This window comes from Budorcas taxicolor, chromosome 13 (assembly GCF_023091745.1).
Source record: "Budorcas taxicolor isolate Tak-1 chromosome 13, Takin1.1, whole genome shotgun sequence".
In the NCBI taxonomy this organism is placed as follows: Eukaryota; Metazoa; Chordata; class Mammalia; order Artiodactyla; family Bovidae; genus Budorcas; species Budorcas taxicolor.
Window position 1 is genome coordinate 57486334 of NC_068922.1, and position 70964 is coordinate 57557297.

At 48.4% G+C, this 70964-nt stretch overlaps 2 protein-coding genes across 5 annotated transcripts in view; both read right to left on the reverse strand.

Moving 5' to 3' along the window:
* Positions 1–4386, reverse strand: part of NPEPL1 (aminopeptidase like 1) — a 16580-nt gene extending 12194 nt beyond the window's left edge. The window contains exons 1-3 of the mRNA XM_052650697.1: positions 4179–4386; positions 3329–3514; positions 2594–2764 (exon numbers count right to left, since the gene is read on the reverse strand). Coding sequence (XP_052506657.1) covers positions 2594–2764; positions 3329–3514; positions 4179–4328 — 507 coding nt within the window. The 5' untranslated portion in view covers positions 4329–4386. The remainder of the gene's footprint in view (positions 1–2593; positions 2765–3328; positions 3515–4178) is intronic.
* Positions 4387–15975: 11589 nt separating this feature from the next.
* STX16 (syntaxin 16) lies at positions 15976–41904 on the reverse strand. Of its 4 annotated transcripts, none has more exons than XM_052650402.1 (8): positions 41110–41904; positions 26701–26808; positions 25957–26097; positions 24697–24862; positions 23571–23662; positions 22880–23023; positions 21430–21510; positions 15976–18880 (listed from the first exon to the last, which is right to left on the reverse strand). In XM_052650402.1, the coding sequence occupies exons 1-8, from the start codon at positions 41188–41190 to the stop codon at positions 18776–18778; spliced, it is 918 nt and encodes a 305-aa protein (XP_052506362.1). In that variant the 5' UTR covers positions 41191–41904; the 3' UTR covers positions 15976–18775. The 4 variants fall into 4 exon arrangements, with proteins under 4 accessions (XP_052506362.1, XP_052506361.1, XP_052506364.1 ...); XM_052650401.1 differs by having other exon boundaries at positions 41059–41904; XM_052650404.1 differs by lacking the exon at positions 41110–41904 and adding an exon at positions 33387–33458.
* Positions 41905–70964: the final 29060 nt, after the last annotated feature.

Below are 70964 nucleotides of genomic sequence, written 5' to 3' on the forward strand. Positions count from 1 at the left end.
GGAATCTGAAGCCCTGACCACCAGGGGAGGGTAACAGGAGGGTTTCAGGAGGTGCTCAGGCTTTGGTGAGGTCAAGAGGATGGGACCCCATGATGGGATTAGTGCCCTTGTAAGAAAAGGATGCAGCTGCGGAAGCCACCCTGATCTGGGATGGCTAGGCTCTGAGATGGCCAGCCTCTGGGAGCTGGAGAAACAAGCATCTGTGGGTTAAACCCCTGTTGAGGAGCTGCTGTCATGGTTGCCCAGGCAGACCAAACACCCCTGCTTCCCTAGCCAGGGTCCCAGCCACCCTTTGAGGTACTTCTCTCAAAGACCACATGCTTCAGGAGCCTCTTGGAGCCTTGCAATGGAGAAGAGGCTCCTGGACCTGCTAGGGAGGCATTTTTCTCGTGTCCCAGACCCTCACCCTTCTTCCTGGGCACCTGATGCAACACTGCTCTGGCCATGGGGCAAGAAGGGAAGGACACAGACAGCTGGACCTTGTGCAGAGGGCATGCTCATGTCTCTCTTCCCTCAAAGCTTCTGCCAAGAGCTCCCATGCACCCGACGCAGCCCTGATGCTCAGCTCTGCCTCCCTGCTCTGTCTCACCTGGCCCCCCAGCACCCACCCCAGGGCCTGGCTGCCTTAAGAGAGAAATGGAGTGTGGGTTTGGCAGGGATGTGGACAGCATCCAGTTTCTTGTTGCCTCTTCCAGGCCCACAGGAGTGAGGAGGGCACCGCTGGGTCCCTAATGCCAGCCCAGCCACCTCCCAGGTTCCTGCCTGTTCCCAGGTAATTAACCCCTAAACCTCAGAGGTAGAGACTTGACAGCTCACATCTGAGGCATGCCATGTGATCCCCACAGCCTGGCAGCAGGCCCTCCCCAGGGAGGGTGAGGGTCCCCACCTGTGGGCATCAGAGACCCTTGGCTGCTGTCTGGGGAGTGCATCAGCACCCTGAGGGTTGTCTCAAGGGAGGCAGGGTGCCGGCCTCATGACCTTGTGAATGCAGGGCTCCTCCATGCGGCGTAGCAGTGGCTCAGGTGAGAGGGCGCACCTGCAGGGAGGGGCCTGCACCTCACTGTGCCTTGATCTCGTCAGAAAGCAGCAGCATTCACTCACTCACTCATTCATCCACGTCTATGTGAGTGCCTGCCTTGCATCGGACTCCACACTAGACTGAATCCAAAGAGGTCCAAGGACGTGAGTCCAGCAGAGACTCACAACATTGTTCCATTAAATGCTATGGAGGAGGGTATGAGAGGCCACAGGGACCCAGGTGGGAGGGAAAGGCCACACATGGTGTCAGAACCTCACACTTACAATCCCAGACAGGAGGGAAAGAGGGCTGATGGATGGCAGCTGTGGTTAAGGCTCGGGTCTACCCCTTGCTGGTGTGGCTGTGCTCAATCATTTAGTGTCTCTGAGCCTCAGTTTGTTCAGCTCTCAAGCGGGGAGAATAACAGGACCCATCTCATGGGGCAATTGTGGAAATCAGGTGTTTGTGCACAGGTGTGCTCGGAGCAGAGCCTGACATCTGACAAGCACCTGGGAAGCACTGGCCCTCCCCTGGTCATGAGGTGGTAAGAAGCAGGAACCAGAGGGGGGCATCTTGAGGAGCCAGGCTATTAGGAGGCTGCTGCCTGGTCCCAGAGAACCAGGCAGGCACCGTAGGATGGGTGGGGTGTCAGAGCCAGGAAGACCCACCAGCCCACTGGCTCCATCACACACAAGAGGACTATTATGCACAGCACCAAGGTCCCCGCCCCCCAACTGGAGGTGGGCATGGGGCTCCCACACCAGTGAGAGGCACAGAGGCTAAACTCAGATGTACAATCTCAAGTGAGGACGGCTCTCAGCTGGCAGGAGGGAAGGGTGTGGGGAGGAGAGAGGGCGCCAGGTGGGTGGGGGCCCTTCAAGGAAGGATGACAAGTGCTTGAGTCTGGCAGGTTTGCCCCCTAGAAGACAGTGTCAGGAAGGGGATGGGCGAACGCCATCCTGGTGAGCCAAGTGAGGAAGGGAGTTAAGACAAGCCAAGCAATCAGACCATGTTATTAAAAGTTTGAAGAGCAAGGTGGTGAGAGAGTGGATGAGGGGGTGCTAACAGGCCCTGAGACAGAGTGAAGGGTGAGGGAGCGGAAAGGACCACCTGAGTCTGGCATTTGGAAATGGGGCTGCAGGTGGGAGGGCGAAATCACAGCCACAGGTCTGGGAGGGTCACCTGGTAGCCAGCCACACATGGACTCAAAGCTGGAAATTACCTCCAGCCTTGCCTCGCTTCAAAAGGATTATTCGAAGGACCAAATGAAATAACATATGTAAAAGCGCACCATGAAGGGTAATGTGATATATACACAGGCGAGATTATTAGTATTAAAACATGAAAGCGCCTGGTGCGAGGTAGGTGCTCATAAACACTGGCTGAATGGAACTGAATCCTGAGAACAAGACCACCTTGTGGGAGGGAGCATGTGGCCTGGCTTTGGAAAGGCCCCGGGGGCCTGCTCTCTCCAGCAGCAAGCAGCCTTGTCCTGTCCTCCCAGGGAGTGTGGGGGAGAGAGCACTGCCCAAGCTGGGGGTGGAGGGGGCATGGCCTGAGCTTCCAGACACCCACTTGCAAAGTGGACACTTCCACTGGCCCGTTGTCTTGTCCAACCAGGAAAAACTCCACCGTGACGGTCTTCTTCTCTGGGCGCCGAGATGCCCCTGAGCGGTGGGTGAAGAGGGGGAAAGCGCGGGCCAGAGCGCAGGCGGAGGCGAAGGCATCAGACCGCTCACAGACCATCTGCAGTACCAGAGAGCAGAGCTGTGGTGAGGGGAGCGGAGTGGGGGAGGGGACCCCGGGGTCGCCCCATGGGAGCCCCTGTCAGGAAGTGCTTGGGCCCCACAGCCGGGTCAGAGGCCACTGTGGAAACAATCTGGCCAGAGATGCCCCAGCAGGGCCTGCATCCCTGGGGCCTTCCTCAGAACCACGGGCCCATGATGGGAGAAAGAAAATGTCAGCTGCCAGATGTGGTCCACCGCCTCCCGAGACCCAACAGCCGGACGTGCAGGGCCGCACGGTGTACGTGGGCTCAGGAGGTCTGGGTCGGAGGCTCAGATCTGCCACCCACACTGGTCTGGGGTGCTTACGTCTCTGGGACCTCAGTTTCCCTGTCTGTAAAGCTGGGGTTGCAATGTCCAGCTGTGGAGCAACGTCCACTTCTGAAGATACTGTGGCCAGAGTGCTCTGCAGTCCCAAGGACTGAGCCGCGGGAGGTACAGGTCAGGGCCAGCACAGCCAGCACACTGCACATGACCTGCAGCCTGGGTGGGGGTCTTGCGGGGCCAGCCTCTCAGGAGCACTCACCAGAATGCACCGATGTGTCCCCGGTGGCAGGCAGGTCCGCACCAGGCGGGTGATGAAGTGGGCGGCCGAGGGGCTGTTGTGGCGGCTCACCCTGGAGGGCAGGGCGGCCACGGTGGCATAGTTCAGGTAGAGGGGACAGCTGTCCGTGGGGTTGGGGTTGAGCGTGCTTAGCGCGGCCTGCCAGAGCTGGATCAGAAGGGGAGACACAAGACAGACACCAGACTTCAAACGGCTGCCTGCCAGGAGCACTGCGTGTGGACACCGGCCCCACTCGCTAAATGGGCACTTTTGCAGCTTCCCTGGCACCCTGGATCCCTAATTAAGACGTGTCACATCTCACTAGGTGAGCGTGTGTGCATCTGCTGGCACATGTCCACCCTCGTGGGATTAAGCACTGGGGACTTAAACGGCCAGTTTGGGGGCTGCTTTGCCACAAAGGCACTGGGGTGAGACCAGTCAGGGGTCTTGGAAAGGGGCGGATGTCACCACCACGAGGGTTCCGGAAGGAGGGTTCGGAAGGCGGCGTCAGGGCCCCTCGAGGGCACTTCCTTCGCACCTAGTGGGCTCTGCCAGCTCTGCCCACGAGCCTGAGGCCCGGGTGGGTGCAGGGCACGAGTGGCCTCCGGGCGGGGCTGCTGGACGGGAGCCCAAGCCTCGGGCTCTCGGGAGGCGGGCGGCCCCTGGCCTCGCCGGCAGGCCTAGTCCGCCAGGCGCACCCGGCTGGCTGACGGGCGGGCTGGGGGCGCCGGGCGGCCGAGGCGGGGCCTCCGCGGCCTCCTCGCCGGCCCAGCCCCGCCCGGGCTCCGCTGGCTGGCGGGGCGGTGCATGGCGGCCGGCGCGGCCCGCTCACCTCCTCGGTGACCCGGGGCTGCAGCTTCCCGCGGACGTGGCTCCAGGGCACGCGGTGCAGGTGGTGCAGCTGGCCCAGCAGCAGCAGCGGCCGGCTCTGCGGGTCCGCGTCCCCGGCGCTGGCCTGGAACTGCAGCCCCACGTTCGCCATCTTCGCCAGCCCGCGCCCCTCGTCCCGGCCGCCGCGCCCGCCGCGCTCGGGCTCCCGCTCCGGCCGGGCCTCGGCGCCGCCCCGGCCCTGCCCGGCAGCCGGCCCCGCCTCCCCCGCCGCTCCGGGCCGCTCGCGAGACGTGCAGGGCCCGCCCGGGGCGCGAGGGGGCGCCGGGCCGGAGGGGCGGAGGGCAGGCCCCGGCCTGGAGCGGGCCCCGAGTTCCGCCAGGCCCCGGACCGCGCGGGGCAGGCCCGGCCCGACCAGGCCCTGTCCCCGGCAGGCCCCAGGCCCGGCTAGGCCTCAGACCGCTGCAGGCCGGCCCGCCCCGGCCCTGACCCCCTGGTCCTCCCGCTGCCAGGGAGGAAGCACTGCACTTCCGGGATGGGGCCCCGGCCTTGGCAGGCTGCCAGTGGACCCTGGTGGCTCTGACCTCCAGCGGGTCCTGAACAAATGTGGGGCCAACATCAAGTCTGCCCCAGCCCTGTCCACCAGGCCAGAGTCTCGGTGAGGCCTGACCCAGCCCAGCCCCAAAGAGAGGCGCGCCCCGCCCCAGGGCCTCTGAGCAGCGGTGATGGTCCAGGGGAACCCACCCCACACCTCTGTTCACCACACACTGTCAGTTTGGACTGGCCTGGGGATTCTTGGACTCCACGGTCCCCTCTCCTCACTGAGTTCCTTAACCTTTCTCAGACCCCCACTATTTGCTGGGCACTGACCTTGATGTGAGAGGGCATGGGGGTCTGGGTTTCCATCCAGGTCGCTGCTTCTGGGATGGCAAATTATAAAGCCAGGCGTCATCTGTGGGTGAGTGTGTGGGGCCTTTCCAGCCCACCCTAGGCTGAAAGCTGTCCCTGCAGCCTCCCACTCACTTAGGGAGAGAGGAGGGGTACCTGGTAGCTTACAAGACCCCTGAGGCCACCTCACTGAGGATCTAAGGCTAGTGGAGGTCCCCTGGACTGGGCTGGTGGACCTGGATGAAGCTAGCAGGCGTCTGGTGAATAGTGGGTACGTCCAGCTCCCCGCTTAGATACGAGGGTCAGTGGGTGAGGACGCAGTTGAGGAAGCTCCTCCACCAGGAGTCATTTAAAAAAACCTGTTGCCCCATGGTGTCCACATCCTCATTGCTCAAGGGCCCCTCATTGGCACCCCTTTCTGTAACCTCAGCTAGTTCCATGAACCCATCCTCATATTTAGAATTTCCTCTTCATAATCAGCTTGAAAGAACAGCAAAGCCAACTCTCTAGTGTGGCAGTCAAGGCCACTGACCTCCCAGCGTGTCCCCAGCTCCATGAACTGTCACCCACCCTCAAGCCACACTCTCATCTTCCCTGTCTGCTCCCTCCATGTCTGTCCCTGGGCTTTGAGCCATGGCCCCAAGCATCGCCCTGGACCAGAGCTCCAGCCTTCTGAAGGTAGGCCTTTGTGTCTGCCTTTTTCTCCAGGGCCTTGGCACTCAGTTTCTGACGGAGTGTAAGGAATTCCTTCGAAACCCTCAGCTTTCCTGACACAAAAGTCGGTGCTAATTGGATCCTATTTTCCTCAAAAGATTTTACAGCAGCTGAATGTTTTCACACATTTGTAAAGGGTACGAAGAGCATGTATGAAGACCCATCACTCTTCTGTTTGCAAATACACTGCAGACAGGCAGTCGGCGCTCTGCAGGGGAGTTGATTTCCTAGAAGGTGAGGGACATAAGCCCTGCCCAAATGGGTGAATCAGGACTTACAGGCTAACAAGACAGACCCAGTGTCCACAGGGCTCTGAAACCAGAGCTCAGAGACTAGGGAACAGGAAGGGTGTGGGGGGTGGGGAGGGAACACGAGGAGTCTGATTCAATCCACAGACTTTTGCAAACTGAGGGAGGATCCAAGCCACATTTTAAAAAGCTGGATCTGGCAGTTTTTGTGTACAGGGAGTTGGAGGGGGAGAGAAACTGATGGTAGAGAGAGCACCTTTCCCTTTAGAATTCTTCTATATTTAAGAATACACTGAATAACCCCCATGGCCCCAAGAAAGGGTGAACAAGATGATTCAATCCAACCAACATTTATTGAACACTTATGTACACAATGCAAGAGAAAATGGGAGACGCTTGTTAGAGGCAGATATTCCTGATTCTGGTTTTAAGCCACCCCTGAATTGAAGAAATCCAAACTAAACAGACACTGAGGAATGACTCCATTTCACATGCCTGCCAATTTCCTCAAGATGTAGCCTGTGACAGATGTAACTATATTCCAGGAAAGTATTTTCCCCCCTTTTCACTGTGGACTTTGCAGACTTCAGCATAAATAAGGCCGGCCCCACTTTGTTTAGATAAGTTTTTATGAAGGTATTAATCCATGGCTTAGTATATACTTCACTGTCAATGAAAAATTCACCTAAATTTAATTTTCTTAAAAAAATGAAAATTTAAAACAACTTACCAGGCTCTTTAATGTAACCCAAGAAGTAACTCATGTTTCTGACGACTTGAAACTGATTCCAAACTCAACTGCGTCTTCAGACTTAATTTAGGAATTGAGGAAAAGACTAAAAACTTCTGGAAGAAATCAGAATAAAGTTCCCAGGACATATTAGGAAGATTTTGGTACAGGTCACATTCTAAAACATTTGTTGTTGTTGTTGTTCTCATTAGTTATGTATTTTATATACATTTGTGGTTGTTCAGTTGCTAAGTCATGTCTGATTTTCTGCAACCCCTGACTACAGGAACCCTAAGCTTCACCGTCCTTCACTATCTCTCTGAGTTTGCTCAAACTCATGTCCATTGAGTCAGTGATGCCATCCAACCATCTCATCCTCTGTCATCCACATCTTTTCTTAACCTCAATCTTTCCTAGCGTCACAGTCTTTTCCAATGTAGGACATATATGTCAATCCCAATCTCCCAATCCATCACAACCCTCCTCTCCACCTTGATGTCCATACCTTTGTTCTCTATGTCTGTGTCTCTGTTTCTCCTTTGCAAATAAGTTCCTCTAGACCATAGAACATATTTCTTTAGTCATATCATATTAGATGGCTGTGTATGACATGTGCATTTTTGTGTTAATTTCATGCCAGAGTATCTATATAAAATCAAAATATATAAGTATCAGTTCTGAAGAGCTTCAGGCCAGATCAGGCATTGGGGATGGTGTGTGTGTGTGTGCGTGTGTGCGTGTGTGTGTGTCTTGAAGGCAGGTGTGGGGCATTCTGGAACCACTGTGGCTCCCATGGCTGCACATACAGTGTGCCTTGAGATGTATGCTAAGCTCTGGTCTTTGGACTTGACCTTGTGGCCACTGAAAGCCAGTGAATGTGCCTCAGTCAGGATCAACCTGAAGTCAAAGGAGGGCTTGTTCCTGGTTGAGAATGACCTGCTACTTCCTATGTCCAGAGGACATGGAGGAAGGCTTAGCTCCAACCACTCTCCATGGGGCAGGTGGCCTGGAAGTGACCCATCCAAGAAAGGCGGTGGGAGACCTGTTCATGACCTCCCCAAAGGCTGCTTGTATCCAGTGTGTGCCCTTCATCACACCTGGAGCTCCGGGAGCCTCCTTGTAACATTTAGTAAATACCACATCTGACTTGCCAGCTGGAAGATTTGCAATCCTCAAAGGATTAAAAATTAACTAATTGCCATAAACATCACATTTCCCTAAACAGTTTTTTTGAAAAATGCATGAACTTATGGGAAAGTTGAGAAACCAGTACAATAAACTTGTATACCCTTTACCTAGGTTCATATATATATATATATGTGTGTGTATGTGTATTTGTGTACATATAGGTATTTTTCTCTGCATCATTTAAAGTTAGCTGCATACGCTTAACTCTAAATGCTTGTGTGTATCTCTTAGAAACAGGGGACTCTAGCCCTCATGATGACAAAAGCCATGGAAATTTAACACTGAGGCCATTCTAAATGTTATCTAATATACAGTCCACATTGAAATTTTCTTTAATTGTCCCCAAAATGTCCTTCATGGCCTTTTCTTTTTAAATCCAGGATCCAAATAAGGATCAGGCGTTCTGCTGGGTTGTCAAGTCTCTTTGGTCTCCTTTAATCCAGAACAATCCCTGCCTTTGTCTTTTCTGACATTGACTTGACTCCCAGAAGGTCCCACTGCCTGGATTCGCCTGATTGCTTCCTTGTGATTAGATTCGGGTTAAACGTTTTTGGCAACTATGCCCACTGCGTTTCCCACGGCACCCCATCAGGAGCCACATAACCTAGGCGTCTCGCCTTACTGGCCAAGGCTGTTTACTTGGCTTAAGTGGGGTCAGCCAGATCTCTTCACGGTAAAGGTAAACGTGCCTCTTTATAACTGATAGAGTGGAAATCAGCTTCCTCTTTATAATGCATGGAGTGACACTCTGAGACTATTAGAATGTTCTGTTTCCTGACAACCTCTCCCCCACGGCTTTCAAATCCAATAATGATCTCTGCCTGAATCAAGGATTGGTTGCAATGTTGTTATTTTCCAGCTATCTCATCCCTTCTACACTTACTGCCTGGTATTCTTGAGTAAAGAACACCATCATTTGTGGGGACCAGGGCAAAAATAAAAAAGCAGAGCATCTTTTTCAAAAATAAGTTTCAAGATGGTGACAGAGCATTGAATCCAAAACAGGGTCTATGTGACTACAGGGCCTGCAAACCCAGGATGCTGGCCTTGCCCCTGCCATGAAAAGTGGAAGTGTTAGTTGCCCAATCCTGTCCCACTCTTTTGCGAGCCCAAGGACTGTATCCCACCAGGCTCCTCCGTCTATGGGATTTCCCAGGCAAGAATACTGGTGTGGGTTGCCATTCCCTTCTCCAGGGGATCTTCCTGAACTAGGAATAGGGATTGAAGCTGGGTCTCCGGCACAGCAGGCAGATTTTCTACTGTCTGAGCCACCAAGGAAGCCCAATGGATGCAGTTAAGTGTGTTATCTCTCAGTGTCTCTGCTCAAGCATCTCCATTTAGGCAAGTGATCACCTATCAGGCAGGTTCCTATGTGTTTTTCACATTTTCCTATCGGGTGTTGTGTACTTTCGCCCTTTCGGGAACAATAAGACAGTCTCCAGACTCATATTATCCCTTCCGTGCCCCACGTTTGGAGTCAGTCATTTCTCCAAACAGCCCTGTTACCTTTTGGTTGGGATAACTGCTGTTAAGAAAGTAAGAGCTTCTATTTAGAAACCCAGAACTGCATACCAGAGGTGCTCACAGTTCCCTGGGTGTCACTGCTTCTGTTCCTCCTAGAGGAGGGCAGTAGGATTTGCTTTATAGGGATTATCAGTTGTTCATTTCTACAATTCTCACCAAATAGCCTCCACTCTGACGATAAAGCCACCACATCAAGCTCAAGATTTTTTCCTTCTTTCCTTGCTCCTCTCTCCCTTCCTTGTCCTTAGAATGCATCCCATGGATATATCCAAATTTCCTTCATGTGTGTGTGGTCTATCTGATGTACATCAAGATTCCTGTTTCTGTCTATTCAACATAAGGGTTTGCTGGGTCAACTGAAATAATGCACAACATGAGCGCCATGAGCTAGGTTCTACCTGGGGACCTACTGAGGACTCCAGCCCAGGACACAGCCTCTCAGCTCTGAGAAGTACTCCCTACAGGTGAGGGCAGGGAGGTCAGTATACATGGCATTTCAGAGAAGGGGTAGGTGCAATCAAGCACTCTTATTAGTGGTAGGTTACTGTTAGTCACGAGGCACAGATACTTCAGTTCAAGATTTTAGTGCTTTTTTAAGTATATAAGAATCTATGCTCGTGAAATTTTCTCCTGACAGTATCTATCTGAGGGCCAGTTCTGCTTGCTTTCTCAGTACACAGAGGGCCTCATTCCTGATTTCCACCCTGAGTTCCTCTCAGGCTGTACAGTAGCTAGAATTGGATGGTGGGCAACATTCTTGTTTTACAGCTGTTTTGTGTATGTGTGGTTTTTTACATTTTCAGTTTTTCAATATGTAAAACATTTGTATGGTTCCAGAGATGAAGCTGTGAAAAGAAATGCTCAAAGAAGTCCATCCCTTTTCACATTCTCCCACGGAAACCATTTTTATTACTTTTTAGTTTATAAAAAAACTGTTTTTGAAAAATAAAAACAACAAGATTATGTATATTCATGGATCTTACACAAAAGACAGCACATTGCACAAAATCTTTTGCACTTTGCTTTAAAAGCACATTTTGTAATCTCATCTAAACCATGTTTTTTACCTTTCAGGATCAGTCAGATGACAGAATGTGTTAATAAAAATGTTACTAGTGGAATCATTTATTAACAACCGAAAGCATTCCTTCTAACATCAGTTTTTAGGGCTTCTAGATAAAATGAGGGGCTGAATGAGTTCTCTGAGGTCCCCTGCTGTGCTAGCAGCCAAAATTATTCTCCCAGGAAGGGCAGAGTGTCAGATAGTAATAATCCTCATGTCTTGGGAACTAAATTTCTATTTACTTCTCAACACCAGCAAAATTATTTTCATGGTTGCAAAAGTTTTCAAGGGCATACTGAAAACCTGGAGCCTGGGGACAAGGGGGCTGAAGAAAGTAAGAGAGAAATCATTAACAGACCAAACGTGGTTCTACATTCCTTGAAGCAAACCTAGCGTATAAAATGAAGACGTATAGGAAAGTAAAATGAGGGGTCTGTGTTTATTTTTGATCAAGAAATCGTTTCTTCAGAATAAGACCCACAGACAGAGAGTGAACTTATGGTTGTGGGGGCGGGCAGGGGAGCTAGGGATAGTTAGGCAGTTTGGGATAGACATGTACACACTGCTGTGTTTAAAATGGATAACCAACAAGGACCTGTTGTATAGCACAGGCAACTCTCTGCTCAGTGTTATGCGGCAGCCTGGATGGGAGGGGAGTTTGGGAGAGAATGGGTACACGTATATGTATGGCTGAGCCCCTTCACTGTCCACTTGAGACTATCACAAAACTGTTAACTGGCTATACCCCGATACAAAATTAAAAGTTACAAAAACCAGACCAAAACAAAAGAAATAGTTTAAGAAAATCTTCATTTATTGGATCCTTTGAGATAGTAGGCTTCACAAGTACCTTGAAAATGACTCAATCTTCAAAAACCTGAGTCACATTTTTCCCAGAAACGCTCTTGTGGAAAGCAGCACATCTATCTTAGTAACTAAATGTGGATCTCTTAAAAAGTGAAAAAGAACCCTGAATCTGTTGCTCATGATTTTGGGAGCTGAGCAGGGTGGGGGAAGGGAAAACTAACCAGATATTGTTGGTTTTTTGGTTTTTTTTTTAAAGGCCCATGAGAAAGAAATTCAGTACTTTTTTCTCACTGAATCTGGAAGGCTGCCTATTTTGGGCCAATTCCTAGTTGTGGATGGGACGTACAAAGATGGAGCAACCTTGCCTGTATCACCATGCAGGTTAAAATGCTAGGTTTAAAATAAGCTCACTTATTCCTTCTCAGTGATTTATAAAACTTGAGTGACACTAGAACCCAAACAGAGTAAAAAGCATTCCAATCAGGTCTGTGGTTCTCTTAACATCTTCATAAATTCAGTAACACTTAAATATCACCTACGAGGACCATAAAAGACATTCTCAAGTCTTTTTAACACATTAGGGAATGCATAGTAAATATGTACTATAAAGTGCTATTTTTAAAACATGATTGATTTATGTTATAAATTCAGCAGCACATGAAACCAAGGACCATATATACCAAGAGCTGCACCCCCCTTTTTTTTCAATGAGTGGCTACTTCTCATCTTTCAGTACTCTTGGAGGCATAAACTAAGGAGAGGGGAGGTGGGTGGGAAGCAGTGTCTGGTGTGGGGGACTTGGCAGTTGGAGGGGAAGGAGTGACAAGGGCTGGGTGGCAACCAGCTAGTTCTGGAACTCACCAAGTGAGGTACCATGATCTGCCCTGTGTCTGCACCCCCAGTGAAGATTTTTTTCTGGCATTATTGTGCAGAAACAGACAACATGGGCCTCCACAAGGCACTGTGTAAGTGCTGAAGTCCTGTGTAAATTTAATTATTAGCATGAACTAAAGGTACTGTCATCGTTTAACTCAGCCGACCTTTTAAATGGATAACCAACCTTGAGGCTTAATTGGATTTAAAAAAATCAATTTCTAGCCACTGCCTAGCGTGGAAATGAAGCGCTACATTCTCAGGCAATTGTAAAATCAGTTCTGCTCAGGACTATTTTTTATTTACAACATGAACACGACACGATCCATCTCGGCAAGCATTTTGTGTAGACGCACACCTTTTATATAAACAAGCACAGATGGACACGTATGCACACTGAGGCAGGTCACCAAAGCAGCGTTGCTGTCTGCTCAGTGGCAGCCTGAGTCATCGGCAGCAATCTCTTCGCATCAATTACACAAAAAACTGAACTCCGGGGAATGACATACCACTGTTTGCAAATCTCTTAGCCTTAGTCTGCTCTAATCTCTGTAACAAGAAAAAAAAAAAATCCTTGAAGCTTTTACCAAATCACATCTTGACCATTAAGTCTTTCTGGAAGAAGGTCATTTAATTTTATGGAAAGAAATGAACAATTAAAAGGGCATAAGCAAAAACAGTGCTGGTCCGGAAATGACAAAGTTGAAGATGCGAGTTCCCGCCGTGGGGTTCGCTGGTCATGTGACCTTGGCGAGCCCTCTGTTGGTTGTCAGTTTCCCCATCTGGAAAAGGGGGAAGTTTCTGGGGGAGAAGGGGAGTTGCTCTATCTCCCTGATCGCTGATGAAAAGGGAGGTCTATTATGGTGTCCTGAGTCAGAGCACCAAGTTAAAACACACACAAATACATTTGATTCCCTCAGCACTTTCTCTGAGAAAAAGAGATGAAATGATGCTAACCAGAGCCCTTCTGCCTCCACCTCCATTACAACATCTACAAAACGAGAGAAACAGTGATTGCTGATGGCGGAATTTGGACAATTAGCTAAAAGCAGTTGTAGAATAACAGTTAACAAACAGAAACCGCTAAGCCCAGGAGTATGTGTTAACTAAGCCCTATTTAAATGTGCATCGTGTTGAAGGCCATCTCACTTAAGGGATCCATTTTAGGCAGATTATGGAGGTAAGATAGGGACCTGTGCAGTTATCCTTAACATTCAGGACAGGCCAGAAAGCTCATTTGGACAACTGGACAAACGATTATTTTCTTTTGCCTCAATTGACGAGATAATTGTACACAAGTCCTTGCCATCTGATGCTGTGGAATGTCCCTTTGTGTTTTAAGAAGGCTGGTAGACTGCCGGCGGTGGCGTGGAGTCAGGGAGGGGTCTGCATACAGCTGATGCCCACTGTTCAACTCCAGGTCCTGAGTCGGAGGCATTTTCAGACCTTATCTTCTTTGGAAATGATCTATCATTCCCCATCATTCCACTAGCCAAACTCTACCGTTTCAAGGGACCCAAAAGATCTAGAGAAACTGTTTTTAAGTAGACATACCCTAAAATGTCACCCAAGAGTTCCCCCACCTAGAGCTCTCTAAATCTCTTGTTCCCAACCAGCAGGATGGGAGGACCTGTGAAAGCTTCCTGAGACTTGAGAGGAAATCAGCCATCACCCACCCCCAAACTTTTTTTTTTGCTGAGGAATCTGGCCACTAAGATCACATCCGTGAACTTACAGGATTGGGGTCGGGGTGGGGTGGTCAGTGTAGGACTCAGGAAAGTTTGACATCGACACGTGGAGGTTCCACATGCCCACTCAGCACCCTCATTACTTTTATTACCTATCATTTTGAAGGGGGGTGTTTTCCCTCAATTTGAAAACAAAACTAAACAAAAACATCAGGCAGCAAGGTGAGAGGTGGCGTTTGGGTGGTCAAGGGAATTTGGAGAGGAAATTAGGTATTTTAGGCTCACACACACAGGAATCTACAACTTGGGCCCACATGTCCACAGGGCTGAGTTTCAAAGTGTGACTGACATTAAACATGCCAAGTCCTCTAAGTCTGAGAAGAGGACACTTAGGAAAACTAATTAATGGATAAGAGTACCAAAGGACTGTCCCATCCTCCCTACACCCAACTAATGAATGTTTCCTCTGTGGAGACAGGAAGCCGGTTTCTCCAGATGATGCCCACATTTTGACTAGAATAGGGGATCCTGGTGATCAAAATTAAGCATGTAGAGTAACATGCTGATAAAATGAGAAACAAATGATGCCAGCCCAGGTGAGTCATTCTGTTGGTGCTACACGACTTAAGACAGACAAACCAAGAGGAGTTCAAGGCTCCAACTCTGGGTTAGGATCAGAGTTCTGAGAGGATGTTCAGGGCATCAACAGGGTCAACTGAATGCAGCCTGTCCTACCACCAATGTGGGTCCTTGAAGCACAGTCACGCCTGAGGGCCAGCACTCAGGGAGCTCACTGCCCAGCAGGCAATGTTTCCAATCACTGTACCTGCAGATGCCTGGAGGGCCACCTCAAGAGAAAGCCACCCCAACCTCAGTGGGAAGATGACCCACAAGGTCATCTCTTGAGAACATGAGCCCAACAGGGCACACATGTGCGGCTAATCCTCCCGCAGCCCATCAGGATGGAGGGTTTCTTTAATGCCTTGTGTTCATTGTTCAGATGTGTCCAACTCTTTGCAACCCCATGGACTGTAGGCCGCCAGACTCCACTGTCCAAGGGATTTTCCAGGCAAGAATACTGGAGTGGGTTGTTATTCCCTTCTCCAGGGGATCTTCCTGACCTACGGACTGAACCCGGGTCTCCTGCACTGCAGGCGGATTCTTTACTGTTTGAGCCGCCAGGTAAGCCCTTGGAGAGCAGAACTGACAGTGGACAGAGCCAACAGCTGACAAGCAAGCTGGGGGCTGCAGTTCTAGTCCAGAAACAAGGTGAGCGCACAGAAGAGGTGGTTGTTTCTTTCACATTGTTCAATGGGCTCTGACGATACTGCATTGCCCTGAGCACGGGGCAACCTCCAAGGACTGAAAGCCTAGCTGGCCCACAGGACCGCCTGCAATCAGCTCACACATCCGTATGTACAGCCCCTGGGGTGTACCCAAAGACAGATGCCTGGTGCACCCCATCCCCCGATGGCACCTCCCACCAGGCACACATGGGTGAGAGTTAGCACTGAGTTAACACAGAACCATCCTGGCCTTTGAGAAGAAATATAGTCCTGGCTTTAAGTAATACTGGCAAACACTACCCCTGAAATTTTCAGATTAGCGGGGCAGGAGGACTTCAAAGAAGTTCAAGTCTCTGGGAGCCCGTGTGTAAGAATTACTTCTAAACAAGGCACACGTAACTAGTTTTCCTTGAAGATCTCCAGTGCTTCTTGGTGTGTACATAAAGCACATATTTTTCTAAGAAATGTAATTATATGCTGTTTTTGTACGAAAGTCAAAGTGTTAGTCACTCAGTCATGTCTGACGCTTTGTGACCCCATGGCTGCAGCCCACCAGGCTCCTCTGTCCATGGGACAGTGGGTAGCATATTGATGGGTCCCCTTGAAAGCATTCATCAGACAGACAGACTCCCCAACACTGAGGCAAAGGCCTCAGCACACAACAAACAGTCATCGGTCCCCAACAGTCACATAACAGGCCAGGCTCCCCTGAAACACAGACGCACTTGAGGAAAACAGGCAGCCCATCATTAAAATTACTACTAGGATAACAGAGTGTTCTTGAATCTGCATGATTGGTTTATTGTACAAAAAGTTTCCAGTAACAGTAAATTAGTTTTCTAAAAAGGACAAAAAAAAATCGTTTTGGATAGAAGCGCTTCACTAATTGCTTTATTTAAGCACACACACACAAAAGTCTTATCTGACCAATTAGGTTGGAAGGTTTTTATTACCTTTAAGAAGCCATTAGCTAGGATAAAACACTGAAAGCACTTGTGTCAAAACAAATAAATAATGCTCTCTCAATTAGCAGAGACTGCAGTAAATTCGTTAGAGATGAACGCAGCTTCACGCCCAGGGCCAGCAAGTCAGCACCTCCCCCAACCCCAAATTAATAAAACAGGAGACAGTGGTGCTCAGTCCCCATCTGGGAAAGATCAGGAGCTCCAGGGACCTGACTGGCAACGTCTACAGGTCCCCTCTCCAGTCCCGGTCAACAGAGCCGCGCAGGCCACGTCCCAGTGGGCAGCGCTCCAGGCTGAGCCTGGAGGAGCCCTCTCTGTGGCGAGGGCAGAGCCAGGAGGAGCCACCTTTGCCACCAGAGCCATAGGCGAGACAAGCAGAGAGAGGAGGACCCTTGGGTGCCAGGACACTCATCACTAACTTCCCCTTCCAGCCTGCAGTGCTGCTGATCTGTCCCCCAAAGGCGGCTCAACAAAACACGAGAGTTTGGTGGAGCCTGGCAAGCTGGAACACATGCTCCAGCTGCTGCTGGCCTGGGGACACAGTGATGGCAGCGGATGGCTGGGCTTCAGCTGGTGCTGCCGGGGATCCAATCAGAGGGGGCAGCTGTCTGGATCCCACACAGGATCAAGCCATCCCTAGTCAGATTCATTATTTTACCCAAAGGAATTGGGTAAAAAATCCAACTAATCACCCTGTTCACTAAAAATAAATACAAATAAATAGTGATCCTTTCTTAAAGGATTACGTTCCTTCAAGAGTCAGTGACCCTAAGTGCTGGAAAAGCTCCCACAATAACCCTTAACACCATCCCAGGCTGTCTAGGAGGGGAGTCCTTCATCTGGACAGCCCCCATCCTGGGAGCAGCTTGACTCCCTGAGCTCAAAACCACTGAGGCTAAAGAGCCTACAGCTGCTCTCAAGAACCAAGGAAGCCCCCCATTTCAGCGGTAATTGAGGAGAGGCTGGACCTCATTCCCGGCCTTCCTCCCTAGTAAGGAGCTGTCAGGGAATGCCATGCTACTTCCTGATATGCCAGGGATGCCTTTAGATCACCCCATGCCCACCTCAGGAACAAGGAACCAGGGACTGCCCGGCTTCATGAACTTGGGATGGAAAAGCTGGGCAGTGGTCTGGGTTTTAAGCACATGACCTGTTTGGACAACTTGAATCTTGGGGTTTGAGTTTAAATTTCTGGAAATAACTTCAAAGTCAACTCTAGAGAGACAGGTTATGTGACTGGTCCAAATAAAACGTAGCACACTTAATGAGGTCATGCTCTTTTAAAACATTTTACAAGAGGTAAAAACAGTGGAAAGCCATCAAAAATGACACAAAGACCGTTAAAACTATACTGGTGTCTCAAAACCCGTTAAAACATGAACAACTTCAGGTTTCAAAGTTATCATCACTTTCCACATTACTCCACAGGTCCAGGAATATGTTTGAGCACCATATTGATAACAGGTAAATGAACAACAAAGTCCTGCTTTGGAGACCAGATTCATGCTCACACAAGAGGGGTTTTCTGAGCCAAGATTTTCACAAACGGCAGGAATATGCCTACCTTCTGGGCATGTTCAATGGCAGTGGAAGGGCCAATAAATCAAACCACTGGGGGAATATTTTACTTTGAAATGGAGTCATGTTTGGTTAATAATTTGAGACCCACTAATCCTAAATGGGGTGACCCATTTAGAATGGCCTCCATGTAAATTCACAGTCCATTAAATGGTGTCTGGCTTGAACAGGTCTTTATGTAGTTATTATATAAGTAATGGATTGAGCAAGGATGGTAGGGGACGAGCACGGGGACACACCGGCCAGCTCTGGTGACTTTTCCGACACTGCCGAGTGCCCTTTTAATGTGAGGTTCCTTCAAATCATCAACTATTGCATTTGGCTGGTTCTGCTTAGTAACCCCTTTCGGTTTACAGGAGAAAATGCAGTGCACAAATCTGAGATGAGGAATACTCCATTTACAATTAATTTAAACTTACGAAGCTGTTTTAACTGGCCCATCTAAATGTGTTAATTAACATCAATGATGGTTTCTTATTTTTCACACTTTGTTACTCTGATCATTAACAGTGATGGAAAAGTTAAATTAAGTTAATGGGGAACGGACTGTAAATTCTTAAAGGACTTCTCAGTTTGTTTTCAACTGGAAAATACATAGACAAAGATGAAGAGGCATTTTTGCCTCTACTCATAAGATTCTGGTACCAAATTTCTTAAAAACCAGATGGTTTAAAACATTTTTTTCCAAAAATTCTTCTAACATGCTGCTCAAACATGATCGCTTAAAAAAAAAAAAAAAGAGCATATAAAGGTATGATACGTCAAACAGCGCGGTGAGGCCGGCAAACGTCAACTGATATTTTCTTTCTGGAGAAAAAAAATCAACAAAGTGAGAACTCATCTCTATTCCGCAGCAGTATCCAAGGTCCTTCACGTCTTGACAATGAAGGAAAACAGATGCCCCTTCCCTTCACGTGAGCATGACCAGGCCGAGGAGTCCATGGGACCGCCGCCACCCCGGCGAGGCTGGGGCCGCACCTTTGCCAGAGCCCACGGGCGCCGGGCTGCGTGCCCGGGTCCACGCGCTGCACACACTGGCCCGACGCTGCTCAGCGAGACTTCACGCCAACGAGGACAACAGTGAGGACGATGATGATGACGAGCAATATCAGGATCACCAGCATCTTCCGGTTCTTCTTCTGATACTGCTCTGCCTACAGGGAGAGGAGGGAGAAGAGGTCGTCATTTTCCCCAAAATCAAGTCTGGCTCATTTCTGGTCCTAGCTTCTGGCTGTACCCGCATACCTGACACCTCTGCCACCGGCTCCATCATCACAATCGCTGCCATTAACTCCTAGAGTGCAGTTGACTCCCGTGATCTCCAAGTCCCCTACCTACAGGCTTCATGAAGCACCTCCTGGGGATCCACCATCACCTGAGGGCCGCGGGAGAAGTCCAAGGCTCTGCCTTCAGCTCCACACAGCCTACCTCTCCTTGCATCCCCTCTACTGACCCCAAGGACCCACTTTCTATGGAAGACTCTCACTTCCAGACACGGTTCTCTGGAGGAACGCACAGCTCCTTCATTGAGAAGTCAAACTTCTGGCTCCAGTGACCCCAGCCAGAAGGGAGAGAAGTGAGGGCCCCAGAAAAGCTCTTCTACCTCCTCTGAGTCTGCAAACAAGAAGAAATTCATCCATGGAAGTATTGAGTTGGCCAAAAAAGTTCATTCAGGTTTTTCCATAAGATGCTACAGGAAAACCCAAACAAACTTTTCCACCAACCCAACAGAAACAGGAAAGCTGCCCCATGGGATCAGGTGCAGAAAGAACCTACCCGAGCTGAGTCATCCTGTGTGGCTAGTGACACACGCCTATCATGTAGGAACGTGACCCAGAGAAAGGAGAGGGCAGGAGAGCTGCTGCTGCTGCTAAGTCACTTCAGTCGTGTCCGACTCTGCAATCCCATAGACGGCAGCCCACCAGGCTCCCCCGTCCCTGGGATTCTCCAGGCAAGAGCACTGGAGTGGGGTGCCACGGCCTACTCCGCCTGAACACATTGAGAGAGCACACTCCCCATACTTCTGTGGACAGCACTGCCTCATGGCAAAGGTGCAAGTGAAAGCGAGGAGACAGCTTGAGGGCAGCGCCTGCCCAGAAGGCCCAGCCTCCCACGCCCACTTCCCCCTCCCTGCCAACCTTCTGACCCCCAGTTCTGTGTCTTAAGTGAGCCCGCCCACCCACCAGGAGCCACTCATCCACAGGAGGAAACCTCAGGGCACGTTCACCTGTCTGGAGAGCCTGGCTCGGAAGAAGTGACTCCAAGGCCCCGCCAGCCTCAGATGAGCTGACCGCCAAGGGAATGGCCAGCCAAGCCCAAGAGAGGACAGAACGTGCTCACTCTTGTAGTCAGTAACCACCACTGAAGCCGACACCAGGTGATATACTTTAAAACCTTTCAAAATGATTTATAAAGTTGAACCTTAAACAAATTTTTCAGTTCCCACTAGATATGTACACCCCCGCAGAGAAAGCTTTTCCCCTTTATCTCTGTTGTATTACAAAACATGTTTTGCTAGTTTTTATTTAAGGAACTTCAAAACCGATGCATAATTCAACAGCATATGAAGACCCAGATATTACAGAGTGAGAAACTAAAGTTAGCTTTCACGTTTTTAATACATAAAATGCAGCAACCAAATAAACCAAATGCTTAAAAAAATGAAAAAGCCTCCTGTGTCCACAAGGCAGACCTCTTTCTCAGTGTTTGCTGGCGTCCCACCCACTCCCGCCCTGCACATGGTAACAAGCATATAGAAGAGGAAGGTGAGGGTTTCTGGTCAGACCTGTGCAAGGCCTCACCTTCCGTAAACCCGACACCACTGTTAGGTACGGTCACCTCTACCACAGGAAGCGACTGGTCTCAGAGAGATGATCGAGAAGTACATTAGCAAATCAAGAAAACGACCATTACACATGGCTAGGAGTACCGCTATCCATGAGGAGATGGACAGAATTTATTTCATCTGTGAAGTATTTCATTCCTTCTAAAGAAAACATGCACCCAATTATATATGAGAGTCACTCAGCAGTGTACATATGTGTTTCTCATGGTTGATTACAAGGTTTTTAAAGATGTTTTCCATCTATTTTTAACAAATATCATGAAAAACATTCTGGAGACAGCCATTGGATTATTAGCAAAGAATGAGAAAGCTAATACTCTCACTTCAACAGACTACTCTCTCCTCAAGGTGGTACACAGATATACTGTGGTAATTAAAAGAGAAAATTAGATTTTTATCTTCTCCAGAATGAATCCCCACCAGTAATTCATCAGAAAAGTATCACAACAAGGGAGGCCTGAGTCAGCAGCTACCAGCAGACAGAACGCGCAACACGGATTTTAACAAATACCCACTCAATCGATTCCCTAAAACAAGAGGGCCTAGCCAAGGAATAAAATATTTTCTAAAAGGAAGAAAACCCCGACTCTTTCAGAGTTTGCTGTCATAGAAGGGGGTTCTCAGCAACTTCAACTTTGCATGTGGGGTGCACTGGGATTCACTAAGTGCAGGCAAACAGCCACAGCCCACATGGTGGGCTCTGAATAATACGACAGGCTGCATTTTCACAGCCCCATCTCGAGCTGATGACAGACGAAAGTGCCAGGGACAGTTAAGACAGAAGACAAGCCTCGTACGAATTCTTGATATGGGAAAACAATTCTTCAAATTCTCACCCACTGAAAGATATGTCATTACCTTGTGGAGCTGTTTCAAGCCGTCTTCAGTTTTGATACAGGACTGCTCAACATTATAGTCGATTCTATCAAGGACGGTACCCTGGGTGATAAATGACAGTCACAGACAATCAACAAGCACAACTGGGAAAATGGAGCTTCAGAAATGAGAGATGCAGATTGCAGGCATCGTCATCCACAGGATTATCTGTTCTACTTGACTGTGAGGTAAAGGGACACCCTGTCAGCTCTGGAGTCCATCAACAAGCAGAGAGAGGTGCTCAGTGGCAGAGTGCCGCCGTTAGCTGCAGGAAAGCCCAGCTCATGAGACGAAAATACTGACAAATTGAGGTTTCTTTTTTGGATTTAGCCACTACAGGACACTCCATATTCAGGCTTACTGGGGCTTTAAGAAATATATGGTTCAGTGGAAACAGGCTCTGAGTGGTGAAGGGCTTGCTTCTGTGCCCATCTGTGGCTTAAACTCACAGGTTCAAGGAACCAGAGGCGGCCAGTTAAGCTGGACCTGATTAGAACGAGGTCTGGAAACTTACTATCATGTCTGAGCATCTCCATGCGCCTCCATGGGTCAAAGCAAACACGGCTACCTCCAACACACCATGTAAAATCACACGTTCACCTCCAGGAGAGTTTTGCTTGTAATTTTTTAATTGCTGGGTTCAAACAGGAAGAAGGGAACACCAGGCTCCACGGAAGGATGGGGCTCTGAACAGAAGTGTGCTGCGTCGGGAGACGATAGCACTAACAGTTCCACGAGAGCCATGGGAGTAATTAACCTAACTAGATCTTCCACAGCCTTGTCTGCTCCAGCCTGCAGCTGGTTCCGGGGGATCAGGACCCAAATCCCCACTGGCAAGATAATAAAACACCCTAATCAGATTGTAACAGTGAACAAACAATCTAATTCTACTTGAGGGCTAGTGGTTCCAGTTGCCGTTACACAATAACCTGCCAAAATTAGATGGGAAAACTTATCCATCGTCAGAATCACTGCTGAGCATGACCAGAGCCAGCCAGGCCCCCGGCACTGGGGCTCCTGGCAACAGCCCTGGGATGGAGGCAGAGGACGTGAGTACTGTCACTGACACCTGTTTCTCATCTAAAAAAACAGTTTATTAGTATTTTTATGGGGCATGACAGCAGTCTGCATATAATCTGTACACATATATACATACACACATACATAGTGAGTTGGGAAAACTCCCTGGAGTAGGAAACGGCAACCCACTCCAGTATTCTTGCCTGGGAGAATCCCATGGAGAGAGGAGCCTGGCAGGCTACAGTCCATGGGGTCACAAAGAGTCGGACATGACTGAGCACACACACTGTATATACACAGAAGGAATGGGTTCCAACTGCTTTCCTGACAAAAGTGCAGAATCAAAAAGCCTGGGGAAGAATGAGGTATCAGGGCAGGAGAGCCCACTGATGAGGCAGGTAAACACACATACCTGTTCTACGATCATGGCTCCCAGGTCCCTAAACATCTCGTTCAGGTCGGAGATGGACTGCACGATCTGGCGGATCTCCCGCTCCCGCTCCTCCACCAGCAGCGTGTTCTGCTCCACCAGCACTAGCTGCTCGTCTGTAAAACCCTAGCCAAACAAAGAGGACGAAACGTGCATGTTAGATTTCTTCCCAAGAAAGTGATGGTGGACCATTTTAGATATAACTTAAAGAAAATAAAATTTGAAATCATTTCCATAGAGCACACAACACACAAGCACTTATTTTTCCCTAACAAGAAAGATCTGATCTCCCTGAAACAGCAGGCTCTAAAGCATCACCAGCCAAAGCGGGGGATACAGAGAACCCCTTGTCAGCAGCTACCCCAGGGCCAAGTGGCAAAAGCACCAGGGAGAAGCCTGTGCGTCTCAGGGTTCTTCCTGGGAGTGGGGTGTGCAGACTGCTTTCCAGAAGGTTCTGGAAGGCAGCTGACAAGGTCTCCGTGCAGTCTTTAGAAAGGAAGAAACAGTATGGCCCCCATGACTGTTCTCCCGCCAGCTGCAAAGCACTTGACAGATGTGCACGCCATGCAGTGCCAATCCATCTGTGTCTCAGGGAAGTTAAAGGTCCGCAAAGAGAAGAGAACAGAGCAGAGCGCACATGCGCAGTGGGCGGGTCTGTGGCCCCGACACATACCCGGTCATACAGAGTATTATCCTCGCCATCGTCCATCAGCGGCACTGATGTAGCAAAAAAATGCTGGGATCTTTCCTCTCGATTCTTCATGCCTATCGTGGACAGGAATTCACTTTACTTGAATACGTAAACCATCCTGGTTACTGTTCCACCATTAAAAGGGGGCATCTACAGTAAAACTCAACAGTCAAAATGGAGACATTCTTGGCCACTTTAGAAGAAGCCCTGATCACCTCCAGCAGAGATGGGGGACAATAAAGGACCACAACCATGCAACAGCAGGCAAGCATTCAGGGTTACTTAGGACAGAAATCACACTGCAAATGTGAATAATTCACTGGATGCCAGGTAAATGACACTGCAACACCATCATCTGAGACTCTTTAAGTGAAGCAGAAACATTTAACTGCTGTTAAAAAGCATTTAAAACATTAAGTATTTCTCTCTAAAAGTATCTCTGGTAAGAATTCCAAGTGGCCCTAATCAAATTTTAGAAGTAGTGAAATGAAAGCACAAACACAAATATGGCAGTTGTCGGGAGGGAGAACTAGCTTTGGGGGGAGCCTATGGGGAGATCATTGATTACAATGGCAATACAGAAAAAGCCAGTTTATGGGTGCTCTGAATGAGGATGTAGCTGAAACCTGACTTTGCTCTATTTGGGAAGGAAGGGAGGCTGGGAGAGAATGTGTCTGCTTTAACTATTACCAGGTAAGGTATTAAGACAGATAAGCAAAGAAGCTTCAACATGATTACAACTATTTTTACCCATTTATCAGCAGCTCCCGCAAGCCTAACACCTAGAAAATGACATGCTTTTAAAATATGCAAGATTGATTTTCGAATACTTTAAACCTGACAAAAGAGTAAGTTTCTCTTTTGTTTTTTTAGAGGAGGACTGTCAATGCCCCATGGGGTGGTCTCAACCTCAATGTGGCTACCACTGGGGGCAGAAGGAGCTACCTTCTACCTCGTGAAGGAGGAGGATCTGCAAAGGCTAACCATGAAAAAAGCAAAGGACAAAACGGAGAACTAGCAGAAGAGGAGGACAGAAACACAGAGTTGTCCTGTGACCTGAGCACTGGGACGCTCGTCACTTGAGAGCCTGGCGCGGGTGGACACTCACGTCGGAGGTAGCTGGACTGTGCATGCCGGAAGCTGGTGGACAGCTCCTGCAGGGCCTGGGCCAGCGAGGCCACCACGTTTCGGAGGAGCCGCTCCTCCTGCTCCGAGCAGGCCCGGCGGGCCCGGCTGGGCAGCGCCTGCACCGCACGCTGACACCTATGGAAGAGCTGGGAGGACAGGGGGTGCTCACAGTGGGCCGGGGGCCCCGAGGTGCCTGCATGCCGGACTGAGACACACAGCGGCTCTGGCCACACAGGCTGGCACTGAGGATGGCCAGGAAATTGGAGCTGAGCCAGACCTGAAAAGACGCTGTGTGTGCACATGTGTGTGCACTGCTCCTCACAGCCTTCTCGTTTAATCCCGATAGCCACCCTAACTAAGAGGCAGGTATTGTCATTATCATTTCCATTTTACAGACAAGAACACTGGGTCTGAGGAGTTAAATGAGAATCACACTACTGTTAATCGCTAAAAGCCAGGACCCAAATGCTCTTAATGCCCCAGGGCTTCCCCACCCACCATGCCCCATCTCTGTGCAGTTGCAACCCAGGAGGTATAAACAAATGAAAAATGTAACTGCTTGTTTACACACTAGTCACACTGTTTTTTAAGATTTTTAAAGTATCTTTTAAAAAAAGTCTTTATTGAATTTGTTACAATATTGTTCTGCTTTATGTTTTGGTTTTTTTTGGCAAGGGGGCATATGGGATCTTAGCTCCCCCAACCAGGGATGGAACCTGTGTCCCCTGCGTTGCACGGCGGATTTTTAACCACTGGACCATCAGGGAAGTCCTGAGTCACATTATTTTAAAATTACTCAAGTTTAACATTTTACAACAGACACTTCCAGGAGGCTGAGTTTCTCTGGGATATTAAGAGATTCAGTCTGGGCAACTGCTCCCCATCTGTTCAATTACAGCTACCCTTTTCTTTAACAAGAAAAAAATTTGCAAACTAGTATACAATAGAAGTTACACATCTTAAAATCAAATGACTGAACTCAATAATGCTCTAAATTTAATTTTCAGATCAATCCACAGTAGTATTTAAGAATGATCAAAAAACAGTCCCCACTCCTGCAGGACAAGGAGTGCAGATGCTGAAACCTGGAGGAGCTCAGGGCTTCCTGGATCCCTCTGTGAACTTCAAGCTGGGAAGCGAAACTCTAGGACTCATTTAGCACTGTACCATGGGCCAGCTTTTGAGAGGGTGAGGCGGCCGGCAGACCGAGTTCCCACCTGAGGACCCCTTCCCTCCTCACCTGCGTGATTTCCTGTGTGGTTATCTCAATGGCATGCTCCTGCTCGCTGCTGTCATCCAGGGTAGGTCGGTTTAAGTGCTGGTCATGAAGGCTGGCTAGCTCCTTCATCTTCTGTTTAATCCGCCCAACATCATACTGTATCTAAACAAATGAAACCCCAGAGCTCTACTCTCTCCCTCTGTCTGCCTCTGAGACAACCAGCTACACGCAAGAGTATGGAGCTCAGTCTTCAGCCAATTCATAGTTGACTGAGCAACCTTTAATTCAAACCACCAGACATTCAAATACCACTCTTCCTGGTTACACAGTTCTTCAGTTTCTTTCTGTAATTCAAGTGTCATTTAGTCACTAAGACATGTCCGACTCTTTTGTGACCCCATGGACTGTAGCGTGCCAGGCTCCACTGTCCATGGGATCTCCCAGAAAAGAACACTGGAGTGGGTATACATTTCCTTCTCCAGGGGATCTTCCCGACCCAGGGATCAAACCTGAGTCTCCTGCATTGGCAGACGGATTGTTTACCACTGAGCCACCAGTTACTACTAAAACCAAAATCACAAGCATGCCCACAGACACACACACCTTTCTTGTGGTGTGTAACCTGAATAATTCTAAAGCTACCACACTTACAAGGACATGCATTCAAGTGTAGCCAAATCAATCTTTATGGCAAATATCTTAAAACATGTTAATGTCATAATTACCTCAATAAATAAGAGAGTGTGAAATGAACATTCCACTTACTTCATCCACTCCATCCACCCATTTAGGAGGGGACCGCTTTGTCACACCAATTGCGGCTTCTGGGTCCAAGCTAATGCCTGACACCAGAGCCATGCGATCATCAGCAAGCTACAAAGAAATAAAGAGACATTAAAAAACTATTCAAATTCAGCACAGACAAGCACACTCTTACTCGCTTTTAAATGTTGCTCACTAAGACACGGAAATAGAGGAGCAAATGCACTTGCCTGGATTACAAACTTGCTTTTGATACTGCTAGGATATGGAACTGTTTTCCTATCTTTCCATGTACCACTTCTTAATTTCCTTGGACATACTTGTGAATATGAATTTGACTTGATCTGGCTATGAAAATGTAATGAAAAAGTCAACAAGAGATCCTTAAAAGAAAAACCTTAGTATTGTACTATGATGGGGTGGCATGAAACTCAGCAATTCATTTGATCAGACATGTTACAAAAGAAAATATTCTAGGCTGTAAATGGAACGAATACAAACATTTCAAGGTTTACTTACAGACACTTAGCTTATTTCGTAAATAGGGCTGATCCAGTTATCTTAGTCACAAGATCATTAACCAGGTGTTAAAATGTGTGAAAGAACTGCCGAAAACAGTCAGCAAATTATCTACCATTTGGCAAAAGCAATCCTTAAAATCTCAAGGCAATCTTACACTGTCATTCCCTTTCTTTGGTTAAATGTCCACAGGCAGCATTTTCCCTTATTTTCAAATGATCTCCATAGTACTTGTTTATTTTACCTATGTAATACACTGCCTTGGAAAGCTTTTAAGAATGGGAGGGAAATCACAGGTTTGGTGTGGTTAAACTGTTCTCTTGCCTGGAGGCAGTGAACAGCTAAAGGATCTTGAGGTACTCCTCCAGAGTTCAGAATTTATAAATGCCAGTTTCAAAAGATGCAAATGGTGATCAGAAAATAATGGAAAACAGCATATAAAAGTCTGCTCCAGGTAGGACTTTGTACATTTTCTAAATTGCACTGCAGAACTGGGTAGAGAATGTATACTGCTTTTCTTCACCCCCCCCCCCCCGCATTTATCTAAATTTATGTTTTCACTCATTCAGCAAATACAGTTTTTTTTTCCCCTAACAATAAAGGAACAAGGCAAAATTTTTAACATCCTCAGATGAGGATAAAAGGGAGTTAAAAAAATTTAAAAATCACATAAGGAAAAGCCTAAATTCAAAGAATTCTTCAAGCAACAAGCCCTAAACCCGGAACAGGGAGATTACAGCAAAATTCCTAAAAGCACACTGGAGTCTTGCGTCCGGCTCAGTCACAGCGGGGGAGGCGCTGCCCCCACTGGCTCAGGGGGGGCGTCTGACGCAATGACCACGCTGAAGGGACCAGCCGCCCCAGCAGTGCTCCCTGGGCATATGAATCGTGATCAGGCCCAGCGCCTTCCGCAGTGGCGTGGACCCTGCAGGGCCAGTGTCATTTCAGGTCCTGAACAAATGGTGCGTCACCCCACCTGCGCTACCGGGGCTCTGCGTCTGTGCTGTGTAATTCTCAACCACAGCCACCTTGTTTGTTTTTAAGAGTTCACTAATAGGAATTTTACCTTCCTTTTATTATTTTAACCCTCACACAAGCTAGGTGAGCTAGGGGCTATTATTCCAATCTATAAATGAGGAAATTGAAACCCAGAAAAGTTAACTAGCTTGCCCAAGGTCACAAAGCTATTATGTGACAGATTAAAACCTGGGTTGGCTGACTCCGGAAGCCCCAATCACCCTACCAGCTGCCAATCACTTTGGCAGGCCCATGAAATACAACTGCAATTTGCTAAGAAAATGTTATCAGGATAACAAGCCCTCACCTTCAAACAACACCACCACAAGACACAGTCCTCGGATCCATTTCCCACCAGCGACACCAGGGACCACAGGACAGGCTCGGCTGAGCACAGAGGCATGGACAAACTGGCCTCTCTTGAATTCTGCAGACACAGCCCTTCACCCCCCACACAGCTGTGTATTCCTCAAAACTCCCCCCAAAGCCACCCAGAGCCATGCAACCTTGGAGTGGGCACAATGACCAAACCAAAAGGGACCAACCATAGACCAGCACCCAGCACCTGCTGGCTGGATAGCAGGCACTGGACACAGAGCTGCTGCCTAACTGGAGCAGAACTTAAACCTCCAGCTGTTCACACAAAGTGACACCTGTGGGTCATAGAATTTCCACTGTGCCAGTTTATCATCTAACACACTGCCTGTTACTATTATACCATATCTCAATAAAATAAGAATAATTTATTTTATTAAGAGATTCTAAACTCACAATTTTGTACTGTTGTGACTGTTAACCAAAATACACTAAACCAAAAAAGATACAGAGGGTTTACCTAAGTTTATCTGCACAGTAGTAACTAGTATCAATTTCACTGAAACAAGTGAGAAATTTTTATAAATCACATATGAAGTCAGTTGAAGTGGATTCAACTCATTTTTAAGCAGTACTTGGTTTTACATAATAGACATGTGCCCCCAAAAACTGCATGTAAAAGAGTGTGCATACACACCCTCTTCAAGTGTCCCAAGGAAGCTTGCTGGGGACCAAGGGGAGAGATAACTCCTCAGCTAGCCAGCCCTAGCTTTCCCACAGGCTGTATCAGGATTGTGCCAATGAGACAGAATAGCTGATTCTCTAAGACTAAAAACTTTAAACAGGGAATAATTTGTCCCTTTTATGATATCATCTATAGCAAGAGTTTATCATGATAAAGAAAGGCAGCCTTACAAGAAACGTGTCATTTATTTGATCAGAATCGGCTTGTAATATGTATCACAGTATGTACCATTAAAAAAAAAAAAAAAAAGACTGTTTTAGGAAGGGAAAATCTAACGGAAGGTAACTGCCAATTAAAACTGGGAACAAATATGAACATTAAAAAAATACATTTTAAATGCAAAATAATCACCCTTTCAACTTCAGAAACCTCACTTTCTATTTCAATGTTTTCTCATTTTTAAGATCCAAAATATGTCAGTTTCCAAGCTGCCATCCAAGTCAACTCAGGCATTAAAAAAGCTGTTCTTCACTCACTTCACTTGCTGCTGTTCCATTCCATGTCCCCCCAGTGAAGAGACGATGATGGTCACTAAAGCTTTTCTTAACGAACTTATGCTTCTGAAGTGGAGAAAAAAAAAAAAAAACTTTCCATGTTTTTTAAATAAGAAAAAAATATATAAATAAAATTGTACTCATGAGAATTAAGAATTTAAGAATTCTTATCTATTTGTAACTCGTGTCCTGTAAGAACTATAGGGTGTGTGACCCCACCCCAGAGTTACCCAGCTCAACTGCATCAGTGCAGGAAAATTTCAACAGTTGCTCACAATGGCACACCCACAGGTTTCTTGTTCAGTTCATCAAAGTTATCTCTGCCCTTGTTCCACTTCAGACATTGACAACTGTCCCTTTAAAGAACACCAGACAGCATGGACAAGTGCTTGATCTATGGACAGAAAACACACACACACACACACACACACACACACACACACACACGAACACAGTCTTATAAATCTTACTGTTCCAACTATACAGCCTTCCTCCTCTTATAAAACCCGACCTTTACGAGAAGGCTGATTTAGTGTTCCATAAGATTAAGGATATGCAAAGCCTCTGCAGAGATTAGAAAAGTCAAATATATCCACACACACACGCACACTCATCTAAAAAAAATAATACACTAAGTTAAGTCATAATGAATGCACTGGTAATAAAAACCAATGCTGACAATTCTGGATGGTTTGCGGCAACACACATTTAAAAAGTCCAGACGGGACGTTGGCAAACACCGCCTGGCGGCTCTGGTTTCCACCTGAGACAAGGTGGGCATGTACGTGGTGCAGTCAACTCACTGTGCTCAGATGGCTAACCGACATTTAAGGCTGAAGAAACCTCCTTCCTTGGAGAGAGTGAAGAAGCATGTTATATAAAAGAGTTGGGGGCTATCAGCACCACAGTTTTTTCTTTCTGATCTGTGATTGTTTTAAAATAGTGTTTACCTTTTCTGATTATGAAACAATAAATGTTCAAGACAGTCACTTTTTTTATGTGTGCCAAAAATACACAATTAAAAATTCTGACAACCACACCACCCAGACAAAATATTGCTAGGTTCACTAACCTTCCTTTTGCCCCCTCAACTCTCATATACAAACTTAAAAAGTAGGAAGCAACAACTGCCTGCACCGCAGGTTATGGACCCTGACTGAACCCCCACTTTCAGCCCAACAACAGAGCTGCAGAGAAGACGGCTCCCTGTTCCTCAAACACTGATACCAAGGGGCTGAGACTTCCCTTCTCAATGCTGCCCCCAGCAGGGGGACCAGGGAGCCAGCCCATGCTGGCTGGCCCCGCGCTCCAGCCACTTCACCCTGCCCTTCCCAGGGTATGTGGTTTGGGAACCTGATGCTTACATCTTGTAATTTTAAAAATCATTCCTTCTACGAATTTAAAAAGCCAACAATTTGGGAGATGACTCTGTCATAGGTGAGGAGTAGATGAGAGCAAGGCCAGACACTGGGCAGGAGAGTGACGGGGGTGGTGTTCTCCCGGGGCACCCCTTACTTGTTTCTGGAGAAGAGCAGAGCCTGGTATCCCCAGGATGCAGCTGATTTTCAAGGTGATTTCAGAAGAAGAAATGACAAACCCATGTGGCCACCATGACACAGTCAGGACAGCATGCTTGGGCCTCACCGACACAGGGATGGCCTCCATCTGACCCACGTTGGGGGCAACTGGAAGCCCGACTGTGCCCTGGCAAAGTTGGGACTCTGGACGCTGTTCGCAACACAGCCCCACTTCTTGCTCGGCACCAGGCATGCAATCGTAATAAACACACACTCATAATTAGTGCCTGAGTCAACACTAAATGCAATGAATGAATGAAGTAAATATAAGACATGTCATGTACAATTCACTTCACAACTGATTTGCTGATTCCGGACAAAGGACAAGAAGGGGAAGTGGGCGGGTGGCGGGCTGAGGGGCCATGCGGCTCCAGAGTGGACAGGCTGGGCCTCGGGGCATGTGGCCGGAAAGGTGGCTCTCACTCTGGGTCTCTGCTCCAGAATGTGGCAGAGAGAACTTGGGTGGGGCGGGGGGAGCCAGTGCCTGGAACTTGCCTGCCTGAAGAGGAAGCAGGAGAGCCTGGAAATAGGTTCAGGGGGCGGAGCCCTCAGGAAAGATGACCCTGATGAGCCGAGTGGGAGAAGTGTTCAAACTTAGGCCACTGTGACTGTTCCCCAGCACCGCAGGACCCCCACCCCAACCAGGGAACACTTCTGGGGGCCACAGGTTGCACGTTTCCAAACCATTCAGTAAGGGCAGCACACATTCCTAGATGGATGGGTTTGGTTTTCAATACTAACTGGTTCTTAATGACTCAAGCAATAGACGCGCATGGTTTCAAACTATCTGCTCGACCTAAGAAAAGGGTTGGCAGTTTCCCTTCCACCCCAGACTTCCTGGAAGTTATCCATTGTCAACAGCTTCTTGTGTCTCTTTTCAAAAATCTCCTAAGTACTCACAAGTCTGGATGTGAGTTATTTTTCTTAAAAAAATAAACAAATCAAACGTAATTTTTTTTTAAAAAAAGAGTAGGAATTGCAGTATCCATCATTATACATCAGGCTTCTTCCCACATGGCCCTGCATCTGGGAGCTCATTGCCCTGCAGGCCTGAGACAGGCTGGACCCTTTAACAGGCGTGGCACAGGGAGCAAGCGAGGCTGCACATTTCATGTGACCAGCTCCCCAGGAAGGGTCTTCAGGCTGTTTCCCATCTGCAGTTATTATCAACAAGTAAGGGACCCCACTGGTTTCGAAGACAATGGGCCTAACCCCACCTCACAGCTCATACTTCCAAATTAAAACAAAAACCAGGGATACCCTCCCACCCTCAATTTTAAAACGGCCCTTTTAAAAACGTATATCCTGAGGAAAAGTATTTCCAACCCCTTCCTGGCTGAAACAGATAATAGAAACACAAAACCAACCATCACAGTTCAATCTCTTTTTTCCTCCACGCTTTATTAGCATGACTGGAATAAAGTGCTGTGAACACGTACCCTCTCCATCTTCCGGGAGAATTGCTAATAAGTAATGAAAAGGCCAAAATCGTGCTGCTAGGAAGGGGGCCACGTAACCATTAGTCAGTCAGCACGACCCGAGGGTCACTCGCTCCATACCGGTGACACCTCAGCAGACAGCTCAACAGGTCTGGTGGCTCTGAGGCCGGCTTCCTGAGGGCTTCTGCCAGACATCACGTCCTCCAGCACCACCACCACCCCCACCTCACGACCCCCCTGCACAGCCTGGGGAGTCAAGGGAGCTTCGTGAATCATCTGAAAACAATCTGGCTGATCTTAAGTGGGAGAACACGTTCAACCTTTACTGCCTCCAGAGTTGAGACACTTTCCCAAGAGTAGCAGATACTGTTACCAAGCCCTTCTCTAAATCGTCAATTCACCTGGTGTGAAAACACAGTAAATGAATCCTAAGGATTAAATTGTAAAACACGACAAGGAGAAGTAATCATGACAAATGCTAAAATGTGTGTTGACTGTTAGCATTTTACATATAACCAAAGATTTCAGAGAAATAGGCATTAATTGTATACACTGACATTCAAAAATATTGAAAACACAATACCTCATCCAGTTCCTGAAGAGATATGTTGTTGCCATCAGCCCATCCAGTTAGGGACAGCAGAAAAAAAGAAAAAAAAAAAGGATGGGGACAGACAGACAGATAGATAAGGGATGGTCAGTTGAGAAAACACTGAGATTTCAAGCAACTCTCAAGTTGACTAAAAATACAGATCTACTAATCAAAGCTTTTAAAAAATCTCCCCCTTCTAATTCTTGCTTAAAAAAAAAGCTATATCAATATTTAATTTACTGTATTTTTTACTTTTATTTACTGTGCTTGTTCTGGTAAAAGAGGTAGGAATCAAACAATAAACAGCTGTAAAAATTAAAATACAATAGAAACAAATAAAACATACTTGTTTTAAATGCAATAAAATATAATGGTATTTCTATTTCACAAATGTCAAATAGCATATATAATATTCTAAATTTCCCTTAGGAAGATAAGAGAGCAAAGCTAAAACATAATTTCACTGTGTCAAATAAAAGTAAATTTTAGCATGTAAATCAGCACTGCAAATGCAGCAAAATCAGAACGCAAACAGCCCATAAGAATTGTCTATGGCCGTATTCAGATGATATTTGAGTGACCACATATGTAAGGGCTCTGCAAATTAAATCCCGCAGACACGGCTTCCTCCGTGGCAATAAGCAAGCCGAGAAACCACTTGTCCCCGGAGAGAGACACAGGTGGTACAAGAAAAGGAAAACTCTCCCCATTTGCTTGGCATGTATTATAATAAGTCTAGAAGGCACACTGTTGTTATAAGGCTATTATTTTAAAAAGTAAAACAAAACAAAAAGGAGAGGGTTTTTTTTTTAAAAGGAGCAGGAAGGAAGAAGCATCGGCAGAGAGAAGATTAAGTTTCAATTTAAAAGGAATGGATCTTTTTACAATCAACGTGGAACTCTATTTTCTGAACAGATCTTTACTAATGATAGATAATCTGAACAAATAGGTCCTTTTTTTTTAACAGTAGTGATCACTGAACTACTTAGTGAATTTCAATAATCAACTGTGTTGATTTTTTTTTTATCCTGAGCAGTAAATTTAGAAAATAAAAAACCATAACTTCCTTATTTAAAAATTAATAGTGCAAATGAAACCGGTCTATCAGGGCCAAAATACTATTAAACAGTGACAGTAATAACAGTGTAACCACACAACATTCCTCCGTGTAAAAATTCAATTAGCTGACATTATAGGAAGCTGAAAGGCTCCTTCATTCCTTCTACAATTTGCCATAAGCGCAAGAGAACTGTATTTCTGTGTTTTCCCTGCCATGACAGCAGTACTACAAGATGCTAATAGAGGAGACAGCGTCAAAAGAAAAACGTCCTTTTTAAAAAAGAAGCTAACATTCTCAGCACGAAAGCACTGAGGTGTTTTTATTAAGACACAGGGCAAAACCCCTAATTCGGTATTTCAACCTGCACATCTACCCATTTAGCAGGGGTTCCTTGGCGTCTAATCTTTGGATAAAGTATTACTGCAAACCCTGGTTAAGATCTGTGCTGCACAGGAGCCTGGCCTCTTGGATTATTAATGAAGCACACAGCCCGATCTCTCAGTCTCTGCAATTATTAGTTGATAAGAGGTGAAATCAGAATCTTGGGTATATTTTTCTTTTACAAATAAGAAAATCAAGTTTTAGAATATATAAATTCATTTCCCCAAAGGCACAGGGCTGAGATTCAGACAGACCCAGGTGTTCAGGCCTCTTTCTACCCCACCTTCCAGCCTCTCTACTTTTACCAGCACTTCAGGGAGTTACTAGTGATAAGCAGCTACCACCACATCAGGAACTAGATTCAGGAGATCGTCTTTTTGAAGCACATCAATCCCTCCGACTTTGCTACTTAAAATTAGCAGGTTTCGAAACTCCCCCTGCCACCAGGCAACTTTGTCAAGACCTGAATTAAAACATTTAGAATTACCATCAGGAAAAACCAAAACAGAGCCAAAGAAAAACACGATACTACACATCATCACCTTCTAAATCTTTATAATGTCTAAATCTAGGCTTCTGACCTGCCAATGGCGTGCAATCAAGCAAATACTGAAAAATCCAAGTAGCATGTGGAATTTATAGTCTAAAGAACTTTCTACATAAAACTGAAAAATAAGTGGAAACCCATCTGTGTTTACTCAGGAAGTCTGGAAAAGTTGAGCAAAATGAGTTGGAAATACAGGTCTATGCTATAGTGATATTTACTTTATTTCCGTTACTGCCAAAATAAAAGTTTGCTTCACTTTCATCCAACAAAGTACCCTTATTCTCAAGTAAGCCTCTCTGCTCAAATGGAATCTTTAGAAGCAGAAAAGCAAATAGATCTAAAGAGAAATATACAATGATTTCATACTTGCATTCTAAAGACAGGGGACTAATTTTCCAACAGACTCGGCATGGACTAAAACTTAGAATCTTCAATGTGCAAGTTAAAATGGACTGGCTTGATTATAAAGTGACATAAAGAAAGATGTTATAGTAACTAAAAAAATATATATATATTTATATATGTGTGTACATATATTCTTTTAAATGGGTTCCTTTCTCCGGGACTGCAGCACACGTCCGGGAAAAGCTGCCAGCACTCCTGTGGCCCACTGGGTAGCAGGGGCTCGGAGCCAGGCCTGCCTGCGTTCCTATCCCAGCTCCCTGGCTCGCCCGGTGAGCACCACTGAGCAACTTTCCTAACTCCTTGAAACCTCAGTTTCCGGACCTGTATCAGGAGGAAAAAACAGCAGCACCTGTGTAATGGAGCTCTATGAGGACTAAGTGAGGCTACATGTGCAGAAGGACAAGCCCCGAGCCAGGCACAGAGTGAGCACTCAATAAATCTTGGGCTAGTATCACTGTCAAGACTGAAGAAGGACTTCAGATTTCTTATAAACATATTTAACCTTCAGTCTTCCCCCCCAAAACACACCATGTGTTTTATTAAAAATAATGTGCTACTTTCAAACTAATCTAAGACAAATTAACTTCAGATTCCATTTATAGATTATGTATTATTTTAAAGCAGAGAATAGATTAGACAGCAAACATTGACAAAGTAGCTCAAGTCCCCTCATAAGATCTGTTTCAAGGGATGAAAGGGAATCACACAGGTCACACAACACCTCATCAGATCAGAACAGCAACTCAGCATCTACCTGTCATTCGTTTAAGACTTAACACATTTTTTTTAGTGATTATTTAACACTATAAATTCTTAGCTTCCTAAAGCTAAGCTGCCTGTAACTTTTTGAATGAGGTGTTGCCTTAAAACCTGCACTTGGCAGATGGAATGTCAAAGCTACTTCTCCACAGTACTGGAGCCACTTTTGAGGATTTTTGCGGTAACATCTGGCTGGTGGACAGGGCAATGCTGTTGACTATGATTTCCTCCTTTTCAAATTAAAGCTAAGACTGCAAGGCTTGGTTAGGAGAAACAATGCATTAAAAGAGAATTTGAGAAAGCACGGCTGAATCCACAGGACTACTTACTAGAAATCTCCCCTAACTCAAACCCTCAATTTACAAATCAGGCAAAAGATGTCAGAAGAGATTAAAAGCTTGCCCAGAGACCTACATTCTGAGTCAGCCAGAGTGTGACTTGGCCCTAAATTCCCAGGTTTGGAGTCCAGTGCTCTTCCCTGTATTTCATGCTGCCCTGAGGCACAACCGTGATGGGGCATCTGAAACTGAGGCCAAAGCAGAATGAATGGGAAATGGCAACAGCTGCATTTTGCTGAGAGTCTAAAAAAAAAAAAAAAAAAAAAAAATCAAACCCCTGGCCTTTCACAATTAGTTTTACTAATATCAACACAATGGAGAACACAATTAAATAGTATTTTGTGTAGTTCTGGGTGCTGAACTTTAAAATGCCCACAAGAAAAAAACAGAAAACTAGACTTCATGCATAGGCAAGAAACTTAAACCTCCCTGCCTGAGCCAGGACTGCTGAGCTAGAGAAAGGTCCGGGGCACAAGCAAGCTGCAGGGTTATCTGTCCTGCAGGGTTATCTGTCCTGCAGGAGGAGGAACGGGCTTCCTGTGTCAGACCCTGGGGGCCAGGGCCAGGATCACAGGATGCAAGACACTGACAGATGGGGTTCACGGAGGCAAGCGCTTTTTGGTAGTAAAAGAGGTGGGGGTGACGCCTGCTGGAATTTCCTATCCCCATCAGAGAATTCGGTCAAGGCAAGCAGGCAGAGGGGTTATCACAGAGGGGATATTGGGTCAAATGACCTTTAGGTCCCCCCTGGCCCTTGGGACTTTGTTTTGTCACTGCATATCCTCCTTCAATTCCTGCTTAGCTGTGACATATTTGCCTGAAGGATGCAAAAACCTGTTTTAGTGTGCATTTATAGGTGCACACAATGAACCGCACCACCCTCAACCACCAACTTCTAGTTTTTTCCTCCAACAGGGATGTTGGAAAAAAAAAAAAAGCCTGTTTAAATTTTCAGGTGTGTCATATCACATTCATGCACAAACACCACTTTACAATCAATTTCCACAGCTTTCACCCAAAATGAGGTGAAAAATTCAGGCTTAAAACTAAAGAAAAAAAAAAAAATTAGATGTGATTTATTTCTAATTGTGAGATAATTTGCCCACCCCAATATCAACTTCTACAGCCTTTTCTTCTAACTAGAAAGTAGATCTCAGTTTATGATTTTTTTTAATTTAGACACTAGAGCTTTGTTACTTCTTTTTTAATTACCTGAGTTTTAGTAAATATATACAAATTGTATTTTAATTGTCTTACTTGTGTTCTCAACACGACAGATATTTATTTTTTAAGTTTTTATTTATGCTTTTTCAAACACCTAGAAAAGTATGTAAAATGGAACAGCATCCCCTGAAATATTCATCAGTAGACTTAACAATTAGTAACACTTTGCCTTATTTGTTTCCTTCATTGTGTGTGTGTGTGGGGGTTATGATTAAATATATAAATGAAGTGATATTTGGACATTTCAATAGTAAACATTTCAGTAGATCTCACTAATAAGTAACAAATTTATTGAATTTTAATTAATATCTTAATATCACCTAAAACAGTCAAATTTGACAGCATTAATTGTTTGATTTGCTACAAGATTTTGAAAATTTACAACTCAGAAATGAGGTTTTTAAATTTGTATGAGCTAGATATGCAGTTAAAAATATTAGTTATTTAATAAAGTTTTTTAAAATTGTGTTAGACACAGCTTTTTCCCCAACATGTTTACAACATTTTTTCAACTTGCAGAAAAGCTGAAAATATTGTACCCTCTATGTAGTCATTTGGTCTTGCCATATTTGTTTCTGTGTGTAAATGTAGAAATGGTTTCTGTAGAATCAATTGCAAGCAAGCTGAAAATATAACTCACCCCTAAACACTTCAGAAATCTATGACATGTCATGTGTTTTTTAATGTACACAATAAAAATATATAAACATGTGACTTATTTAATTCTAAATTAGGCAAACCATGTTTGTTTAATTACAAAATCTATTTTCAGATAATCTGAATTGACTACAAGGATTTTTTTATAAGGATATTTTAAAATATCTGATTCTTAAAAGCATCTGATAAAGATTTTAAATAGTCAAACCAATATATATAACATTTTCAATGGTATATTATGTAGAAAATATTTTTTAGTGTTCTGAATTAAGTATGTATTTTTAGTTTGACTTAGAAATCTATTTTCAAGAAAATGTATGAGTTAGCTAAATATACCTGTACATTTTCTGACATATCTATTTTTCCAACTTGTACACACGAACTATATATTTTAAATTATATGACTTAGTTTATATATATATTTAAAATTGCCTAAGAAATCCATTTAAAAAATAGGTTTTACCTAGAGATGCATTTTTAAAAAGCTGCCGACTCGGACATCAGGTTTTTAAACTGTCTGACCAAATGGTTAACAACGACAACAAAAAAGCCTCACGTTATCCTATGGTGTAGTGTATTTTGAACCTTATATGATTAAAAATTTTAAAGCAAACATGTTTTTAAATCAGTGAAAAATATTTTAGAAATATTAACATGAGTTTTAGTTCTGTTTTTTTTTTCCTTTCTACAAGGTAGCATAAAATCCATTTGAGGAACATGCAATTTTCACATCTTAGCAAAATTAAGGTTCCACTGAGGATTTTTTTTCCCCCACTGAATTTCTACTCTCTACTTCTTAGTTTATTTCAGAACATTCTTTTCAAAATTAGTGCTGGAATTAGCCTGTTTTCAATTTTGCACTTACTTCAGTATAATACCTTTTTTTTTTCAGTTTACAAATGTAAAAAAATCTTCAAATTCTCAAGTAACTGAAAACCTACACACACTCGGTGGGTCCCTGATTTCTATGCTTTTTGATTTAAGTTTACCGTGATTTTATTCCTAAAGCTGTTCACACAGTTTACAATAAATTTTTTACATAAGCAAGATGGACAAATACATTTTCCTTTTGTGATTAACAAAAAGGAGAAACTGTTTTTGTAGGTGCTCTGTCAATAATCAAGACAGATGGCCAATTTTTTTTGTGAAGCATTTAGATCAAGTCATAAAAAATTTAAAAGGAATATAGTCCCTAACAGGTGAAATAAGTGTGAGAGCCCCCAAACTGCTTATTGTCAAGCATAAACCCCAAGAATCTAGTCTTGGGGTGATTTTACTCTCCCCCCAATGCTGCTTCTATTCAAACCCAACCTGTCTACAGCCAGGAGCACCCCCTTACAAACTAGTTTCATAACTTTTCAATTTAGGCTACCCAGAGCTCATCATCACCCTCTTGTTTAGACCATCTGCACCCATTTCCTTGTTCAACAGAGCAAGAGACTGAGGTTTGGACGGGAAAGTAGCCCTTCATCATAAACAAACAGGAAAACAAGTCATCCTTCCAGGCCCTCCCTCTAAGAGATTCTACAGCTGGACTAAAGAAAGGTTCAGGTTAATTAAATCAAAATCGTGGGCTATTTGGAGGGTTAATTTTCACATACATATCACGCTCGTTTTAAAAAGTTCCTATGGAAGAAAAAGCTTTATTTCCTGTCTGGGAAATAGAAAACGAAGACGCAAGCACCTTACAGCCTCACGAACAAGAACCCCCATGAAAAACAGCAAAGCAATTATTCACAGGGAACACGGGCACACAAAGGGCTTCGAGACCATTAAAAAAAAAGAACACCCCCCCCCCCCCAAAAAAAAACCCAACTCCTTCCTCTCTAGCGAGGAAGGCATCGTTCATTTGCAAGGATTTGGATCTGCCAGCCTGCAAACCGACCATCAGAACCAAAGTGAGGCTGTCTGCGGGGGCGGACGGGGGAAGGAGGGGGGCGCTTAAAACAAAACGGAACAAAAAGGCTTCAGGAAAAAAAGCCTCCAAATCTCAGTGCTAAAACATATGTAAATTGAAGGCGCCGGTCGCGCGGGGACAACCGGGGGGGTGGAAGGGGGAGGACGAAGAGGGATGCGGAAGTGAAGAGAGCGTGCAAGGCAGAGGTGGAGCAGGATCTAGATGCTTCTTCCCCAGCCAGGGTTATCGAAGCTCGCGGACCCCAGCCAATAGACCCCGCACTTCCATGCTAGTCTTATCTTCTTTTTTAAACAGAGAGACAGACACAGACAGACAGACAGGCAGAGCCGCAGTGCACACAGGGCGTGTGTCGGAGAGGCCGCCTGGAGACTCACCGCAGCAATGCTACGTGAATGCAGAGGGCTGGAGGTGGTGTGACTACTCACTTGCTCGGCTAACAGCTGCCGGTTTTGGATGGAATTATTCCGCAACAACAAGAAAGCGTCGGTTAAACGCCTCGTGGCCATGTCTCACCCTTTGTGACCCCCAGCTCAGGGGCCCCCAGCCCACTTAAGAGTCCAGGTTTATTCACTTTCTTTCTCTTGGCCTGGCCTGGTTCCCTTCTCAGGCCTGCAGCCGAGCAGGTGCTGCTCTGTGCTTCCTCCAAGCGCAAAGACCCCTCCCCAGCTAACACCTCGGCTTTCCAATTGTCTGACTCCCCCTACCCAGGGCCTGCCTTCGATCTCTAAGCACTTAAATCCCCCCAATCCTTGCGTTGCTAGCCAACTTCCCAGAGACCCCTCCCCAATCCAACCTTGGATCTACAAGCGTCTAACTGGCCAATCCGGCTTTGGACTGAAGACTCGATAGCCCCCTACCACATCAGTCTCTCACACCCCCTAGGGCCCGAGCCTCATGTCTAACTTGGCTCACACGCGTCTGGGCCGTGCTTTCAGGCCTGCCTCTGGCTCAGTTTGCCCTCCAGAGGCCTGAGAGGCCTGCTTGAGGCCCCTTTTTGGACAATCGAACCAGGCCTGGGCCCTGAACGCCTGCTGCTTCCTGCTGGGGCCTGGTCTGAGCCCTCTAAGGCCGGGGCCCCGACCTCCTGACCCCTTCCCTTTATGGGTGGCCTGGTCCTCCACTGCCACAGCAGGCTGCCAGCCTCCAGGAGGGCAGCAGAGCCTGCCTCCACGGCCTCCTCACTCCTCTTCTTCGGCTCCCTCCATCCCCGGATCTGACTGCTGCTCAGCCCCGGGGCCGTTTCCGTGCTCTGGGTCCCGGGTTCTGGCGTTCCCCCCTGGCCCTCTTCCTGTCCGTCTCTCGAGAGTGCCCCCCTGCGACGTTCACAAGCCTTGCTCGCAACGTTCCGGGCGCGGGAGATCCCTACCCCCCTGCCCCGGGTCATGGGAGCGCTCCGCCCTCTCCCGGGGTGCAGCCGGGACGCTAGGTTCCCTCTTGCCAACTGGGCCCAGGCGCTGAGAGTGGGCCTTCGGGCTGGCCTGAGCCTCGAGAACGTGGGCCTCACGTTGCAAACAACTGCCAGGGGCCTTGGCGCGCTTATTAGAGTGGAGTCGAGCGGCAGGCAGATTTGGGCTCCAGCAGAACCGAAGTTTGAGACGCGCGGAGTTGGGGCGGGAGAGGAAAAGTTGGAGACGACTGCCTCTTGGAGGCCGGGCACGCTCCACTGCAGGCGGCGGCTCGCGCTCGCTTTTTTTTTTTTCTTCCCCCAATTCTAAAAAAAAAAAAAAAAATGTATCAGGAAAACAAGCAGGACAGAAAAAAAAAAAAAAGCAAAAGCTCCAGCTAGAGCTGCAGGCCGCCTGGGCCGTGCCGCCGCCCGCAGTCGGGGGGTCGTGGGGACCTGCCCGGCTGCCGCGTTCTGTAGGGGGCACTGCAGGGTTGTACAATCTCAAGTGGAAAAGTTCCCGAAACTTTGACAGCCCCCCGCCCCCAACCACTTCTCCCTGCCTAGTGGGCCCGCGCGCCCGTGTGCCAAGACGGGCCCCGCGCCCCCCACACCCCTAGGCCGCTTTCCCGCCCTGGAATTGGGTCGGGAAGCCCCCCGCCACCCCAGCACTTGGTTGCGGACTCGGGTTGGCGGAATTTGGGCAGAGACTGAGCCGGGGCGCGTTGGAATCGAGTCGCCCGAGCCCGAGCGCGGCAAGCAGGGGCCAGGTGATCGCCCCACGAGCGAGGCCCGAGTCCTGCGGGGTGTCCTGTCCCGGCCCACGCCACGGGCCGTAGGAGGCCACCCTACTGGCCGCACGAGGTCACCTCCCCGTCCCCCCCGCCCCCTCAGCCCAGCGCCCAGAGGCCGAAGCCCCAGCCAGAAACAGCCTGGGCCGGGCGTGCGGGCCCGAGTGGGTCGGGGTCGTGGAGTCGGGCAACCGCGCCTCCCAAGGGGCTCGGGGCTGGGGCGGCACCGGGTTCCTTTTCCCGGGGCGAGCGGGGACCACCGTGGGGCCGCCGAGACGCACTCGAGAGTGTAGTCTTAACAAAGGAAAATCGCCCGGCACCCGGGAACGGCCCGATCCCTGCAATTGTTTCTGCATGAAACAAACTTTACACACACACGTGCATTTTCCTAGCGTCTCCCCCGTGCTAAGCGCCGAGTTTGCAAAGGAAAGATAGCAAACACGGGAAACACAAAGCCGGTGTCCGCGCTCACAAAGGGCGGCAGCCGGGCCGGCGCGGAGACCCGCGCGCGAATGTCAGCAGCACCCGCGGGGCGCAGGGCGAGGGTCCCGCCGGGTTTCGCCGTGTCGCTGGCGGCACCCTATACATACATACATACGAATATATACATATAATTTTGTTTTCTAAAGGAGAACGTTTCTGTGCATCTGTTGTGTTACTAAAAATTACTGAGAAACATATCTTCGGGAGGGAAATGTCCAAATGCATAAAATAAAAAGAACCGGGAGAGTCAGAGAGCAGGGCTGGCGCGTTGGTTTGGAGGAAGGGGCTATGGTTTCCGAAGCCGGACTGTGGGCTAGGCGGATGCACAGGGAAGGGGCGCTCGTTCGCGGGCTTTCGCGGACTTTGGACGATGCCCGGGCGAGACAAAACCTCGCCGCCGCGTGTCACCGCCGACAGCGAGCTGCCTGCCTCTCCGAGCCGGCGGCTGCGACGGGAGAAAGCCGCTGCTCCAAAGGCAGGGACCCCGGTTATCTCGGGGAGGGAAATTCAGGGAGCCTGTGTGCGGACCCCAGGCAAGCTCGGCACCCCGGGACATATGTGCCTGTTTGCCGAAAGAGGGACAAGTCCTATCCCCATCCACAGCGCGTGCGATCCCCGCAGTGAGACCTGACCCAAGGCGCATGGCTAAGCCCCCTACTCCTGCTTCGGAGAATAGACAATGTAAATAACCAAGCGGGTGTTAGGCAAGACATCAGATAGAAACGTGGTCGGCATCGTGTTCCTTTCGCTGGACCTCTCAGCACCTTGCAAAGCAGGGACATGTTTATTTGTGGCTTTCTCCCCCAGGCTAGAACGCGATCTTCCTGCCGGGCACCGTGTTTTTAGTGTTTTATTCATCTTTGTACCCTCGGCCATTGCATTTACTTGGTACTAGGCTCCGGATAAATGTTTTTTAAATTTGTGCATGAGTGAATTAGAGACCTGAGATATCCTCCACAAACTCTCTGACCGCCCTGGAGTGATTTTAAGCCTTTAGAGCCATTAACGGTTAGGAAGGGGGAAAATGTGGGGTTTTAATAATCCCTGTAATGTGCTCCCTGTCTTCCTCCCCGGGGCTATTGTGAAGATCCAATGAGCTAAGTGGAAACCTTTGTCAACTATCAGGTGCTGAGCAAATATTATATAGGATAGCTGTTCATTCATTCTCTTTGCTGGGAAAGCTTTACAGACTCCTGGGCTTGTGTTTCAGTAGATGGTGGTTGCCCTTCCTGGTCAGTCTTAAATGTTTTTTGCAGGACAATCTTGTTCTTATGTTTAGGAAATCAATCAAGCTTCCATTTCTTTGAGAGAAATGAACAGGCGCTTGCTCACATAAATAATGGAAGAAAAACCCTCATATTCCCAGAACAGCCACCTCAAGCAACCCAAGAGCCCAAGAGCACGGAAACCATGAAGCATCCATGAGATTGGCATAGCAACCCGAAGGCAGCACCGTGCAGTAAGAACCCGGCTGCATCCAGGCATGGGATCGTGTGCGGGAAATAGTGTTAAGTGAAATGGAAGCCCTGGCTGGGACACGCACCCTGGTATAGACCAAGTCCAGTTTGTGTACGCCCTGACCCACACTGGGAGTGAGGTGGGTTGGTGGGGGGAGGATATAAATCATTATATTTGAATGTTCCTTGGCTGTTTTATTTTCCTGTCAAGTGGCTTAAGCCTGATTTTTTTTTTTTTCAAGCATTCCCTCATGGCCAAGTATGTGTTTCCTTGGAATTGAAATCTAGGTTGATGGTTTTATATTTTAAAAGCTTTCTTTGTGACTCATTCTTGGCCTGCGATAGGATTCTGTAATACTCCCCAAGCTCACAGAGCCTGGGTGTCCTGTTTCTTGGGCTTTGTACCCATTTTCTAACATTTTGTCAGTGGATCCAAGAAGTCACTTTGGGAGACAAGTGTTTCATGGTCTTCTTGTCATCGTAATCAGTGCGGAAGGGAACCATAGACATGCACTTTCCCAGCTGAAGACAGACAATGGCAGGGGCAGGAGGAGGTTTTCAAGTGCTGACAGGTTAGTGGTTAGACAAAATGGGTCAGCAGGGCAAGACCCACACCCTTCAGGGAAGACATTTAGAGGAGATAGGGCTTACGGAGCCCTCCCTCCGTGGGCCAGTACACAGTAAGTGTTCCATATATGGCCATGTGGTTGATTTCAGCAGCACAAAGCTTACACAGGCTACACTCCTTGCTGGAAAGCTTCACAGCAAACTCCAAAGAGTTTGGAGCATGGGGGTGGGTCCTGAATACATTTTAAGATTCAGATTCTGTGGTTTAGGAATCCAGATGTGTCTAAACAGGTGGAAAAAGGGTTGAAACAGTCTCAAAGGGACACCTCTTAACTTGGGCCTTCCTAGCTCCTCTTGGAAGACAGATGGTCTTTTTTTTTTTCTAAATCAAGATGAGCAACAGAAGCCCCTGAGCCTAATGAATGTCTCATTTGCACAGATCTGACATAACAGGCAGATTCTGGCCAAATTCAGGAAACAGGAGCTTTGTGCTCTATCACCCCACACAGCTCCTCAAAACCCTGAGCACTTCCAACCTCTGGAAACTGCCTAGCTCTGTCTGTCTCTAGCCATGACACCTCTCATGAGCAGAGAGATGCTGCAGAGAGGCAAGTTTTGTTTTGTCCAGACTCCATTAGGTTTTTATAGCAGACAATTCAATTCAGGAAGCATTTCTAAAAAATCTACCAGTGGCTCTGCCTAGCTCTTGCCAGGCTCTGCTAAAAGGGCTGAAACAGAGCACAACCCTTGCCTTCAAGGAATGCAGCCTCCATTAATTCTGCCCAAATGCTGGTTCTCATTGTGTATGTTTCTCCAGCAGCCTAACACATGCTCTCTCTTCCCCTCCTTCCATCCTCTACGCTGCAGCCATGGTGACCTTTCCAAAGCACAAATCTCATCATGTCACCGCCTGATTGAGGCTCTGAAACAGCTCCCTCTGGCCCATACCAGTGACGTTCAGCAGAAAACAGGTGTTCTCCAAGCCAGGCCATTGCTAATAGTAACTAATGATGGTCTTTGCTTGGTTGGCAGAAAAAAATTAAGCTAATTGATGGACTAGTCTTCCATGTTAGGTGCATCTCCCCCTCACTTTTTCTTAAGCTTTTGGTCCCTGCTATGCCTTGGCTGTTTAGAATATAGTATAAGACTATATCTGATTTATTCCAGAATCATGAATTTTACGGAAACTGTTTTTTCACATCTCAATATTTCCTGGGAACTTCCCTGGTGGTGCAGTGGATAAGGAACCGGGTCTGGGAAGATTCCACATGCCTTGGAGCAACTAAACCCGTGTGCTGCAACTACTGAGCCCTCACTCTAGAGTCTGTGCTCCACAACAAGAGAAACCACCACAATGAGAAGACTGTGCACTGAAATGAAGAGTAGCCCTGGCTCGCCATAACTAGAGAAAGCCCTTGCAAAGCACTGAAGACCCAGCAAACCCAAAAATAAATAAATAAAAATTTTTTAAAATTTCCTATTGTTCTGCACGTGTATGTTACATGGTTGGGTGGCGGGGTGCCCTGGGAGGGAGGCCAGGCATTCAAGACCCTTCCCAACAGCCCCCAACCCCCAAGCAGTGTGCTTGTCCCTCTCCAGGCCTTGACTTATGTGGTTTTCTCTGCCTAGATTGTGGGTCTTTCCCCTTTTGTTTTGTGAACATTTGCTTCATGTCTTAGCATCACCCATTGTCTAACTGTCACAAATGTTTATGAAATCGATGAGTGGATGGATTGACAGATGGAAAGATGAGAGGAAATATACTCAGGACCAGCATATACCAGGAGGTCAAGTCGCCCGCCTCTGTCTTCACCCCTCACTCACCATACTCCAGCTACATTAGCCTTCCTCCTGGTTCTCAAACCACCTTAGAAGTTGCTGTCCCTGCCTACTTAGTCATTCACACGACTGGCTCCTTCTCAGGACCCGGGTCTCAGATCACCTCGTATAAAGTGATCCTCCAAACTTGTCGGTGCTGTCAGGAAAGAAATGTCCTCTCCCAGGGCCCTGGGCCATCATGCCATGTATCTGTGCTGGACCAACTTCAAAACTCAAAGTACATCTAACCTCATGGCTTTTGGTCTTGGAGGTCCCCAAAGAAACCACTTAGGTAACAGCTCATGCCAGCAAAGCATACCTTTGGTTTTCTTCTGTAGGATGATGTTGACACGTGTATCCTCAAATAAATCAGCCTTCCCGTCTTCACCATCTTCCTTGGCAAGAACAATTAGTTGAAGTGCCAAGCTGGGACTGACTGGGATGACTCAACCCTTGAAAAATATAAAGGAAATCATTGTATTTTCTTGCTAACAGGTACTGAGACTCAGCCAGCTCCTCCATTTCTAGTTTGTTCTCACCCCCACCCCCATGGCAGTAACCACATGACATGGTATTCTGAGTGATGTCAAGTACAGAGCTGGAGCCAGTCTTCTCCTGATGCCACTCTGGTAACCAGCAGCCTCTCATTAACCATGTGGCCTTATAAGAGTCAAAACTCCTTGGGCTGCAAGGGACAGAACCCAGAGCAAATTGGTTTAAGCTTAAAAGCAAATGTATTGGCCCAAATAACAAAAGAAAGAAAGAAAAGAAAAAAGAAAAAAAGAAATATCTAGGCATAGCTGGATCCAGAGGGTAAATGGTATCCATAAGAGTCTATTTCTCAGCTCTTCCTTGCTCTGCAGGGTTTTCATGTTCAGGCTAGTTCTCCCCAGGAGGTGGTAAATTGACGTCTGGAAGCCCAGCTCTGGTGTCTCACACCATAGCAACCCCAGGAGAAAGTACACTTCTCTTTCTTAATAATTTCAACAAAAGTCTAGAACTGACTCTCACTGGCCTGTCTTGAGTCCCATCCTCATCCCTGGACCCTAAAATGCCAAGCTAATGGCCAGAAAGTAGTGATCATCTGATTGGTTGGGCTTGGGTCATGTGACCACTTCTGGACTCAGGAAGGTGAGGGTAGCCGGGTCTGAGTCACTCAAACAAGATGCACTATGAGCTCTCCCTTTTTTGAAATCACTGTGTTGAGGTTCCCAGGGCTTCCAAGGTGCCACAGTGGTAAAGAATCTGCCTGCCTATGCAAGAGAAAAGGGTTCAATCCTTGGGTCAGGAAAATCTATCTCCTAGAGAAGAGAACAGCAACCCACTCCAGTATTCTTGCCTGGAGGATTCCATGGACAGAGGAGCCTGGTGGGCTACAGTCCATGGGGTCACAAAAAGTCAGATATGACTGAGCACACACATACAACAATAACACAACAACATGTGTTGGGCCCAAGAAAAAGAATGCTGGGTACTCTATGCAGCAGATTTCTGCCTCAGGCCAGTTTTCAATCCTTGCTCTGCCCTTCACACATGGCCATCTGCCTCTCCTTGAATCTCACTCCTTCGTTTTCAGTCTGTCTGTAGGCCGGTCCCCAGATGTTCTATTCTTGCCCTTGTATCTTAGACTTTACCTGCCCGTGGTTTCAGATACCACAGACTCCATCGTGTCTACCCGCACAGGGCCTCCTGGATGTCCTGCCCACCCTTCGGTGAACTGCTCGCTTCCCGCCTAGACCTGCTCCCCCTCCTCCTGGATCCCTTATCTATGGCACCAAGAGTCAGTCTGCCCCCTAAACAGAGGCTTTGGCCTCATCTGCCATTCTGGCTCCTCTTTACCTGAAGTAAACATACCATCCACAATCAGAGTGCAAATCTACCTCCTACCTGCCAACCGTGCTTCCTCCCCTCCCTGCCCACGGCTGCTCCACTGGTCATTCTCTCTCTTGCCTCAAAAATCACAATAGAAGCCTCTCTGCCTTGTCTCTGTGCCTCTGATGCTGGTCCCCAACGCAGGATGTTCTCTAAACAATCACCTTTCCAAAAAGATTAATCTGGTCGTGCTCCTCTCCTGATTAGACGCCTGCTCTGTCATCTCACTGCCTATGGCGGGGAGAATGAACTCCTTAACTGTGTCTCTAAACACCTGTAGCGCCCATGCCTCTCAAGCCAGAACTGCCAGGAATCCTTCGCCTTGTGGAACGTTCTTGGCACCTTCTGTGGGTACCGTTTCTGTGCCTTGTGACATTTGATAGCTTCTGCTTTGAATTCTTTCCTCCACTCCCACCCCCTCCTCCTGGAAAACTCATTCACCTTTCAAGATGAAGCTCCCTGTCGCCAGTGAGCCCTTCCCCAGCCCCACAGGCAACATCAGTCACTTTCATTTCTTGGAGCACAAAGCACCATGTTCATTCATGACGTGGAGGATGTGCCACCCTGTCTTGCGTTGATATGTTTCCACGTCTGCCTCCTCCACTCAACCGGGACCACGGGGAGGGTAGGCACTGCCAGAGGAAGCACTTGCTCATGGAGTGTGACCAGATGAGTGACATTTGGGCATTGCTGTTGTGGGGTGGGGAGAGAGGCAGGCTACAGAACATCAGTGTGAAGATGGATCATTGTTTAACCACCAAATCCCAGGGTTTGGGATGTGAGCTTTGTGAGCCAAGCTGGGCAAAGAAAGTCCTGGTAGATATCTTGAGAGCCAGCTGTTTCTGATCAGCCGTCGTCCGTAAGTTCAAATGGCTCAAGGTATTTCGGCTAATGAGAAGGTAGTATAAAGTGAAGATGGAGTTAGGGGGTGGAGATGCAGAAAGATCCAGCTGATTTTGCATCTCCAGTTGGCAGATCTCCTATCTACCAAAGGCCGGCTTGTCCTTACCCTCAGTCCCAATCAATTTGAGCCTCAACGTTGGATTGTCGGTGGTAAACACATGACTCTGTTACCCTCTTTCCCTTTTGTTGCTTTCAAAGTCCAGTTGCAAACCTGGTTAAGTGTTTCCTCTGTCTCTAAGAGATGTGACTTCACTATTCTCCCCTGATGGGATGGATGGTGTGCTTCATGTATTTTTGATGGAAATGGAGGCTGAGCCAGTCGGACTGGAGTCAAATTACCTCTGGAAATATGACTGGACATGGGTCTGGGTGAAATTCACTCGATTTTCTCTGGGTGCTCTGTGTCTCCCATGGATCCTGGGAAGCAGGGCATGTGCTATGCGCAACATGTATTGGAGAGATATGTTCAGGCCCGTGGGGACTGCAGAGTAACAGGACTCCCCGGAGGCCCAGTCTCAGCAGGCTAGGGAAGAGCCCAGCTCCCACAGACTGTTCTACATGGGTCATATCTCCCACATCAAAGGTTACCAGGATGGAGATGTTTAGTGCTTCCTGGGTGCCCCAGGGACCTTTTCCAGCCCTTGGTATTAAGATCCGACCCAACTGATGGAGACCTCCATTGCTTTACCAATACCGAAGTGCTGAACAGCTACCATAGGCATGGCATTGTAGAGCTGCTGGAGTTTCGAAAGATGCTCTGCTCTCAAAGAACTCACAGTCTAGCTGGGGACACAAAACCAACAGACGGGAAACAATTAGTGAGCACTGGAGCTTGAAAAAAATATGCCGAAGTGACTATGAAGGCAGCCGCAGTTCAGAAAAGGGAGAGATTGATATTTCAGCGAAAGCTCCCTTCATGAAGGAGGCAGGGGAGGACCCGTTCCTTGAAGGAAGGGCAAGGGCTTCAGAAAGGGGAGGGCACCCCAGAGAGGGGGAAACAGCACATGTGAAGCGGGAGAGGCAGGAGAAGAAGAAGGTGGGTGAGAGACGAGGAAAGAGCTCCCCAGAACCCAGTACACATTGGGGAGGTGACGATGCAGAAATCAGTCAGGGTGGAGCCAGACTTGGAGTTCTCTGGATGTCAGGGCTTTAAAGGTGACATTCAGGGATTTCTCTGTTGGTCTAATGGCTAAGACTTGGTGCTCCTGATGCAAGGATCCTGGGTTCAATCCGTGGTCAGGGAACTAGATTCCACATGGCACAGTCAAATCAAATAAATTTTTTTTTTCAAATAAATTTTTAAAAATATTTTTAAAATATCATAAAATGAATGTGACATTCATGCAATTCACACTGGCTAAGGTGTGTCCTTAGCCTGGACACACTCACTCACCCCATCAGTCGATGCTGATGCAGACCAAGCAGGATGGCTTTTGAGTACGCTAACTTGGTGTCTCGGTTGCCAGGTTAACTGAAACGGGCTGCTGAAACAAAATGCCACAGACTGGTTACTGTTGTTCAGCCGCTCGGTCATGTCTGACTCTTTGAAGCCCCACGGGCTGCAGCACATCAGGCTTCCCTGTCCTTCATTATCTCCCGGAGCTTGCTCAAATTCATGTCTGTTGAGTTAGTGATGCCATCTCATCCTCTGTTGCCCATTTCTCCTCCTGCCCTCAATCTTTCCCAGTATCAGGGTCTCTTCCAATAAGTCGACCCTTCACATCAGGTGGCCAAAGTACTGGAGCTTCAGCTTCAGCATGAGTCCTTCCAATGAATATTCAGAGTTGATTTCCTTTAGGATTGACTGGTTTGATCTCCTTGCAATCCAAGGAACTCTCAAGAATCTTCTCTAGCATCACAGTTCAAAAGCTGGAGTCTTTGAGGAACAGGAAGAAGTTGGACAGGCTGGTGGATTGTGAAGGAACAGAGAGCTTGAGGGGTGGGGTTGGAGCTGAGGGCCTCGATAGCCTTGCAAGTCAGCATCTGGATTTTATTCTAGAAGCGTCCTGAAGTCAAGGCATCTTTCAGAGTTGGCCAAGAGAGAGCCCACACAGAGCTCTTCCTTGGAAAAGTGGGGATAAACCATGGTCTTTCCTCTGTGTGTGTGTGTGTATGTGTGTGTGTGTGTGTGAGGGACGGAGAGAAATTTCATGTCTTGGTCTTTGCCTCGGGCTGACTTGCAGATCCCTCTGCCCTGTGTCCTGGCTCCCCGCTGGTCTCACCAGAATTCCATCTTTCCAAGGAAGTCAGACTTCCTCCTGCTAAGAAGCTCTTTCCAGGCCCTGGATAAAAGAATCACGCAAAGCTGAATAACGCATGCGGTTTTATGTTCCATTTCCCTGGGACACCGTTAGCAACACTGAGCCGTTCTGCCTGTATTCAACAGAATTTCTTACCCTGTTCTGCCCAGAACAGAAGGGAAACGAAAGGGGAGGAAGGGTCTCAGGGAGCTGGGCCAGGGAAGTGGGTGGTACAGCGCCCTCCTTTCAGCCCAGAGAGGACCCCTCGAACATGACAGATGATAGTCACCTTCCCCAGCGTTCATAGGTCAGCTCCGTGGACCCTTACTCCCACTCCAGACCTCCTGGCTGCAGTGTTTCTGTCTAATTGATTTAGAAATAATGGATTTATTGGATAGATGCTTATAGACCATGGAGGCCAGAGAAGGGAAACCAAGGTCACACGCTGCCCAGTGGCAGGATTTGACCGTAAACCCAGCTTGACTCCCAGAGTGGCCCTCTGGTGCACAGTAGAGTCCCTCTGAGAAGAACTGGTCCTTCCCCAGAGTCCCTGGCAACGAACGGCACATCCTCTGTGTGGTTTTCATAGAGGGTTGGTCCTGTTTCTCATTAAATCACTTAGATCATGGCCTGTTCATGAGCAGGAAGTGGGTCAGAAAGAACAACAGCAGGGGACCACTTACAAATAGGGGATGGACTCAGACCCTTCAGCAAAGCCACTGCTGCTGCTAAGTCGCTTCAGTCATGTCCGACTCTGTGCGATCCCATAGACGGCAGCCCACCAGGCTCCCTGTCCCTGGGATTCTCCAGGCAAGAATACTGGAGTAGGTTGCCATTTCCTTCTCCAATGCATGAAAGTGAAAAGTGAAAGTGAAGTCGCTCAGTCGTGTTCGACTATTAGCGACCCCATGAACTGCAGCCTACCAGGCTTCTCCATCCATGGGATTTTCCAGGCAAGAGTATTGGAGTGGGTTGCCACACACGGGCTTAAAACACGCCCAGCTTCTCTTGGAGCCACCCGGTACTTAGTATATCTTCAACCAATTTGCGGTGGATGGGTCAAAAAGTGGCTTATCACTGTGTGAGAGTTCTTGTTGCTCACCTCTCCCTTCATTTAAGACCCAAAGCGGTGCCTCCAAGAAGCTTCCTGGATGGATGGAAGATGAAGGGATTCTTTGGACTCGACCAGCATTTCTGGACTCATGGGTCATTCCAGTTAAAGTTCCAGAATTGAGTCTCATTGGCCAGATTTAGGTCACCTGCCTCCTCATCTGGAAACCCATCCGTCATCCCTACTGGGGGCGGTGGGGGTGGTGGTGGTGTGTGTCTGTCTGTCTGTCCTGGCCTGGTTCATCTACCAGGGCTCAGGCAGGCCAGGGGAGACCTTCCTGAGGAACATTAGGGCTTTGTCACCGGAATCAGAGAAAGTCGAGGCTGGGCGGGCAAAAGGACCAGCGAGCCCTAAAGACCGAAAACACAAATTTCTTCATCTCCTTTCAGAACCACAGAGAGCTGCAGGACCACGTGTTCATCTCTATATTATGCTCGGGCAGGGCAGGGGCTTTGTTAACATTTGTGGAGCGAATGAAAGAATAAATAATTTGTTCAGTGAATTGTGGAACTTCTGGAAGTGAGAGGCAGTCCCCATGGTGGGAGTAGAGCAGGGACAATGACAGTTGTAGGGGACGGTCCTGGACCCCATGTCTGGCTCATGGAGAGCACACAGGGCCCTAGCAGGCTGACCACCCCCTGCCAAGGGCACATGAGCTTGACGCTAAGCCGGAGGCCGTGTGAGCTGGCACGCTGGCAGCAGGGCCATGGGCTCAGGGTGCAGCTCCCTGTGAAATGAGGGCTGTTCTTCCCCCGTGTCAGCCTTGGCCCGTGGCCCTGGGCCTGGAGAAATTTTCATGGCAACAGATGGATCCAGAGTGATAGGAGGAGGCCCTGGGGAATGATGGCTTCCTTGCTGGTGAGAAGCCGAGCCATCACCAGCCCAGAATGGAGAATTGTTGGTAGGCTAATCTCCTGAGTTGAGGGTTGAGGGGGGTGTGGGTTTCTAGGGGCCTGAACGACATCCAGGAGAGATGGCAAGGAAGCATCCCTTCCTTGGCGATTGGCCTGGCCAGAGTGGGGCTCCCTGCGTCCCTGGGAACAATGCCGGGCACAGGTAACAGTGACTGAACAGACAGCTCTGTTGTTTCCAGCGTGGGAAGCTCTGATGGGCTGTCTTTAACATCTGGAAAGGGAGGTGGGAAGGGGCTGTGCATGTCTGAACGCTAAACAAGGCTGCTTTGGGATGCTTTTCATGCAAATCCCATGATTGAGTTTCCCATGTGTGGGAGCGGTTTTTTCACAGCTCCTTGGTCTTTTAAAATGAGAGGCGAATGAAGGCTGGAATGATTTGGTAGCCCCCAAAGGACCTGCTGGGGGAAAAAAAAAATCCCCAGGCTCTTGGCTCACAAAGAAAAAGCATCCCATTTTTAAAGAAACTCTGCCTAACCATGCTTCTCCTTGCGGGGAGGGGTGTGGAGGCTCAACTGCTCCTGATAGCAGTCATCTCAAATAACCCTCCTGATAGTTGTAGGGGCCAGTGTTTCTGAGGTCGTGGAGAGGCAGAGCCAAGATGGAACTCAGGTCAGGCTGGCTCCAGGGCACATGCCCAGCTCCTCAATCATGTTGCAGATTTTGAAGGAATCTAATACTGCCACCCATGATGATCCTGGTTAAGCCCACTCAGCTAAGAGCACCTTGTAAGCAAGTCCTCCAAGGACAAATGTGTCAGGAGGTGATGTTGGAGCAGAGAATGGCTGGGAAAGAGTGTCTCAGGGCAAGGGAATGGTGGCATCTGTGATGTTGCCAGAAGGGCTTGGGATTTGGCTGAATCGAATCAGGTTCCCTCTCCAGTTGTGAAACCTTCACTCCCCTAAGGGCTGCGGTCTGAGATCAGCAATTCCCCCCAATCTGGAAGCATCCATCCAGTCTCTCCAAGCTATAGCCACGAAGGAAGATCTGAGTCGGCCTTTCCTTTCAACGTTGGGTCTGGCAGGCTCCCACTGGCTGGGTGGTCTCATTCCCCATCCCTGTGGCTGCCTGTCCTTGCCATCACCTGGAATGGAAGGATTCTGAGGCCCTTCTCCAGAAACTTCTACGGAACATCTCTGTATGACACGAGAGCTGGCCAGCACTTTCCACTCTCCTCCAGGGAGCTTCACCGTGAAGAACACTTTCTGATTTGTTTTCGTCTCTCAACAACCACAGGTCTCCAGCTGGCTTCACATTCTTTCCTCTTGTGGAAAAGGTTTGCAGGACTGTTTCTGGCTCTCTCTCTCTCTCTCTCTCTCTCTCTCTCTCTCTCTCTTTCATTTGATTTTAAAGGTATAACAGGCCAACATCGAAGAACAGAGTAGGAGAGTGGGAAGAAGGAAAGAACGGGGGTAGGAGTGGGAACAGCCATCCGGGGACTGCTCCTGACCTTGGAGGAGGTCACTTCCCCATTGGAGTCCTCAGTTTGTCCACTCCTCAAATGGGCATCCCACAGGAGAGTCTTGAGAGACAGAAGCTGCGGTGTTGTCCATGTGGCTGCAAAGGCTAGAAAGAAGGGAAGCAGGAGAGAAATCTCTCTAGACTAGTTCCCCAACCTGGGGGCTGGATGCTCTGGGAGAAAGCTGTGCTGTGCATTTTGGGGTGTTTGGCAGCATCTCTGGTCTGCACCCATGAGATGCCAGTGGAAAACCTGAATTGTAACAACCAGTAATGTCTCCAGATGCTGCCAGACATCCCACGTTGAGATCCACTGCTCAGCACATCCCAAGGCCCGGATGGTGTCCCCTCGTAACTGTCTGGACTTGGCACCCTTCAAGGTCTCCTGATGACTCAAGGACTGGGTCTCCTCTGAAGTCTCAGGAAGGCCCCCAGGATGCACAGCATCCTCCCAAAGCCCCAGAGGTCCTGCCGCTCTGTGACCTGCAAGAGCACCAGCCCCTTCGGTGAGTGGTGTCCTCCCAGGTGCTCGATGCAGGGGGAGACGGGCCTTCGGATCTCCAGCATAGCCGATCCTGGCAGGGCATGAGGCCCCAAGGAAGAGGAGGGGGCCTGAAGGCTCTGTGAGACCACCCCCCACATACATGGCTCCCCAAACTGGAGTGCCTGTGGTCTGAGCTCTACTTTTCTTACACTTTCATTTTTCCTTTTTTTTTTTTTTTTCCCTGGTTCTTGGCTCTGGAAAAAGTGGAAAAACGTATACAGTGACCATACTGTTGATGTCTTGTTCAGAGAGAAGGAAAGATTTCACAGTTACTCAGAGAAAACACTGGTTGACGTGTGGTTAATAAATCACGCCCACATTTATGCATTTGCGGGTGTGGGTCTCGATGGCATTTTTCCTTTCTCGAGAAGAAAATTTAAGCTCCAGACTCTGACACGGCCCCATTAAATAGGGCCTTTCTCTCCTGCTGAGGACTGCTTTCACATGAGTGTTTGTCAGACAGCCCGGATGCCCTCTCCCCCTCCGGAGGCAGCACAGAGACCCTCGCACCAGGGCTGGCATCTCCACCCCAAAGACCCAGGCTTAAGGGAAGCAAGAGGGTTTCGTGGTATCAAATTCATGAAACCAGAGACAGGAAGGTGCCTTCCCGAGCAGGGACCACAGGGCCTCCCGCGTTCAGGACCTGTATCATCAGTACTTAGTAGGCAGAGACAGATGACTTTCGTACCCAGATGGGCAAGATCTTTGTCTCTAGCACATTGCCCTGTCTCCTCTCTGACAGACAGATCCTCCTGCCCACCCCACCACCCCCCATGCTCTGCTCCCTCTCGCTTCCTCTAGCCTGTAATCACCGGGCTAGAAAATGACTGTTGAATAAACTATCGATCAAATAACAAATATTTTTAGCATCTGTCATGTATATGCCACTGGGTTAAGACCTGGAAAATGTATGGGGCTTTGGGGAAGGGGGGAATGAGGCTCTCAGGGATGAAGAATGGTAAATACATGGTACGCCTGTCCCCGCTCTTCCCGCCCATGCTCCTAGCAGACATTACTAATCAATCACTGAACATGGAGCTCAAGAATTCGGTCTGATGTACAGTTCCAGGCTGCTCCTCCTTGGAAAGGTCTTTCAGTATGTAGCTCGGAGACAGAAGGGGTCACCTACTTCACCAGCCAAATGTGTCTTATCTGTCCTGGTGCTCAGTAGAGGAACAGACATCTTGTCGCCCTAACTAGTCTGGGTATCTTGGGAAGATGAGACATGCACTCCCCACAAAACAAAGACCCTAGAGCATCAGAGCCACGAATGCTGATGGTCAGATGAGGCCTTGGCAGGAGGTCTGTGCTTTCTGAGGGGTTGCCGCCCGCTTCCACCATGCCAGCCTGAAAGACTTCCTGGAGGAGGTGGCTCACAAGTGTGTCGGCTGTCCCACTAGTGCACTGGCCTTTGATCACGTGGCGATCTTGCATCCCTGCCCTTCGGGGAGACCCACTGCTATCCAGCCATGGGAAACTTGCATACACTCCTAGAACTGGCCAAATATTCCCCTGCCCAGGGGCTTTGTTCCCTCTGCTTAAAATGCTTTTGTCCTAGCTCCTACCATGGCTGGCTCCTGCTGAGCCTCCAAGTCCCAGCTCCAAGTCCCCTCCTCCGAGAAGTGCCCTGGCTGCACCCTGCTGCCAGGTCTTCCCATAAATCTGTATCTCAGGCCCTAGTGTTGTCTACTTGATGTGATCTGGCCTGCAAGATATGGAAACCACCCGGGTGTCCATCAGTTGATGAGTGAAGAAGATGTGGTGTGAGTGTGTGTGAGTGAGTGTGTGTGTGTGTGTGTGTGTGTGTGTGTGCACTCAGTCACTTTGTTCATGTCCAACTCTTTACAACCCTATGGACTGTAGCCCACCAGACTCCTCTGTCCTTGGAAAACTCAGTATGCTGCAGTCCCTAGGGTCTCAAACAGTTGGACACGACTTAGCAACTCAACAGCAACAATATAATTGTACATCAACTATACTTCAATCAAAAAGGAATAAATGAATGACTACATTTAATGTATATATGAATGAAATTTTTAAAAGTTTTAATGGTAAAAAAATAAATAAAAATAAACGCTATGAAAATGGAAAAAAAAAAGAAGGGCAGGGGAAATAAGAGTCAGCCTGGCCTGCTCATGACTTTGGCCCTGACACCAATGGTCAGGTATACTGTAGGTGCTCAATAAATATTTGCCCAAAGAAGAAAAAAGGGAAAAAGTTCAAATGGCTGCATGGGAGGCGATAAGGAAAACTTTGCAAAGCCTGTCCAGAAAACAGCTACACAGTCCAGAGCCCCCTCTGTTGTGCATCTTCCCATCCAAGCATCTTCGATTTCTACAGCTGTCTCCCACCCAGGATCCAGGTCAGTCTCCAGTGGATTACATCAATTGCCCGGGGCAACTGCAAGGGACCACAAATTAGGGGGCTTAAAAAATAGACTCTAATTTCTCCCAGTTCTGGAGGCCAAGTGTCTGAAGTTCAGGTGTGGGCAGGGCCAACCTCCTTCCACAGGTTCTGTGGGAGGGTCCTTCCTCGGCCTCTTCCTCGACTGGTCCAGGGTATCCTTGAATTGCAGCCACATCCCTCCAACCTCTGCCTTCATCTTTGAATTTTCATCTTCTCTCTGCCTCTGTCCTCTCCTCTTCTTATAAGGGCACCAGTCATCAGATTTAAGGCCCACTGATAACTTTGATAACTTCCTCACAAGATCGGTAACTGGGTATATCTGCAGAGATCTTTGTTGTTGTTCAGTCACTAAGTTGCTTCGGACTCTTTGTGACCCCATGGACTGCAGCAAGCCAGGCCTTCCTGTCCTTCACTATCTCCCAGGGTTTGCTCAAACTCATGTCCATTGAGTTAGTGATGCCATCCAACCATCTCATCCTTTGTTGCCCCCTTCTCTCCTGCCCTCAGTCTTTCCCAGCATCAGGATCTTTTCTAATGAGTCAGCTCTTTGCATCAGATAGTATTGTATTGGAGCTACAGCTTTAGCATCAATCCTATTAATGAACGTTCAGGGTTGATTTCCTTTATGATTGACTGGTTTGATCTCCTTGTTGTTCAAGGGACTCTCAAGAGTCTTTTCCAACCCAGAGTTTGAAAGCATCGATTCTTCGGCACTCAGCCTTCTTTACGATCCAATTCTCATATTGATACATGGCTACTGGATACATCTGCAAAGATTTTACTTCCAAATAAGCTCACTGAGGTTCCAGGTAATGTGAAATGTGGGGGATGGACACTCTTCAGTTCATTCGAAGGAAGATCAGGACAGAAGCTGCTGGATATCCAGGGCTGTCCTCAGGTCCAGACTCCCCAGAGCTGAAGGTGAGTTTCACGGAGAGCTGCCAGCTGGCTCGGTACCCTGGTGGGGACCACCCCCTCTCTTGCCCCTCCTCAACGCTGAGCTCGCTCCAGTAGGGTCTGTGTAGCCCTGCCTTTTGGGAAGGACCTGCATTGCCTTCTTTCTTTAGGGGGTGGATGGAGATCAGGTCACCTTGGATTCCATCGCCATCATCATCATCGACTGCACTGGGTTTCTGGAGTGTGTGTATGTGTTTAATTTTTTCTGCTTTTTTAAAGGTACACCAGAGCGGCAAAAGAGCCTGGAGGTCCTTGTAACATCACCACAGGCTGACAGAGGGCCCACTGTCCCCAGGGCCAGGGGCCCTCTGGGGAGATATAGGTCTCTCTTCTCCTGGGCCCAGAGCAGGTATGAGCTGTCCCTGAATCCTGCTTTTGCAGGAGAGCAGGCGGCAGAATGGACCTCAGGAGAGTCATAAACTCCAGGCAGGAATGAAGCATGGCTGAAAATGCTGGGCTTTGAATGGAATAATATATGGCCCAGGAGATAAGCCTCCTCTTATTCCAGGGCTTGCGTTGCTGTAGCAAAGCCCCAGATGGATTCCTGGGAAGAGCTGAACTAGGAAAGAGACGTAAGGACTGGCCTGCCTGCCCTCCTGCCGTCCAATATTCAGAGGCAGTCAAGCCAGAGAATCTGTCCTCAGGGAGCCCCTTATTCGTGGGAAAGATGAGCACACAAGCAGGGGCTTGCGGGGAGGAGTGTGGAAGAAGGCAGAGAAGGTTGTGGGAGGGTCTGGAAGGTGGGCTTTGGAACACACCCGTTTCTCTCCATCTGGTCCCCTTGCAGCTGCTCTGGTCCCTGACACCATAACAGCCCCTCTCGCTGGGCTCCCAAGTTTCCCCCAGCAACCCCAAACACTCTCCATACAGGAACCAGATGGACTTTAGAAATCAGATGAGGGAGCTGGCATAGGTAGAGCTCTTTGGGATGGTCCAGTGATAACTGTTTTATTGAAAATGACAAATATGTAGTTTCTTATCCTCACACACTTTTTCACCCTGTACTGAGGCCATGAAGGACTGTTGCCAGGACACAGGACATGGATGAATATCTCCAGCCACAGTGAGCACCAGCCTCTCTGAGCCACCAAGACCAGCAATGCCCCATATGGAGCACTTCCTCCTTCCAGCTGCTTCCTGACTTTCCTGGGGAAGAAGTAGGTAAGGAACTTTGCCTATAAACCCTCTATTCTTTGAAAAATCAAACACAGCTCTTAGAGACCAAACAACTGACTTTGCCCAGACTTGAAGGATCCTTGACACGGAGCGAGGGCCTTGGAGGAAAGACAAGTTCTCACCCAGGAGATAAAGGCATCCTCTCAGTAAGGAAGAGCACCTAGAGTTTCCATTTGGATTCCTAAAGGCGTTGGAGAAATCCAGGGGGACCGTTTCCAGGTGGTTTCAGAAGTACCTGGCATATGGTAGGTGCTGGGTGAATATCTGAGTAAACCAAAGAGCAATGACATTAATAATTGTGTTAAAAACTAGAGGCTCTCTATCGGGTACTTATGAGGAACCAGTCTGTGCCGAGTGCTTGACTCGTAATGGGAGACACAGCCTGTCCCCTGATGGTGTCAAAACTGGGTGGATGCCTGCCTGGCTCTCTGGAAGCCCACGTCTGGTTAGAAAGACAAGATATCGAAAACTTCACCACTGATAAGGGTTAAACAGCCGTTCAATACAACAATAGAAGAGATGTTCAAGGCGCTACATGATTAGTTGCCCCAGGAGTCATAGGGATGATAAATGTTTTAGGGACTCAGGGGAGGGAGCCATTTGTCCAAGGCTGGCAGAAGAGACAGACATGGGTAGGGGGAAGTCAGTGTCCTTTTGAAGAGGGACGATGAAGCTGTCATGGGATCCACAACGGTGTGATTTGAGGGGACTGTCTTTTTTTTTTAAGGAGTAAGTCTTATACTTAGTTACCCACTTGCTCTAGTCTTCCCGTGCTGGAGTCCTTAGAAAACCATCTAATTCAAGAAAATTGGGAGCCAGTGAAAGCTTGATATTTATTTCCATTCCAGCTGTTTAAGAAAAGCCTACTGTGACTCAGACTGTAAGGATCTGCCTGCAAAGCAGGAGAGCCAGGTTTGATCCCTGAGTTGGGAAGATTCCCCTGGAGGAGGAAATGGCAACCCACTTCAGTATTCTTGCCTCAAGAATCCCATGGACAGAGGAGCCTGGTGGGCTACAATCCACAGGTTGCAAAGATCTGGACATGACTAAGCAACACCACTTTCATTTTCCAGCTGTTTAAAATTCTCCAGGACAAGCCATACATCTCAGATCTTTCCTCTAGAAAGTGGAATGGGAATTCGGTGCATGCCTCCTGTGAAAGAGGGTGGACATGCTGGCTTTGAACCCCAAAAGTAGTTGGGACATCTCTCCCTTGGCAAACGGGCTCCACAGCATATTAGACAAACACATTTTCTCATGGTAGTGATAAGACTGCCAAGTGTTTGGATTTTGCCCCAAATTTCAAGAGGTTGAAGCTGAGGGGTTTTTCTGAAGCTCTCAGAGGTCTGGATGATGTTCAGTCTGGGAATCTATTAAGAAAACAGCCATTTCATCACAGCTCATACCAGAAATTGGTTCATGGACGCCCAAGGCTTTATCTCATTAAATCATGTTGCTATCTATAAATGGCGTTCAGGCTGCTTCTCTGGGAGCGAGGTCATCTGGCTGTTGAGAAAGTCCCACCCGGGTCAGGGAGGTGCTGCTATCTGCAGACTTGGGGGAGACCATGCCTGTCCCTGCATCTCCCAAGACACAAACCATCCAGGGCTGCGTCAGATCAAGGTGCAGCTGTCCGCCCCCCAACCCAATGGGCTCCACTCTGGCCCTGGCAGTGAGAAAGCAGAAGGCTGACAGTGAATCGCATGATGTCATCTGCGGGGGCTGGCTGGTGACATCACAGCTGGGGAAGGGGGCTTCTGGAGCCAAGAGAGGCCCAGAGGGCTCCAAAGATAGTGACAATGACTGCACCTTTCTCTGTCTCTCTGCTTCTCTCTCCATCCACCTCCTCCCCAAGCCTAATGGACTTAAATCCCCTGTGAAAAAATGAAGATCTGCAGAAACCAATCTTTGCCACTGATGTTAAGCCATCCGAGGGGCACCTCTCCCAGCTGGGTCTTAAAAGGCGGCCATGATGAACTCGAGATGGGAGGTGGTCCAAAGAGGAGTCAGGAGGCCCCAGCTTTGGGGTCAGAGTTGGGGTCAAGTCCCCACTCTTTTGGGCAGGCCACTTGGCTGTGCTGAGTCTTGGCTTTGTCACCTACAAAACGGGGTTTCCATGAAGATGGTAGCAAAGAATGCATTTCAGCAGTAAGAAGGTGGCCAGCTTGGCAGCACCAGGACTTTCTGTGGAGGGCCCACCCCTGCAAGTCCAAGTCCCCTTGGATTTTTCATCCAAAATGTCCCAAGGCTCTGTTTTCCTTCTCAGTTACTCTTCCGAGGGTAGGGAGAATAGATGACCAGGGAGGAAGAACACAGTTTGCTTGCCCAGAAGTCAGGGGGTGAAGGGGAGGTAGGAAGGGTCAAGGGTGTCTGTGGGGCTTTCCTGAACTAGGGCTCCTCTTCTCTGCTCTGCCACTGACCTTGCCACCCTCTGCCTCATAGTCAGGCCAGCTGGGACCATACCTGGCTTCCTCCCAAGAAAGCGAGCCCTTGACTTGTTGTTAGCATCCAACTACAGGGGACTTGGAAATTGAACCTGGTAACCTTCCAGGGCACCACCATGCAGTCGTGCATGTATACCCCACAGACTTTTCTCGAAAGGCGACTTCGGCAGATAGAGCCAAAGGAACCCAGGTCTCAGTTTGATATTGGTCATCAAGGCAAGGGACCCTCACAAACACACTCTTCATCCTGTCCTTAGAGTTCCTTGGATTCCACACAGAGGGGAAAGACAAGAGGAACAGGGAAGTTGTAAGACAGAGGAGAGAGAGAGAAAGAAAGGAAGGGAGAAAATGAAAAAGAAGGTGGGAGGGGAGAAATCAAAGGCCGAGACGCAGGAAGAGAGAACCAGAGTCAGAAGGAAAAGTTTGAGTCACAAACAGACATGGAACCACTTTTATCAGTTTGAGCTCCAGTGTCCTGCTGTTCACCCAAGAAACCCAAAACCCCGCACGTGGGCCATCCCTGAGCTGGGCTCTCAGAAGGCCTTGGCCTGGCTGCAGAGGAGAAAACTGCCGAGGAGCCCATCAAGGGAGACGCTGGGCAAAGGGAAGCGTGCATGGCAGGAAGGCCCAAGGCTCTGCCTGTAGCCTCCCAGGACTACATTGTCAGAAGTAAGAGCCAAAACCTAAGCCTTCAAAGCTCCTGCCACTGTAGCCTGACTTCTTTCTCTGGCCTCAGAGGTAAAAACTGACCTCTAAATGGTTTAGAAAGGGTTACACATGGTTTCTCCAGTTCCCAAAGGCAAGTTCATGGGGGAAAGTCAAGCTGATTGCATTGCCGTTCAAAAATCTGGGTGTTTGGATGTGGTTTGTAGACTGAGCTCACCCTGGCGGCACCCAGAGCTGGGTGGGCACCTCTGAGTGCAGGATGCATGGAGAGCCCTCGGGGGCTGCCTCCTCCCCATCTGGGTGGGCAACGTTGGTGCGGGCACAGGGTCCAGCCCTGGCTGAGGAGCCTGTGCTCCGGACACAATAAACATGGGCTGCATCTCAGGTGGTCCTAACACCGACGAAGGAACAGAGCAGCCCTCTCACCGTCTGGTCTGTTCCTTGTTATCTGTTTACCTGTCTGTCTGTTTGCATCCATCTCTCCTACTGGGAAGGGGCTGCCCTGACCTCCATGGTGCCCCCTGCCCACACATGGCAGGCACCCACGGGGTTGCAGAGTGGGCAGTGTGGATGGCGCATCTGCCTGCCCTCCGCCCTCTGTCTGGCTGGGAAGAGCAACCCTGCTCTCTAGGGCTGTCACCTCCTATCCCAGCTTATGGAGGGGCATTTCAAGACAATGAGGGCCAGAGGCACAGCGTGGGCGGGTGGCGGGGCTCAGGCTGAGAACAGGCGGCCAGCGGGGACTCGGCCCCCACTCCTGCGGCTCCGCTGGGGAGTGACTCACCCGGCGAGCGACTGGCATGAGTCAGCTCGGCCGTGATGTGCTCTGCACACTGATGAAGCCAGCATCAAAATGCACATGGTAACGGGCAGCTGGTGAAAGCAGGGGGCTCACCGCACACTTGCGAGCGCGCGCGCGCACACACACACACACACACACACACAGCCCCTTCTTTCCCTCCCCACCCCCACCTTCTCTCCTCTCCCCACCTCCCCGCTTCTTTTGTGTTAAGATGAGAGCATTAACTTTGAATCAGAGACCTCCTACCCCAACCCACCACACACCAGTCACATGCAGCTACCGACAGGTTACCTCGCAGCCCTGTCCCCCGTGTTCTCGTCTACTAGACATGGAGACAATGAACTCCACGTTGCAGGAATCCAAGTCCACAGGACGGGCTGAGGATGAGGCCTGGCGTGTCACAGGTGCTCTGGGGTCATTCGGGCCCTCGAGGCTGGTGTCGGTCACTGATTCGTGCATCTGACAAGCACCCAGCCAGCAGACGGGGCACCATCCCCGGCTCTGCAGCTGGAGGTCTGGGAGTGAGACGGCAGGCAAACGAGTCAGACGTGCCCTTCTGCATCCTCACAGCCACACACAAAGCAGCAAGTGAGTTACAGAGCTGGGAACCAAGTGGAGTGGGAGGGGGGCGGGAGGCCTGGGTTTTTAGGGAGAAAAGCATAGCAGTAATGAGGAGGGAGAATTGAAATCAGGAAGATAGCTCCCAGATCAGGGCAGCTCGTTTTCAGTTACTTTCATAAACAGTCGGAGGAAAGGGTCAGTGGCGACTTAAGAGCCAGTGAAGTGGCCACTGGTCAGAGGAACCCGCAGATGATCAGGGCTGTTTGAGAAGAAAATGCTCTCTCTGGGCCCCTCGTTTTTGTTCATCCCTGGGTGAAGTACAGGATGTTTTCTTGTGTCGGCCATACTCTTCTGGTTGACAAGAGCAGAAACTCAGTTTGGTGTGGCTCAAGGTAAAATATGGGCTTCATTGTCTCCTGCAAGTGCTTCCCTGGAGGGATGGGGGGACTGCAGGCATGGTGAGAACCAGGGGCATTAAAAGTGCTGTAAGCATCTTGCTCTGCTTTGAGTTCTGATTTCCTTCATGTAAGTTTCATTCCTAGGCAGCTTCTCCCCACATGATGGCTCACGGTGGATCCCAGTTTATAATTCTCATATCAGCCATGCCATAGGGAAGCCTTGCTTCTCTACAGCCTCCTCCCAAAGCCCCATGATTGCACTGTCTTGATCTACCAGTCATGTGCCCAACTCTAAGTGAGCCATAGTAGACAGAGAGTGGACTGCTCTGATGAACTCACTCTGGGTCATGAGCCCCACAAAGATCTCGTGGGCTGAAAATAGAGAAAGGGTGTGTGCCTGCATGCTAAGTCACTTCAGCGTTGTCCGACTCTTTGCGACCCCATGGACCGTAGCCCTCCAGGCTCCTCTGTCTTTGGAATTCTCCAGGCAAGAATACCAGTTCCAGATGCCAATCCCTTCTCCAGGGGATCTTCCTGACCCAGGGATCAAACCCAAGTCTCCCACATTGCAGGCAGATTGTTTACTGTCTGAGCCCAGCAGGGAAGAAGCCCTAGAGGAAGGGTAGCCCCCCAGAAGAGAGAGCCAAAGTTTTCCAACTTCTATGCCAGAAGAAAGAGGAATAGATGTCCAGCCGTCAGAAGAGACTGAATGCATCTTTTTTAGCAGCAGAGCAAGGAGGTCCGCTCTTTAAAGAACCACAGAGGGGCAGAGAGACAGTGGTTGGAAGGGCAAGAGGTGGATTCATGAGTCGGGGCAGGGGGGGACACTGGAGAGACAAGGACAGGCCACATCCCCAGCTAGAGACCAGATTTTAAGGTAGAGGAGAGGTTGGGCTCTATGGTGAGTTGATGGAGCTTCTTGGGATGGGTTAACGTATCAAGTAAGAGGGTGCATTGGTTTCCTAAGGCTGCCATAAACCACCCCTAGCTTTCAAACAACAGAAATGTTGGAAAGTTTGGAAGGTTTCAAACAACAGAAATGTTCTAGAGACCACAAAGTTCAAAGTCAAGGTGTTGTTGGCAGCCCGGTTCCCTCTGAAGATTGTGGAGAAGGCTCTCTCCCAGATGCTGATGGCTTCCAGCAATCGTTGGCTTGTAGGCATGTCGTTCCCATCCCTGCCTCCATCTACACATGGCCTTCCCCTCTATGCCTAAGTCTCCTTCTCTTTTGTCTCCTGTGAGGACACCTGTCATTAGATTTAGGGTCCTCCCTAGCAGGATGACCTCATCTCCAGATTTTACCTCAGTTACACATGCCAAACCCTTATGCCAAATGAAGTCATATTCTGAGGTCCAGGATGAGTTTCTCTTTGGTGGAGTGTGGGGACACAATGCAACTGCATGCAGTGGAAAGAGGGCTTGATTTTGGGGGAGGAAATTTACAGAATTCTGGAAGAGACTGGAGTTCTTTGGTCAAGTTAGAGGAATGCATTTGTTCCTTTGCTGATCTATCCAGACGTCGTCAGGCACCGACCCAGTGCACCCATGTGCTGATGCTCAGCCAGTGCTGATATGAAATTGACAAGCTCTGCTTCCCAGTGCTGCCCACTGGCTAGTGGCTGATGAGGAGACTGCAACAGAGCCAATGTCATGCTCTCACACACTTCCCCGATGAGGCCAGCAAAGTTCCCGGAGGAGGTGGCATGGCCAGGGTCAGCTGTGGAGGGCAGGAGATGGCAGTGAGGGCTGGTGGGAGGGTTTCAACTTGAGTGACCAGGACGGGGGATGGCGGTTGTGCTTTCCCTGAGAACAGGGTTGGTGGAGGGTGGGCATGAGCAGGTCTGCAGGAGCCAGTGATTCCCTCCACAGGTAGAAGGAGTGTGCCATTGGGGACCCCAGACTCACACGCTGATGGGTGGGCTTCTGGAGGAGGTGGAGGGATGGCCAGGGTGGGGAGGCTGGTGTCTGGGGGTGTGATTTCCATCACAGCCATAAGCACTGCACTTAGTTCCAGGCCATGGCAGGGGCCCCCACAATTTCAGAAAGTGTTTATCATGGTGCATCTGAGCCAACAGAATGAAATTCTATATGGAGGTCAGACCCTCTGGGGGGCCCATTCTTCATTTTCTTGGGCTCCAATCTGGTGGGTCTAATCACTGTCCAAAACCACCTCGTGAAACCAGAAGGCATGACGGAGGCTTCCTGCAGGGTTCTCGGAAGCCCAGGGCCTCTGCCCCAAGCACCACCCATCTGGCTTGCACAGGATAAGGGAGGGAGGTGGGAAAGGGACCCCAACCAGGATGGGCAGCCCCTAGCAGGGAGGGCTCAGAGCCCCAGACCCCTGCCCTCCCCGAGAGACGGCTCCTCAAAGCAGATTCATGTTGTCGGATTGTTCTCACACGCGTGACTACTCTGGGGCTTGGAGGGGATGGTCTCCAGACCACCCAGGAGCAGGCCAGGTTTAGATGCTAGATTTATTAAATAGCATAATTCCTACTTGTGGAAGAAAGATAGTAAGTAAGAGAAGAGAGGCAGGGAAGGAGGGAAAAAGAAAAGGTGGGAAGGAGTGGAGAAACTGCCAAATCTTCAAGGTCACAAGGAGCCTGTCAAGCCTGCCAGCCAAAGCCCCTTGTGTGGGCCTCCTGCTGTTTTCTGGACCCCACTGACCCAGCTCAGTCCTCCTCACTCTCCCTGACAGGGAGCAGACTGCTTCAAGAGTCCTGGAACACATGGGTTCATCCTCCTCCAACAGAGCATCCATGTGCCCCAGAAACACGTCTGTCTCCCCGTTCCAGGCTTAAGAAATAGGACGTGAGTAGATAAACCACATTAGGTTAGATGCACAGTCTACCAACAAGGAAATCAAGGTGAGAGGGAGCTACTCTGCAGGGAGCACGCAGATCCACTGAGCTGGAGTGAAGATACACACCCAGTTTCGAAGAACTCTGGAGACAGTGGCATGAGATTCCTGTTGCTGTTGTGAAAAAAATCTACCACCGACTTGGTCACCTGTTGTTGTTCAGTCACTAAGTTGTGTCTGACTCTTTGAGACCCCAGGGACTACAGCATGCCAGGCTCCTCTGTCCTTCACTATCTCCTGGAGTTTGCTCAAATTCACATCTATTGAGTTGGTGATGTCATCCAACCACCTCATCCTCTGTTGCCCCCTTCTCCTCCTGCCCTCAATCTTTCCCAGGCTCTTTTCCAATGAGTCAGCTCTTAGCATCAGGTGGCAAAAGTATTGGAGCTTCAACATCAGTCCTTCCAATGAATATTCAGGGTTGATTTCCTTTAGGATTGACTGGTTTGATCTTGCTGTCCAAGGGACTCTCTGCTGTCCAAGAGTCTTCTCCAGTACCACAATTTGAAAGCATCACTTCTTTGGTGCTCAGGACTTGGCCACTGAAACAACAAATCCACAGCCTCACAGTCCTGGAAGACCAATGCAGGTCTCCCAGGGAGAGAGTCAAGGTGCAGGCAGAGCAGGCTCCCGTGGACAATCCATTTCCTGGTCTTTGCGGATTCTAGCCACCTCCTCCCTGTTCCTTGGTTCACGGCTCCCTTTCCCAGCTTCAAAGCATGCATGTGCCTCTCTGACCTTGCTTCCGTTGTCACATTGCTGTCTGACTCCAGCCTGGAAAAGTCCCACGTTTAAGGCCCCATGTGATTAGATTGGACGTAACCTGATCATCCAGGAAACTCTCCCCCTCTCAAGGTCCATAACCTAATCACCTCCACAAAGTCCCTTTCCACAGTTTCCAGGAATTAGGACATGGCTTCCTAGCATCACTCCAGTACTCAGAGCTGTTCCCCAACCAGCCAGGGCCTCTAGGAAGCTCCCAGCAGAGTCCAGCTCTGTCTGCAGATCCCTTTGCCTAAAGATCCAGGTGGAATTGATACGAGGGGACCCAACTGTGCCATTGACACCCTCCCAGCAAGGGCCTGGAGGCAGGCAGGCAGGATGCACAAGAACGAAGCTGGAAAGAGGCTTTAAATGTGTTCTGGGTGTGAGTCAGGGAGCATGTGGGGAGCAGGGAGACCAGGGTGGTTGAAGAGTAGGAAGTGGGATTGAGAGGTAAGTGAGGGGGCTCAGTAAAGGCTGCACCAGAAGGAGCCTGCAGAGTTCTCAGCAGGGGAAGGCAGTTTCCCAGCTATATTTCACAAGCCTCCTAAATCTGAGATGGGAGAGGGCAAGCCTGGGAGCTAGGACTCCTCAAAGTGACGGTGGCCACATGTAGGTGATAACTGTAGAGCTGGAGATGGATGAATGTACTCAAGAGCTACAAGGAGGCAGAATTGACAGCGCTTAGTGATGAATTGTGTGCAAGGGTGGTCTGGGAGAGAGAGGTCAAGGACTCAGGCGGGGGCTGCCCAAACAAAAATTGATTTGGGGATAGAATGAAAGCCTCTCTCTTTCGTGAGTCAATGAGGTGCAACTCTGCTTGCCTCGGTCCTCTGGACAAGCCAAACCAACACCTCAGCTCCCAGAACGGGGCCTGGGGAACGCGCTGCTCCTTTGTTGGATCACTCCCACCCCTTCCTCACTCTCAGGGGAAGAATGTTACAAGCATACACCCTGTAACTATACTCTTAAAAATCACTTGGATTAGTGCTCTTCTAGGTGAAAACATCCTCTGGTCTTGTCACTGCATGCTGCAGTCATGCCCAAGTGCAAACTGCCATTCCATTCACAGGAAGGAATCAGAGAAGAAAGGGGGAGAAAATAAACATATTTGTTTTTCAAACTGACCCTAACTCAAACTGAACCCTGAACAAACTCACTGTGATCTCAGTGCCACTGGAAACCTCACTTTAACTTCAACCACAATATCCAAGCAGCTAACTCAACCTCAACCTCGATTCAACTCTTACCCCAGCCCTAACCCCAGCTCAACCCAACCAACCCAACTCAACCTCAATTCAACTCTTACCCTAAACTAAACCCAACCCAACTAACCCCAGCTCAACCCAATTCAGTCTCAACCCCAAATATTACCCCAGCCCTAACCTAAACCCAGCTCAACCCAAGTCAATCTCAACCCCAAATATTACCCCAGCCCTAAACTAAACCCAACCCAACATTAACTCCAGCCCAATCCAACCTAACACAATTCAGCTTCACTCCTAACTCTGAACCCAGTCTTGAACCCAACCCAAAAAAACTTTAACCCCAACGCAGTCCAACTCAACTCTAATCCAAACTCTACTCCTAACCCTAAACCTAATGGCACTCCAACCCCTGCCAAACTCAACCTCAACCTGATTCTAACTCTGAGAGGTGACGCTTAGAAAGCCCACATAGGCCTGGGAAGCAGACCCCTGCAGGATGAT

Coding starts and splice junctions, on each gene's coding strand:
- STX16 (XM_052650401.1), bottom strand. CDS start 41,190: ATGGCCACGAGGCGTTTAACCGACGCTTTCTTGTTGTTGCGGAATAAT. Junction 26,809..41,058: donor ATTCACGTAGCATTGCTGCG/GTGAGTCTCCAG, acceptor ATTTCTTTGTAG/CTTGCTGATGATCGCATGGC. Junction 21,511..22,879: donor GAGCCATGATCGTAGAACAG/GTATGTGTGTTT, acceptor TTTATCACCCAG/GGTACCGTCCTTGATAGAAT.